This window comes from Oncorhynchus masou, unplaced genomic scaffold (genome assembly GCF_036934945.1).
Source record: "Oncorhynchus masou masou isolate Uvic2021 unplaced genomic scaffold, UVic_Omas_1.1 unplaced_scaffold_1508, whole genome shotgun sequence".
Classification (NCBI taxonomy): domain Eukaryota; kingdom Metazoa; phylum Chordata; class Actinopteri; order Salmoniformes; family Salmonidae; genus Oncorhynchus; species Oncorhynchus masou.
The window spans coordinates 28,353-100,441 of NW_027005097.1; the positions used below are offsets into that span (position 1 = coordinate 28,353).

Here is a 72,089-nt window from a genome sequence, read left to right on the forward strand (position 1 = left end):
AGGACCTGGGGTCAGACTGGAGCAGGTACAGGACCTGGGGGTCAGACTGGAGCAGGGACAGGACCTGGGGGTCAGACTGGAGCAGGGACAGGACCTGGAGGTCAGGCTGGAGCAGGGACAGGACCTGGAGGTCAGGCTGGAGCAGGGACAGGACCTGGGGGTCAGGCTGGAGCAGGGACAGGACCTGGGGGTCAGGCTGGAGCAGGGACAGGACCTGGGGGTCAGGCTGGAGCAGGGACAGGACCTGGGGGTCAGACTGGAGCAGGGACAGGACCTGGGGGTCGGGCTGGAGCAGGGACAGGACCTGGGGGTCAGGCTGGAGCAGGGACAGGTACAGGACCTGGGGGTCAGACTGAGCAGGGACAGGACCTGGGGGTCAGGCTGGAGCAGGGACAGGACCTGGAGGTCAGACTGGAGCAGGTACAGGACCTGGGGGTCAGACTGGAGCAGGGACAGGACCTGGGGGTCAGACTGGAGCAGGGACAGGACCTGGGGGTCAGACTGGAGCAGGGACAGGTACAGGACCTGGGGGTCAGACTGAGCAGGGACAGGACCTGGGGGTCAGACTGGAGCAGGGACAGGACCTGGGGTCAGACTGGAGCAGGGACAGGACCTGGGGTCAGAGTGGAGCAGGGACAGGACCTGGGGGTCAGACTGTTCCACCTCTAAACTGAACCCTGTTGTGTTTCCCAGACTGGCGTTGAGGCGGGATGCCAGCCATGCTGTTCCACCTCTAAACTGAACCCTGTTGTGTTTCCCAGACTGGCGTTGAGGCGGGATGCCAGCCATGCTGTTCCACCTCTAAACTGAACCCTGTTGTGTTTCCCAGACTGGCGTTGAGGCGGGATGCCAGCCATGCCAGGCAGGGGGTGTGCGGCCAGGGTGAGTGCCACCCAACCGGTCAGAGAGATTTCTCCTGTACCTGCCGCCCTGGGTGGACCGGAGACCATTGTCAGGACCAGGTCAACAACCCCTGTGATGGGAACAAGTCAGTGGACTGGGGAGGGGGTGAGGGGGAGGGGGTGAGGGGAGGGGTGAGGGGGGAGGGGTGAGGGGAGGGGTGAGGGGGGAGGGGGTGAGGGGAGGGGGTGAGAGGGAGGGGGTGAGGGGTGAGGGGAGGGGGTGAGGGGTGAGGGGAGGGGTGAGGGGGAGGGGGGGAGGGGTGAGGGGAGGGGGTGAGGTGAGGGGGTGAGGTGAGGGGATGGGGTGAGGGGATGGGGGGAGGGGTGAGGGGTGCTGTTTGGTTGTATTGATTGGGATTTCGATCCATTTAAATTGTATTTCCCTCTGCCTCCCCCTTCTCTCTCTCTCTGTCCTTCCTCTCCCTCCCCCTTCTCTCTCTCCCTCCCCATTCTCACTCTCCTCCCCACGCTCTCTCTCCCCTCCCCCCTCCTTCTCTCCCTCCCCCATCACTCTCTCTCTCCGTCCTCTCCCCTCCCCCATCTCTCTCTCCGTCCGTCCTCTCCCTCCCCCCATCTCTCTCTCTCTGTCCTCTCCCTCCCCCCATCTCTCTCCATCCTCTCACTCCCCCTTCTCTCTCCCTCCCTCCCCCTCTCTCTCTCCCTCCCCCATCTCTCTCTCCATCCTCTCCCTCCCCCTTCTCTCTCCCTCCCCATCTCTCTCTCTCCCTCCCCATCTCTCTCTCTCCCTCCCCCATCACTCTCTCCCTCCCCCATCTCTCTCCCCTCCCCCATCTCTCTCTCTCCCTCCCCCTCCCCCATCACTCTCTCCCTCCCCCCCCTTCTCTCCCTCCCCATCTTTCTCTATCTCTCTGCCCTCTCCCTCCCCCCTTCTCTCTCTCCCTCCTCTCCCTCCCCCTTCTCTCTCTCCCTCCCCATCTCTCTCTCCATCCTCTCCCCTCTCTTCCTGCAGGTGTATCCATGGTTCATGTCTTCCTATCAATTCCTACTCCTACTCCTGTCGCTGCCAGCTAGGATTCCTCGGGGTGCTGTGTGACGAGGCAGACCAGGAAGTGCTGGACCCTGTCAGCTGACCAGATGTAAACATGGGAAATGTAGGCTGTCTGGCCTGGGCAAGGCCTACTGTCAATGTAACCCAGGATACACGGGGGACGCCTGCGACAGAGGTGAGGGGGGGAGGGAGGGGGGGAGAGACATCGGTCTCATCTGGCCACTGTCTGTCTGTTTATCTGTCTGTCTGCTCTAACTCTCTGCTGTCTGTCTGCTCTAACTCTCTGCTGTCTGTCTGTTCATCTGTCTGTCTGCTCTAACTCTCTGCTGTCTGTCTGTTCATCTGTCTGTCTGCTCTAACTCTCTGCTGTCTGTCTGTGTGTCTGTCTGCTCTAACTCTCTGCTGTCTGTCTGTGTGTCTGTCTGTCTGCTCTAACTCTCTGCTGTCTGACTGTTAGTGTTTTAACTGTCTGTCTGCTCTAACTTTATGCTGTCTGTCTGTGTGTCTGTCTGCTCCAGCCTCCTCTGATCCACCGCCCCGGCAGAGGGGTCACCCAGGTGAGATTCTCAGGGTCAGAGGTCAGAGGTCAGCCCTCTCTGCCCCGCCACCCCTCTCCTTAACCCATCCTCCTCCACAGCCAATCACATTGGAGACCTTCCGTTCCACATGAGCTTGTTTCAACCTCAGCCACCCGAATCCTCTGCTCTCTCCTTTCACACTCTCCCTCCCTCCCTCCCTCCCTCCCTCCCTCCCTCCTTCCTTCATCAATCCACACCTCTCATCCCTCTCTCTCTCTCCCTCCCTCCATCCATCCGTCCACACCTCCTCTCATCCCTCTCTCTCTCTCCCTCCCTCCATCCATCCATCCGTCCACACCTCCTCTCATCTCTCTCCCTCTCTGTCATCTATTCCTCTAACTACCGCCCCTCTCTTTCTAAACCCTTCTCTCTCCTCTCTCTCCGTCTCTCTAAATCTCTCTCCTCTCTCTCTCTCTCTAAGCCCTTCTTCTCTCTCCCCTGTAGAGGTGGTCTGTCGAGGGGGAACGGCTCCGAGCTGTCTACCAGCTCCAGAGGGGCTATTCGGCGTGTGAAACCCAGGAGAAGGTCTCCGTCTAGAGTGCCGCGGCTCCTGTCCGGAGGGGGCTGAAGGGGGGCGGGAGCGGCTGCTGCTCCCCTTTACGTTCCAAACGCAGGAAATACACCTTCCACTGCACCGACGGCTCCTCCTTCGTACAGGAAGTGGAGAAGGTGGTGAAGTGCGGCTGTACAAAGTGTCCTCCCTCGTAAAAACGTCCCCCTTTACCCTGGGATGAAAGGTTCCGCCCTCCTGTCTCTCTCTGGAAGGAAACCTCATCCCTCTCTCCTCCTCAGACCTCATCCCTCTCTCCTCCTCAGACCTCATCCCTCTCTCCTCCTCAGACCTCATCCTCTCTCCTCATCCGACCTCATCCCTCTCTCCTCCTCAGACCTCATCCCTCTCTCCTCCTCAAACCTCATCCCTCTATCCTCCCCCTCCGACTTCATCCCCTTCCCCCTCTCCTCCTCCGACCTCATCCCCTCTCCTCTTCCTCTGACCTCATCCTCCTCTCCTCCTCCTCTGACCTCATCCTCCTCTCCTCCTCTGACCTTATCCCTCCCCCCTCTCCTCCTCCGACCTCATCCCCCTCTCCTCTTCCTCCGACCTCACCCCCTCCCCTTCTCCTTATCCAACCTTATCCCCGTCTCCCTCCTCCGACCTCATCCCCTCTCCTCCGACCTCATCCCCTTCTCCTCCTCCGAACTCATCCCCCTCTCCTCCTCCTCTGACCTTATCCCCCTCCCCTCTCCTCCGACCTCATCCAACTCCCCCTCTCGTCCTCCGACCTCATCCCCTCTCCTCCTCCTCCCCCTCTCCTCCTCCGACCTCATCCCCCTCTCCTCCTCCCACCTCATCCCCTTTTCAATCTCTGACCTCATCCCTCTCTCCTCCTCCTCCGAACACATCCCCCTCTCCTCCTCCTCTGACCTTATCCCCCTCCCCCCTCTCCTCCGACCTCATCCAACTCCCCCTCTCGTCCTCCGACCTCATCCCCCTCTCCTCCTCCTCCGATCTCATCCCTCTTCTTTTTGTAAACCCCCCCCAAAAGTCAAGACGAAACAAAGAAAAACTACAACAACAAAAATATAGCCAGCGCTGGACTGTTCACTGCCTCAGAGGAGATGTTGAATTATATTGTAAAATACAAAAAAAAAGACTTATTTTTATTATCAAGTGGAGAAAAAAGACTTAAAAACTCAAGACTCTGTTCCTTCTTTTTCGTTTTGGCACGGTGACTCATGATGACGAGCGGTGTTCCCACTGACGGACGACCACTTCCTGTTGCGTACTTCCTGTTTCCCGTGTTTCGTATGAGTCCCTCTATTAACCGTAGTACCACACACTCACCACCGGGTGGAGGTGTTCTGGTCTCAGGTCAGGGGGAGACGGAGGGAACCCTTTCACGTAGATGGTGTAGTTTTGTTAAGGTAGTAATTAGGTTAAACCCTTAGCCCCATGCCTCCTCTCCTCTCCTGTGACAACCTGTCTGACCCATGTACCTGCCTGACTCTTTTAATATATATTAATTTATATTTGTCTCTCTTATTTTTGTATTAAAGGCAGTGAAAGATTGACTAGATTGACTAACAACATATCGTGTCCTATGGGGGGGTTGGAGAGGAGTCTTTGATGTTGTTTTCACCACTGAGTAAAACTATCGTGTTTTAATTATTTTTTTGGCCAGAAGACTTAGTTACATTTTAATCTTTACAAGAATGTGACGTTGTGATTGAGGACATTGTTGTGTTTTTCTGTGACCATGTTCTCTCAGACTTTTTGTATTGTGCCATGATGAGGATGAGGATGAAGAGTAATAAGAAGTGTATAGTTCATTTATCTGACGTTCATTACACCACCTGATCCTAGACATGTTGATAGTGTAGATTACACCACCACCTGATCCTAGACATGTTGATAGTGTAGATTACACCACCTGATCCTAGACATGTTGATAGTGTAGATTACACCACCACCTGATCCTAGACATGTTGATGGTGTAGATTACACCACCTGATCCTAGACATGTTGATGGTGTAGATTACACCACCTGATCCTAGACATGTTGATGGTGTGGATTACACATGTTGATAGTGTAGATTACAACACCTGATCCTAGACATGTTGATAGTGTGGATTACACCACCTGATCCTAGACATGTTGATGGTGTAGATTACACCACCTGATCCTAGACATGTTGATAGTGTAGATTACAACACCACCTGATCCTAGACATGTTGATAGTGTGGATTACACCACCTGATCCTAGACATGTTGATGGTGTAGATTACACCACCACCTGATCCTAGACATGTTGATAGTGTAGATTACAACACCACCTGATCCTAGACATGTTGATGGTGTAGATTACACCACCTGATCCTAGACATGTTGATAGTGTAGATTACACCACCACCTGATCCTAGACATGTTGATAGTGTGGATTACACCACCTGATCCTAGACATGTTGATAGTGTGGATTACACCACCTGATCCTAGACATGTTGATGGTGTAGATTACACCACCACCTGATCCTAGACATGTTGATAGTGTAGATTACACCACCTAATCCTAGACATGTTGATAGTGTAGTTTACACCACCTGATCCTAGACGTGTAGATTACACCACCTGATCCTAGACATGTTGATAGTGTAGATTACACCACCTGATCCTAGACATGTTGATGGTGTAGATTACAACACCACCTGATCCTAGACATGTTGATAGTGTAGATTACAACACCACCTGATCCTAGACATGTTGATAGTGTAGATTACACCACCTGATCTTAGACATGTTGATAGTGTAGATTACACCACCACCTGATCCTAGACATGTTGATAGTGTAGATTACACCACCTGATCCTAGACATGTTGATAGTGTAGATTACACCACCTGATCCTAGACATGTTAATGGTGTAGATTACACCACCTGATCCTAGACATGTTGATAGTGTAGATTACACCACCACCTGATCCTAGACATGTTGATAGTGTAGATTACAACACCACCTGATCCTAGACATGTTGATAGTGTAGATTACAACACCTGATCCTAGACATGTTGATAGTGTAGATTACACCACCACCTGATCCTAGACATGTTGATAGTTGATAGTGAGATTACAACACCACCTGATCCTAGACATGTTGATGGTGTAGATTACACCACCACCTGATCCTAGACATGTTGATGGTGTAGATTACACCACCTGATCCTAGACATGTTGATGGTGTAGATTACAACACCTGATCCTAGACATGTTGGTGTGGATTACACCACCTGATCCTAGACATGTTGATAGTGTAGATTACACCACCACCTGATCCTAGACATGTTGATAGTGTAGATTACACCACCTGATCCTAGAACCATATTTCTGCTTATAAATAATACTGTGACCTTTTTTCTAAGTGAAACTACTTCCTGATGTTACTATGACGATGTTTAACGTGTTGCTGCTAAGGTTTTGTACCGTAGACTTGGATCCTGATGGATCGCAGTTCTTCCTGTCCCTCAGTAGGGACTTCCTCCTTGTGTAACAGATAAATATGTCCCGTCCCCCCCCCTCTTCCTCTGTGCGTTGTGCTTTATCCCCCCGAGACTAATGTCAGTTCCTGACTGGTGTTTGTTCATTAAACAACAATATTTACCTCCAGACTCAGCATGTTACTTTCTTTACAAAATGTTTACCCCTGGACTACACTAGACTATTGGGACGCAGCCCTCGACTACACTAGAGACTATTGGTACTCACCCTTAGACAACACTAAAGACTATTGGGACTCACCCTTAGACTACACTAGACTATTGGGACGCAGCCCTAGACTATACTAGAGACTATTGGGACGCAGCCCTAGACTACACTAGAGACTATTGGGACTCACCCTTAGACTACACTAGACTATAGAGACACACCCCTAGACTACACTGGACTATTGGGACTCAACCTTAGACTATTGGGACTGACCCCTAGACTTCACTAGACTATTGGGACTCGCCCCTAGACTACACTATGGAGACTACTGAGACTCACCCCTAGACTACACTATAGAGACTCACCCCTAGACTACACTAGAGACTAATGAGACTCACCCCTAGACTACACTATAGAGACTCACCCCTAGACTACACTATAGAGACTCACCCCTAGACTACACTATAGAGACTCACCCCTAGACTAAACCAGACTAATGAGACTCACCCTGAGACCACACTATTGAGACTCATCCCTAGACTAAACCAGACTAATGAGACTCACCCCGAGACTACACTAGACTATTGGGACTCACCCCTAGACTACACTAGAGACTAATGAGACTCACCCCTAGACTACACTAGGGACTATTGAGACTCACCCCTAGACTACACTAGGGACTAATGAGACTCACCCCTAGACTACACTAGAGACTAATGAGACTCACCCCTAGACTAAAATAGGGACTCGCCCCTTGACTACGCAGACAAAGAAAAACACGTTTTAAATCAACATGTAACCAGATCAATAAGTTAATGGATGGATGTTTGGTAAAAAAAATAGACCTATTTTTCCACAGGTAAAAGTCCGGTGCTCAGTCCCATCTCCTCCTTGATCCGGAAACCCATACATTGTTAGAGGATTGTGTCAATTCATTAGTAGGCAAGCATCCTCGATAGCCTCCTTTTGGCGAGGAATCACACATGTATCCTTCCACAGAAGACAGTCCTCCCCTCCTCGATAGCCTCCTTTTGGGTAGGAATCACACGTGTATCCTTCCACAGAAGACAGTCCTCCCCTCTTTAATAGCCTCCATTTGGCGAGGAATCACACATGTATCCTTCCACAGAAGACAGTCCTCCCTTCTTCGATAGCCCCCATTTGGCGAGGAATCACACGTGTATCCTTCCACAGAAGACTTTTGATATCTGTCACATCCCCTTTGAATCAGCTGTTGTATTGTGGGAGGGGAAAAAAAGCACAAGGACACATTTAAAAACAATATGCTACTTCTCCTTTATCTAGAAAAATGTCTTGTTCAACTAACTTCATTTGTTTTGACCACCCCCAAAAGAAAGAGCTTCTCATTTCATACAAGCACATTTTCGGCGGCCTCTCCTTGATTACCTTTCACCTTATTCCAAAAGGAGGTCAGAGAGGACGCAGGAGTCGAACACAAACCAATAGAGAAAAAAGCTTTGGTCAAATATCTCCGCCCAAAAACGGTTGTCATCCTCCATTTTAAGAAACACGCCGACTGTAGATAAAAGTCGAGGGGCCGTGTTGAGAGCGCAAGCCGACTGACTGTTCTACGAATCATCATAAATAACCACTCTTTATTATTTCTAGATCAGTAAGTCAGTGACAATTTACCCATGGTGCACTGCGGTTTCGATCCTCTCGGTGCATCTGCAACAGCCGAAAGTAGGACACTATAACGTGGTTTTCTAAGAGCAAGAATCAGATCAACATGGCAGTCGTCAATAAACATGTATCTAAACTCCCATATATAAAAATCAGGATGCTAATATAATATGAGTACACATTGTACAATCACTTAGCGAGAGAGAGCATCAAATATTACATTTGTTTGTATATATCAACTTTGTACACATAAATGCCGGCAAATTGGTTCCGTTTTAAGTCAAATCAAATGATGTGCCTTCTTCACCACGCCGTCTGTGTGGGTGGACCATTTCAGTTTGTCTATGATGTGTATGCCGAGGAACTGAAAACATTCCACCCTCTCTACTACTGTCCCGTCGATGTGGATGGGGGGCCCTGTCCACAACCACACTCCGAGGGCCCTCACCTCCTCCCTGTAGGCCGTCTCTGCCGTTGTTGGTAATCAAGCCTACCACTGTAATGTCGTCTGCAAACTTGATGATTGAGTCAGAGGCGTGCATTGGCCACGCAGTCATGGAACAGGGAGTACAGGAGAGGGCTGAGAACGCACCCTTGTGGGGCCCCAGTGTTGAGGATCAGCGGAGCGAGATGCCCCACCTGGGGGCGGCCCGTCAGATAGTCCAGAACCCAGTTGCACAGGGCGGGGTCGAGACCCATGGTCTCGAGATTAATGATGAGCTTGGAGGGTACTATGGTGTTGAATGCTGAGCTCTTACATAGGTATTCCTCTTGTCCAGATGGGATAGGGCAGTGTGACGGTGTTGCGTCATCAGTGGACCTATTGGGGCGGTAAGCAAATGGAAGTGGGTCAAGGGTGTCAGGTAAGGTGAAGGTTATATGATCCTTGACGAGTCTCGCAAAGCACTTCATGATGACAGAAGTGAGTGCTACGGGGCGGTAGTCATTTAGCTCAGTTACCTTTGCTTTCTTGGGTACAGGAACAATGGTGGACATCTTGAAGCATGTGGGGACTGCAGACTGGGATAGGGATTGATTGAATATGTCCGTAAACATACCAGCCAGCTGGTCTGAGGACGCGGCTGGGGATGCCGTCTGGACCGGCAGCCTTGCGAGGGTTAACACGTTTAAATGTTTTACTCACGTTGGCCACGGAGAAGGAGAGTCTGCAGGTTTTTGTAGCGGGCTGTGTCAGTGGCACTATTGTCCTCAAAGCGATCAAAGAAGTTGTTTAATTCGTCTGGGAGCAAGATGTCCGTGACGGGGCTGGTTTTCTTCTTGTAGTCCGTGATTGACTGTAGACCCTGCCACATACCTCGTGTCTGAGCCGTTGAATTGCGACTCTACTTTGTCTCTATACTGACGCTTAGCTTGTTTGATTGCCTTGCGGAAGGAATAGCTGCACTGCTTCTATTCGGCCATGTTTCCAGTCGCCTTGCCATGATAAAAAGCAATGGTTGGCGCTTTCAGTTTTGAGCAAATGATGCCATCAATCCGCGGTTTCTTGTTAGGAAAGGTTTTAATAGTCACAGTGGGTACGACATCTCCTATACACTTCCTTATGAACTCAGTCACCGAGTCAGTGTTATTGTCTGAGGCTATCCGGAACATATCCCAATCCACGTGATCAAAGCAATCTAGAAGCGTGGAATCCGATTGGTCGGACCAGCGTTGAACAGACCTGAGCACGAGCGTTTCCTGTTTAAGCTTCTGTCTATAGGCTGGGAGCAACAAAATGGGAGTCGTGGTCAGATTTGCTGAAGGCAGGGCGGGCTTTGTATTCGTCGCAGAAGTTAAGAGTAGCGATGATCCAGAATGTTACCAGCTTGTGTCGCGCATTCAATATGCTGATAGAATTTAGGGAGCCTTGTTATCAGATTAGCTTTGTTAAAATCCCCAGCTACAATAAATGTAACCTCCAGATGTGTGGTTTCCAGTTTACAGAGAGTCCAGGGAAGTTCTTTCAGGGCCGAGGAGGTATCTGCTTGGGGGGGAGGAAATACATGGCTGTGATCGAAGAGAATTCTCTTGGAAGATAATGAGGTCGGCATTTGATTGTAAGGAATTCTAGGTCAGGTGAACAAAAGGACTTGAGTTCCTGTATGTTGTTGTGATTACACCGTGAGTCATTAATCATAAGGCATACACCCCGCCCCTTCTTCTTACCAGAGAGATGTTTGTTTCTGTCGGCGCGATGCGTGACGAAACCGGGTGGCTGTACCGACTCTGACAAGTCAACTCGTGCCCTGATTCCTCCACCTTGTTGTCTTGGGACATAAACAAGGCTGCATGGGATCTCTCTTCATTCGACGCCGTGCAGCCAATGGCAATGTTGGACCAACAGGAGGGTCTCTCTCCAGGAACAGGGTTGGACCAATAGGAGGGTAGATCTCCAGGAACAGGGTTGGGCCAACCGGATGGTCTCTATCCAGGAACAAGGTTAGGCCAACAGGAAGGAAGCTCTCCAGAAAAGGGGATGAACTCTTCATCCAATGGGTTTTGAAGAAGCGAGGAGCCAAGGAAATGCAATTGAGATTCTTCCCATTTATGATATCGACAACCAAATCCTCAGATTCATGACAAGACAAAAGGACTAATGAGATGCACCCCTAGGAGACCAAGCTAGTCTTAGTCTATTGAGATGCACCCCTGGGAGACCAAGCTAGTCTATTGAGATGCACCCCTAGGAGACCAAGCTAGTCTATTGAGATGCACCCCTAGGAGACCAAGCTATTCTAATGAGATGCACCCCTAGGAGACCAAGCTAGTCTATTGAGATGCACCCCTAGGAGACCAAGCTATTCTAATGAGATGCACCCCTAGGAGACAGAACTAGGCTATTGAGATGCACCCCTAGGAGACCAAGCTAGTCTATTGAGATGCACCCCTAGGTGACCAAGCTAGTCTATTGAGATGCACCCCTAGGAGACCAAGCTAGTCTATTGAGATGCACCCCTAGGAGACCAAGCTAGTCTTTTGAGATGCACCCCTAGGAGACCAAGCTAGTCTAATGAGATGCACCCCTAGGAGACCAAGCTAGTCTATTGAGATGCACCCCTAGGAGACCAAGCTAGTCTTTTGAGATGCACCCCTAGGAGACCAAGCTAGTCTATTGAGATGCACCCCTAGGAGACCAAGCTATTCTAATGAGATGCACCCCTAGGAGACCAAGCTAGTCTATTGAGATGCACCCCTAGGAGACCAAGCTAGTCTATTGAGATGCACCCCTAGGAGACCAAGCTAGTCATTGAGATGCACCCCTAGGAGACCAAGCTAGTCTTTTGAGATGCACCCCTAGGAGACCAAGCTAGTCTAATGAGATGCACCCCTAGGAGACCAAGCTAGTCTATTGAGATGCACCCCTAGGAGACAGAACTAGACTATTGAGATGCACCCCTAGGAGACCAAGCTAGTCTATTGAGATGCACCCCTAGGAGACAGAACTAGGCTATTGAGACGCACCCCTAGGAGACAGAACTAGACTATTGAGACGCACCCCTAGACCACCAAGCTAGTCTATTGAGATGCACCCCTAGGAGACAGAACTAGGCTATTGAGCTGCACCCTAGGAGACAGAACTAGACTATTGAGATGCACCCCTAGGAGACCAAGCTAGCCTATTGAGATGCACACCTAGGAGACCAAGCTAGTCTATTGAGATGCACCCCTAGACCACCAAGCTAGTCTATTGAGATGCACCCCTAGGAGACAGAACTAGGCTATTGAGACGCACCCCTAGGAGACAGAACTAGACTATTGAGACGCACCCCTAGACCACCAAGCTAGTCTATTGAGATGCACCCCTAGGAGACAGAACTAGGCTATTGAGCTGCACCCTAGGAGACAGAACTAGACTATTGAGATGCACCCCTAGGAGACCAAGCTAGCCTATTGAGATGCACACCTAGGAGACCAAGCTAGTCTATTGAGATGCACCCCTAGACCACCAAGCTAGTCTATTGAGATGCACCCCTAGGAGACAGAACTAGGCTATTGAGCTGCACCCCTAGGAGACAGAACTAGACTATTGAGATGCACCCCTAGGAGACCAAGCTAGTCTATTGAGATGCACCTCTAGGAGACCAAGCTAGTCTTTTGAGATGCACCCCTAGGAGACCAAGCTAGTCTATTGAGATGCACCCCTAGGAGACCAAGCTAGTCTTTTGAGATGCACCCCTAGGAGACCAAGCTAGTCTATTGAGATGCACCCCTAGGAGACCAAGCTATTCTAATGAGATGCACCCCTAGGAGACCAAGCTAGTCTATTGAGATGCACCCCTAGGAGACCAAGCTAGTCTATTGAGATGCACCCCTAGGAGACCAAGCTAGTCCTTTTGAGATGCACCCCTAGGAGACCAAGCTAGTCTAATGAGATGCACCCTAGGAGACCAAGCTAGTCTATTGAGATGCACCCCTAGGAGACAGAACTAGACTATTGAGATGCACCCCTAGGAGACCAAGCTAGTCTATTGAGATGCACCCCTAGGAGGTCAAGCTAGTCTATTGAGATGCACCCCTAGGAGACAGAACTAGGCTATTGAGACGCACCCCTAGGGAGACAGAACTAGACTATTGAGACGCACCCCTAGACCACCAAGCTAGTCTATTGAGATGCACCCCTAGGAGACAGAACTAGGCTATTGAGCTGCACCCCTAGGAGACAGAACTAGACTATTGAGATGCACCCCTAGGAGACCAAGCTAGCCTATTGAGATGCACCCCTAGGAGACCAAGCTAGTCTATTGAGATGCACCCCTAGGAGACCAAGCTAGTCTATTGAGATGCACCCCTAGGAGACCAAGCTAGTCTATTGAGATGCACCCCTAGGAGACCAAGCTAGTCTATTGAGATGCACCCCTAGGAGACAGAACTAGACTATTGAGATGCACCCCTAGGAGACCAAGCTAGTCTATTGAGATGCACCCCTAGGAGACCAGGCTAGTCTATTGAGATGCACCCTAGTTGACAGAACTAGACTATTGAGATGCACCCCTAGGAGACCAAGCTAGTCATTGAGATGCACCCCTAGGAGACCAAGCTAGTCTATTGAGATGCACCCCTAGGAGACCAAGCTAGTCTATTGAGATGCACCCCTAGGAGACCAAGCTAGTCTATTGAGATGCACCCCTAGGAGACCAAGCTAGTCTATTGAGATGCACCCCTAGGAGACCAAGCTAGTCTATTGAGATGCACCCCTAGGAGACCAAACTAGTCTATTGAGATGCACCCTAGGAGACCAAGCTAGTCTATTGAGATGCACCCCTAGGAGACATAGCTAGTCTATTGAGATCCACCCCTAGGAGACCAAGCTAGTCTATTGAGATGCACCCCTAGGAGACCAAGCTATTCTAATGAGATGCACCCCTAGGAGACAGAACTAGGCTATTGAGATGCACCCCTAGGAGACCAAGCTAGTCTATTGAGATGCACCCCTAGGTGACCAAGCTAGTCTATTGAGATGCACCCCTAGGAGACCAAGCTAGTCTTTTGAGATGCACCCCTAGGAGACCAAGCTAGTCTAATGAGATGCACCCCTAGGAGACCAAGCTAGTCTATTGAGATGCACCCCTAGGAGACCAAGCTAGTCTTTTGAGATGCACCCTAGGAGACCAAGCTAGTCATTGAGATGCACCCCTAGGAGACCAAGCTATTCTAATGAGATGCACCCCTAGGAGACCAAGCTAGTCTATTGAGATGCACCCCTAGGAGACCAAGCTAGTCTATTGAGATGCACCCTAGGAGACCAAGCTAGTCTATTGAGATGCACCCCTAGGAGACCAAGCTAGTCTTTTGAGATGCACCCCTAGGAGACCAAGCTAGTCTAATGAGATGCACCCCTAGGAGACCAAGCTAGTCTATTGAGATGCACCCCTAGGAGACAGAACTAGACTATTGAGATGCACCCCTAGGAGACCAAGCTAGTCTATTGAGATGCACCCCTAGGAGACAGAACTAGGCTATTGAGACGCACCCCTAGGAGACAGAACTAGACTATTGAGACGCACCCCTAGACCACCAAGCTAGTCTATTGAGATGCACCCCTAGGAGACCAGACCTAGGCTATTGAGCTGCACCCCTAGGAGACAGAACTAGCCTATTGAGATGCACACCTAGGAGACCAAGCTAGTCTATTGAGATGCACCCCTAGGAGACCAGGCTAGTCTATTGAGATGCACCCCTAGGAGACAGAACTAGACTATTGAGATGCACCCCTAGGAGACCAAGCTAGTCTATTGAGATGCACCCCTAGGAGACCAAGCTAGTCTATTGAGATGCACCCCTAGGAGACCAAGCTAGTCTATTGAGATGCACCCCTAGGAGACCAAGCTAGTCTATTGAGATGCACCCCTAGGAGACCAAGCTAGTCTATTGAGATGCACCCCTAGGAGACCAAACTAGTCTATTGAGATGCACCCCTAGGAGACCAAGCTAGTCTATTGAGATGCACCCCTAGGAGACATAGCTAGTCTATTGAGATCCACCCCTAGGAGACCAAGCTAGTCTATTGAGATGCACCCCTAGGAGACCAAGCTATTCTAATGAGATGCACCCCTAGGAGACAGAACTAGGCTATTGAGATGCACCCCTAGGAGACCAAGCTAGTCTATTGAGATGCACCCCTAGGTGACCAAGCTAGTCTATTGAGATGCACCCCTAGGAGACCAAGCTAGTCTATTGAGATGCACCCCTAGGAGACCAAGCTAGTCTTTTGAGATGCACCCCTAGGAGACCAAGCTAGTCTATTGAGATGCACCCTAGGAGACCAAGCTAGTCTTTTGAGATGCACCCCTAGGAGACCAAGCTAGTCTATTGAGATGCACCCCTAGGAGACAGAACTAGACTATTGAGATGCACCCCTAGGAGACCAAGCTAGTCTATTGAGATGCACCCCTAGGAGACCAGGCTAGTCTATTGAGATGCACCCCTAGGAGACAGAACTAGACTATTGAGATGCACCCCTAGGAGACCAAGCTAGTCTATTGAGATGCACCCCTAGGAGACCAAGCTAGTCTATTGAGATGCACCCCTAGAGACCAAGCTAGTCTATTGAGATGCACCCCTAGGAGACCAAGCTAGTCTATTGAGATGCACCCCTAGGAGACCAAGCTAGTCTATTGAGATGCACCCCTAGAAGACCAAGCTAGTCTATTGAGATGCACCCCTAGGAGCCAGAACTAGACTATTGAGATGCACCCCTAGGAGACAGAACTAGACTATTGAGATGCACCCCAGGAGACAGAACTAGGCTATTGAGACGCACCCCTAGGAGACCAAGCTAGTCTATTGAGATGCACCCCTAGGAGACAGAACTAGACTATTGAGATGCACCCCTAGGAGACAGAACTAGGCTATTGAGATGCACCCTAGGAGACCAAGCTAGGCTATTGAGATGCACCCCTAGGAGACAGAACTAGACTGTTGAGATGGGCCCCTAGGAGACCAAGCTAGGCTATTGAGATGCACCCCTAGGAGACAGAACTAGACTATTGAGATGCACCCCTAGGAGACAGAACTAGGCTATTGAGATGCACCCCTAGGAGACCAAGCTAGGCTATTGAGATGCACCCTAGGAGACAGAACTAGACTGTTGAGATGGGCCCCTAGGAGACCAAGCTAGGCTATTGAGATGCACCCCTAGGAGACAGAACTAGACTATTGAGATGCACCCCTAGGAGACAGAACTAGGCTATTGAGACGCACCCCTAGGAGACCAAGCTAGTCTATTGAGATGCACCCCTAGGAGACAGAACTAGACTATTGAGATGCACCCCTAGGAGACAGAACTAGGCTATTGAGATGCACCCCTAGGAGACCAAGCTAGGCTATTGAGATGCACCCCTAGGAGACAGAACTAGACTGTTGAGATGGGCCCCTAGGAGACCAAGCTAGGCTATTGAGATGCACCCCTAGGAGACAGAACTAGACTATTGAGATGCACCCCTAGGAGACAGAACTAGGCTATTGAGATGCACCCCAGGAGACAGAACTAGACTATTGAGATGCACCCCTAGGAGACAGAACTAGACTGTTGAGATGCACCCCTAGGAGACAGAACTAGACTGTTGAGACGCACCCTTAATAACAGACAGCAGGACTCGGTAACAGACAGACAGACAGCAGGACGCGGTAACAGACAGACAGACAGCAGGACGCGGTAACAGACAGACAGACATCAGGACGCGGTAACAGACAGACAGACAGCAGGACGCGGTAACAGACAGACAGACAGCAGGACGCGGTAACAGACAGACAGACAGCAGGACGCGGTAACAGACAGACAGACAGCAGGACGCGGTAACAGACAGACAGACAGCAGGACGCGGTAACAGACAGACAGACAGCAGGACGCGGTAACAGACAGACAGACAGCAGGACGCGGTAACAGACAGACAGACAGCAGGACGCGGTAACAGACAGACAGCAGGACGCGGTAACAGACAGACAGACAGCAGGACGCGGTAACAGACAGACAGACAGCAGGACGCGGTAACAGACAGACAGCAGGACGCGGTAACAGACAGACAGACAGCAGGACGCGGTAACAGACAGACAGCAGGACGCGGTGACAGACAGACAGCAGGACGCGGTGACAGACAGACAGCAGGACGCGGTAACAGACAGACAGACAGCAGGACGCGGTAACAGACAGACAGCAGGACGCGGTAACAGACAGACAGCAGGACGCGGTGACAGACAGACAGCAGGACGCGGTAACAGACAGACAGACAGCAGGACGCGGTAACAGACAGACAGCAGGACGCGGTAACAGACAGACAGCAGGACGTGGTAAAAAGACAATCTCTTAGAAATATAATCCTTTATTCAACATATGCACACAGAGACGCCGCTGGTACTCAAACGACAGCAGCACAGTACTCATAAAAACACACAGTGGTCAGAGCTGACAACGATCCAGCCCTCTTCTTCTCTCTCTTCCGTGGTCTTCTTCAGGCTGAGGCGAGTTGGTCCAGGTTGTCGTGGGAACGGCTGGAGAGGTGAGCCTCCAGGATCTCTCCAAACAGGCCCCTCTTCAGCAGGCTGTAGGCCATGGGCAGCAGCTGTCTGATCACCTTATAGAAGTACTGGGGGACATAGTAAACTGAGTCAGACAGACACACAATGGAAGACAGGAAACTGAGGGTCAGACAGACACACAATGGAAGACAGGAAACTGAGTCAGACAGACACACAATGGAAGACAGGAAACTGAGTCAGACAGACACACAATGGAAGACAGGAAACTGAGTCAGACAGACACACAATGGAAGACAGGAAACTGAGGGTCAGACAGACACACAATGGAAGACAGGAAACTGAGTCAGACAGACACACAATGGAAGACAGGAAACTGGGTCAGACAGACACACAATGGAAGACAGGAAACTGAGGGTCAGACAGACACACAATGGAAGACAGGAAACTGGGTCAGACAGACACACAATGGAAGACAGGAAACTGAGTCAGAGAGACACACAATGGAAGACAGGAAACTGAGTCAGACAGACACACAATGGAAGACAGGAAACTGAGTCAGAGAGACACACAATGGAAGACAGGAAACTGAGTCAGAGACACACAATGGAAGACAGGAAACTGAGGGTCAGACAGACACACAATGGAAGACAGGAAACTGAGTCAGACAGACACACAATGGAAGACAGGAAACTGAGTCAGACAGACACACAATGGAAGACAGGAAACTGAGTCAGAGAGACACACAATGGAAGACAGGAAACTGAGTCAGAGAGACACACAATGGAAGACAGGAAACTGAGAGTCAGACAGACACACAATGGAAGACAGGAAACTGAGAGTCAGACAGACACACAATGGAAGACAGGAAACTGAGTCAGACAGACACACAATGGAAGACAGGAAACTGAGTCAGACAGACACACAATGGAAGACAGGAAACTGAGTCAGACAGACACACAATGGAAGACAGGAAACTGAGGGTCAGACAGACACACAATGGAAGACAGGAAACTGAGTCAGACAGACACACAATGGAAGACAGGAAACTGAGGGTCAGACAGACACACAATGGAGACTATTGGTACTCACCCTTAGACAACACTAAAGACTATTGGGACTCACCCTTAGACTACACTAGACTATTGGGACGCAGCCCTAGACTATACTAGAGACTATTGGGACGCAGCCCTAGACTACACTAGAGACTATTGGGACTCACCCTTAGACTACACTAGACTATAGAGACACACCCCTAGACTACACTGGACTATTGGGACTCAACCTTAGACTATTGGGACTGACCCCTAGACTTCACTAGACTATTGGGACTCGCCCCTAGACTACAATATGGAGACTACTGAGACTCACCCCTAGACTACACTATAGAGACTCACCCCTAGACTACACTAGAGACTAATGAGACTCACCCCTAGACTACACTATAGAGACTCACCCCTAGACTACACTATAGAGACTCACCCCTAGACTACACTATAGAGACTCACCCCTAGACTAAACCAGACTAATGAGACTCACCCTGAGACCACACTATTGAGACTCATCCCTAGACTAAACCAGACTAATGAGACTCACCCCGAGACTACACTAGACTATTGGGACTCACCCCTAGACTACACTAGAGACTAATGAGACTCACCCCTAGACTACACTAGGGACTATTGAGACTCACCCCTAGACTACACTAGGGACTAATGAGACTCACCCCTAGACTACACTAGAGACTAATGAGACTCACCCCTAGACTAAACTAGGGACTCGCCCCTTGACTACGCAGACAAAGAAAAACACGTTTTAAATCAACATGTAACCAGATCAATAAGTTAATGGATGGATGTTTGGTAAAAAAAAAAATAGACCTATTTTTCCACAGGTAAAAGTCCGGTGCTCAGTCCCATCTCCTCCTTGATCCGGAAACCCATACATTGTTAGAGGATTGTGTCAATTCATTAGTAGGCAAGCATCCTCGATAGCCTCCTTTTGGCGAGGAATCACACATGTATCCTTCCACAGAAGACAGTCCTCCCCTCCTCGATAGCCTCCTTTTGGGTAGGAATCACACATGTATCCTTCCACAGAAGACAGTCCTCCCCTCCTCAATAGCCTCCTTTTGGGTAGGAATCACACGTGTATCCTTCCACAGAAGACAGTCCTCCCCTCCTCAATAGCCTCCATTTGGCGAGGAATCACACATGTATCCTTCCACAGAAGACAGTCCTCCCTCTTTAATAGCCTCCATTTGGCAAGGAATCACACATGTATCCTTCCACAGAAGACAGTCCTCCCCTCTTCGATAGCCCCCATTTGGCGAGGAATCACACGTGTATCCTTCCACAGAAGACAGTCCTCCCCTCCTCGATAGCCTCCATTTGGCAAGGAATCACACATGTATCCTTCCACAGAAGACAGTCCTCCCCTCCTCGATAGCCTCCTTTTTGGCGAGGAATCACACATGTATCCTTCCACAGAAGACAGTCCTCCCCTCTTTAATAGCCTCCATTTGGCGAGGAATCACACATGTATCCTTCCACAGAAGACAGTCCTCCCCTCTTCGATAGCCCCCATTTGGCTAGGAATCACACGTGTATCCTTCCACAGAAGACTTTTGATATCTGTCACATCCCCTTTGAATCAGCTGTTGTATTGTGGGAGGGGAAAAAGCACAAGGACACATTTAAAAACAATATGCTACTTCTCCTTTATCTAGAAAAATGTCTTGTTCAACTAACTTCATTTGTTTTGACCACCCCCAAAAGAAAGAGCTTCTCATTTCATACAAGCACATTTTCGGCGGCCTCTCCTTGATTACCTTTGACCTTATTCCAAAAGGAGGTCAGAGAGGACGCAGGAGTCGAACACAAACCAATAGAGAAAAAAGCTTTGGTCAAATATCTCTGCCCAAAAAACGGTTGTCATCCTCCATTTTAAGAAACACACCGACTGTAGATAAAAGTCGAGGGGCCGTGTTGGAGAGCGTCAAGCCAACTGACTGTTCTACGAATCATCATAAACAACCACTCTTTATTATTTCTAGATCAGTAAGTCAGTGACAATTTACCCATGGTGCACTGCGGTTTCGATCCTCTCGGTGCATCTGCAACAGCCGAAAGTAGGACACTATAACGTGGTTTTCTAAGAGCAAGAATCAGATCAACATGGCAGTCGTCAATAAACATGTATCTAAACTCCCATATATCAAAATCAGGATGCTAATATAATGAGTACACATTGTACAATCACTTAGCGAGAGAGAGCCTCAAATATTACATTTGTTTGTATATATCAACTTTGTACACATAAATGCCGGCAAATTGGTTCCCGTTTTAAGTCAAATCAAATGATGTGCCTTCTTCACCACGCCGTCTGTGTGGGTGGACCATTTCAGTTTGTCCATGATGTGTATGCCGAGGAACTTAAAACATTCCACCCTCTCTACTACTGTCCCGTCGATGTGGATGGGGGCCCTGTCCACAACCACACTCCGAGGGCCCCTCACCTCCTCCCTGTAGGCCGTCTCTGCCGTTGTTGGTAATCAAGCCTACCACTGTAATGTCGTCTGCAAACTTGATGATTGAGTCAGAGGCGTGCATTGGCCACGCAGTCATGGAACAGGGAGTACAGGAGAGGGCTGAGAACGCACCCTTGTGGGGCCCCAGTGTTGAGGATCAGCGGAGTCAGAAAGTTCAGAACCCAGTTGCACAGGGCGGGGTCGAGACCCATGGTCTCGAGATTAATGATGAGCTTGGAGGGTACTATGGTGTTGAATGCTGAGCTCTTACATAGGTATTCCTCTTGTCCAGGTGGGATAGGGCAGTGTGACGGCATTGCGTCATCAGTGGACCTATTGAGGCGGTAAGCAAATTGGAGTGGGTCTAGGGTGTCAGGTAGGGTGAAGGTTATATGATCCTTGACGAGTCTCGCAAAGCACTTCATGATGACAGAAGTGAGTGCTACGGGCGATAGTCATTTAGCTCAGTTACCTTTGCTTTCTGGGAACAGGAACAATGGTGGACATCTTGAAGCAAGTGGGGACATCGGACTGGGATAAGGATTGGTTGAATATGTCCGTAAACACTCCAGCCAGCGGGTCTGCGCTCTGAGGACGGTTAGAGTTGCCTTCTGGGCCGGCAGCCTTGCGAGGGTTAACACGTTTAAATGTTTTACTCACGTTGGCCACGAGAAGGAGAGTCTGCAGGTTTTTGTAGCGGGCCGTGTCAGTGGCACTATTGTCCTCAAAGCGAGCAAAGAAGTTGTTTAATTCGTCTGGGAGCAAGATGTCCGCGACGGGGCTGGTTTTCTTCTTGTAGTCCGTGATTGACTGTAGACCCTGCCACATACCTCTTGTGTCTGAGCCGTTGAATTGCGACTCTACTTTGTCTCTATACTGACGCTTAGCTTGTTTGATTGCCTTGCGGAAGGAATAGCTGCACTGCTTCTATTCGGCCATGTTTCCAGTCGCCTTGCCATGATAAAAAGCAATGGTTGGCGCTTTCAGTTTTGCGCAAAAGATGCCATCAATCCGCGGTTTCTTGTTAGGAAAGGTTTTAATAGTCACAGTGGGTACGACATCTCCTATACACTTCCTTATGAACTCAGTCACCGAGTCAGTGTTATTGTCTGAGGCTATCCGGAACATATCCCAATCCACGTGATCGAAGCAATCTAGAAGCGTGGAATCCGATTGGTCGGACCAGCGTTGAACAGACCTGAGCACGAGCGTTTCCTGTTTAAGCTTCTGTCTATAGGCTGGGAGCAACAAAATGGGAGCCGTGGTCAGATTTGCTGAAGGCAGGGCGGGCTTTTGTATTCGTCGCAGAAGTTAAGAGTAGCAATGATCCAGAATGTTACCAGCTTGTGTCGCGCATTCGATATGTCGATAGAATTTAGGAAGTCTTGCTATCAGATTCGCCTTGTTAAAATCCCCAGCTACAATAAATGCAGCCTCGGGATGTGTGGTTTCCAGTTTACAGAGGGTCCAGGGAAGTTCTTTCAGGGCCGAGGAGGTATCTGCTTGGGGGGAGGAAATACACGGCTGTGATCGAAGAGAATTCTCTTGGAAGATAATGAGGTCGGCATTTGATTGTAAGGAATTCTAGGTCAGGTGAACAAAAGGACTTGAGTTCCTGTATGTTGTTGTGATTACACCGTGAGTCATTAATCATAAGGCATACACCCCGCCCTTCTTCTTACCAGAGAGATGTTTGTTTCTGTCGGCGCGATGCGTGACGAAACCGGGTGGCTGTACCGACTCTGACAAGTCAACTCGTGCCCTGATTCCTCCACCTTGTTGTCTTGGGACATAAACAAGGCTGCATGGGATCTCTTCATTCGACGCCGTGCAGCCAATGGCAATGTTGGACCAACAGGAGGGTCTCTCTCCAGGAACAGGGTTGGACCAATAGGAGGGTAGATCTCCAGGAACAGGGTTGGGCCAACCGGATGGTCTCTATCCAGGAACAAGGTTAGGCCAACAGGAAGGAAGCTCTCCAGAAAGGGGATGACCTCCTCATCCAATGGGTTTTGAAGAAGCGAGGAGCCAAGGAAATGCAATTGAGATTCTTCCCATTTATGATATCGACAACCAAATCCTCAGATTCATGACAAGACAAAAGGACTAATGAGATGCTAGTCTATTGAGATGCACCCCTAGGAGACCAAGCTAGTCTATTGAGATGCACCCCTAGGAGACATAGCTAGTCTATTGAGATGCACCCCTAGGAGACCAAGCTAGTCTATTGAGATGCACCCCTAGGAGACCAAGCTATTCTAATGAGATGCACCCCTAGGAGACCAAGCTAGTCTATTGAGATGCACCCCTAGGAGACCAAGCTAGTCTATTGAGATGCACCCCTAGGAGACCAAGCTAGTCTATTGAGATGCACCCCTAGGAGACCAAGCTAGTCTTTTGAGATGCACCCCTAGGAGACCAAGCTAGTCTAATGAGATGCACCCCTAGGAGACCAAGCTAGTCTATTGAGATGCACCCCTAGGAGACAGAACTAGACTATTGAGATGCACCCCTAGGAGACCAAGCTAGTCTATTGAGATGCACCCCTAGGAGGTCAAGCTAGTCTATTGAGATGCACCCCTAGGAGACCAAGCTAGGCTATTGAGACGCACCCCTAGGAGACAGAACTAGACTATTGAGACGCACCCCTAGACCACCAAGCTAGTCTATTGAGATGCACCCCTAGGAGACAGAACTAGGCTATTGAGCTGCACCCCTAGGAGACAGAACTAGACTATTGAGATGCACCCCTAGGAGACCAAGCTAGCCTATTGAGATGCACCCCTAGGAGACCAAGCTAGTCTATTGAGATGCACCCCTAGGAGACCAAGCTAGTCTATTGAGATGCACCCTAGGAGACCAAGCTAGTCTATTGAGATGCACCCCTAGGAGACCAAGCTAGTCTATTGAGATGCACCCCTAGGAGACAGAACTAGACTATTGAGATGCACCCCTAGGAGACCAAGCTAGTCTATTGAGATAAACCCCTAGGAGACCAGGCTAGTCTATTGAGATGCACCCCTAGGAGACAGAACTAGACTATTGAGATGCACCCCTAGGAGACCAAGCTAGTCTATTGAGATGCACCCCTAGGAGACCAAGCTAGTCTATTGAGATGCACCCCTAGGAGACCAAGCTAGTCTATTGAGATGCACCCCTAGGAGACCAAGCTAGTCTATTGAGATGCACCCCTAGGAGACCAAGCTAGTCTATTGAGATGCACCCCTAGGAGACCAAGCTAGTCTATTGAGATGCACCCCTAGGAGACCAAACTAGTCTATTGAGATGCACCCCTAGGAGACCAAGCTAGTCTATTGAGATGCACCCCTAGGAGACATAGCTAGTCTATTGAGATCCACCCCTAGGAGACCAAGCTAGTCTATTGAGATGCACCCCTAGGAGACCAAGCTATTCTAATGAGATGCACCCCTAGGAGACAGAACTAGGCTATTGAGATGCACCCTAGGATACCAAGCTAGTCTATTGAGATGCACCCCTAGGTGACCAAGCTAGTCTATTGAGATGCACCCCTAGGAGACCAAGCTAGTCTTTTGAGATGCACCCCTAGGAGACCAAGCTAGTCTAATGAGATGCACCCCTAGGAGACCAAGCTAGTCTATTGAGATGCACCCCTAGGAGACCAAGCTAGTCTTTTGAGATGCACCCCTAGGAGACCAAGCTAGTCTATTGAGATGCACCCCTAGGAGACCAAGCTATTCTAATGAGATGCACCCCTAGGAGACCAAGCTAGTCTATTGAGATGCACCCCTAGGAGACCAAGCTAGTCTATTGAGATGCACCCCTAGGAGACCAAGCTAGTCTATTGAGATGCACCCCTAGGAGACCAAGCTAGTCTTTTGAGATGCACCCCTAGGAGACCAAGCTAGTCTAATGAGATGCACCCCTAGGAGACCAAGCTAGTCTATTGAGATGCACCCTAGGAGACAGAACTAGACTATTGAGATGCACCCCTAGGAGACCAAGCTAGTCTATTGAGATGCACCCCTAGGAGACAGAACTAGGCTATTGAGACGCACCCCTAGGAGACAGAACTAGACTATTGAGACGCACCCCTAGACCACCAAGCTAGTCTATTGAGATGCACCCCTAGGAGACAGAACTAGGCTATTGAGCTGCACCCCTAGGAGACAGAACTAGCCTATTGAGATGCACACCTAGGAGACCAAGCTAGTCTATTGAGATGCACCCCTAGACCACCAAGCTAGTCTATTGAGATGCACCCCTAGGAGACAGAACTAGGCTATTGAGATGCACCCCTAGGAGACCAAGCTAGTCTTTTGAGATGCACCCCTAGGAGACCAAGCTAGTCTATTGAGATGCACCCCTAGGAGACCAAGCTAGTCTTTTGAGATGCACCCCTAGGAGACCAAGCTAGTCTATTGAGATGCACCCCTAGGAGACCAAGCTATTCTAATGAGATGCACCCCTAGGAGACCAAGCTAGTCTATTGAGATGCACCCCTAGGAGACCAAGCTAGTCTATTGAGATGCACCCCTAGGAGACCAAGCTAGTCTTTTGAGATGCACCCTAGGAGACCAAGCTAGTCTATTGAGATGCACCCCTAGGAGACAGAACTAGACTATTGAGATGCACCCCTAGGAGACCAAGCTAGTCTATTGAGATGCACCCCTAGGAGGTCAAGCTAGTCTATTGAGATGCACCCCTAGGAGACAGAACTAGGCTATTGAGACGCACCCCTAGGAGACAGAACTAGACTATTGAGACGCACCCCTAGACCACCAAGCTAGTCTATTGAGATGCACCCCTAGGAGACCAAGCTAGTCTATTGAGATGCACCCCTAGGAGACAGAACTAGGCTATTGAGCTGCACCCCTAGGAGACAGAACTAGACTATTGAGATGCACCCCTAGGAGACCAAGCTAGCCTATTGAGATGCACCCCTAGGAGACCAAGCTAGTCTATTGAGATGCACCCCTAGGAGACCAAGCTAGTCTATTGAGATGCACCCCTAGGAGACCAAGCTAGTCTATTGAGATGCACCCCTAGGAGACCAAGCTAGTCTATTGAGATGCACCCCTAGGAGACCAAGCTAGTCTTTTGAGATGCACCCCTAGGAGACCAAGCTAGTCTATTGAGATGCACCCCTAGGAGACCAAGCTATTCTAATGAGATGCACCCCTAGGAGACCAAGCTAGTCTTTTGAGATGCACCCCTAGGAGACCAAGCTAGTCTATTGAGATGCACCCCTAGGAGACCAAGCTAGTCTATTGAGATGCACCCCTAGGAGACCAAGCTAGTCTTTTGAGATGCACCCCTAGGAGACCAAGCTAGTCTAATGAGATGCACCCCTAGGAGACCAAGCTAGTCTATTGAGATGCACCCCTAGGAGACAGAACTAGACTATTGAGATGCACCCCTAGGAGACCAAGCTAGTCTATTGAGATGCACCCCTAGGAGACAGAACTAGGCTATTGAGACGCACCCCTAGGAGACAGAACTAGACTATTGAGACGCACCCCTAGACCACCAAGCTAGTCTATTGAGATGCACCCCTAGGAGACAGAACTAGGCTATTGAGCTGCACCCCTAGGAGACAGAACTAGCCTATTGAGATGCACACCTAGGAGACCAAGCTAGTCTATTGAGATGCACCCCTAGACCACCAAGCTAGTCTATTGAGATGCACCCCTAGGAGACAGAACTAGGCTATTGAGATGCACCCCTAGGAGACCAAGCTAGTCTTTTGAGATGCACCCCTAGGAGACCAAGCTAGTCTATTGAGATGCACCCCTAGGAGACCAAGCTAGTCTTTTGAGATGCACCCCTAGGAGACCAAGCTAGTCTATTGAGATGCACCCCTAGGAGACCAAGCTATTCTAATGAGATGCACCCCTAGGAGACCAAGCTAGTCTATTGAGATGCACCCCTAGGAGACCAAGCTAGTCTATTGAGATGCACCCCTAGGAGACCAAGCTAGTCTTTTGAGATGCACCCCTAGGAGACCAAGCTAGTCTATTGAGATGCACCCCTAGGAGACAGAACTAGACTATTGAGATGCACCCCTAGGAGACCAAGCTAGTCTATTGAGATGCACCCCTAGGAGGTCAAGCTAGTCTATTGAGATGCACCCCTAGGAGACAGAACTAGGCTATTGAGACGCACCCCTAGGAGACAGAACTAGACTATTGAGACGCACCCCTAGACCACCAAGCTAGTCTATTGAGATGCACCCCTAGGAGACCAAGCTAGTCTATTGAGATGCACCCCTAGGAGACAGAACTAGGCTATTGAGCTGCACCCCTAGGAGACAGAACTAGACTATTGAGATGCACCCTAGGAGACCAAGCTAGCCTATTGAGATGCACCCCTAGGAGACCAAGCTAGTCTATTGAGATGCACCCCTAGGAGACAGAACTAGGCTATTGAGCTGCACCCCTAGGAGACAGAACTAGACTATTGAGATGCACCCCTAGGAGACCAAGCTAGCCTATTGAGATGCACCCCTAGGAGACCAAGCTAGTCTATTGAGATGCACCCCTGGAGACCAAGCTAGTCTATTGAGATGCACCCCTAGGAGACCAAGCTAGTCTATTGAGATGCACCCCTAGGAGACCAAGCTAGTCTATTGAGATGCACCCCTAGGAGACCAAGCTAGTCTATTGAGATGCACCCCTAGGTGACCAAGCTAGTCTATTGAGATGCACCCCTAGGAGACCAGGCTAGTCTATTGAGATGCACCCCTAGGAGACAGAACTAGACTATTGAGATGCACCCCTAGGAGACCAAGCTAGTCTATTGAGATGCACCCCTAGGAGACCAAGCTAGTCTATTGAGATGCACCCCTAGGAGACCAAGCTAGTCTATTGAGATGCACCCCTAGGAGACCAAGCTAGTCTATTGAGATGCACCCCTAGGAGACCAAGCTAGTCTATTGAGATGCACCCCTAGGAGACCAAACTAGTCTATTGAGATGCACCCCTAGGAGACCAAGCTAGTCTATTGAGATGCACCCCTAGGAGACCAAGCTAGTCTATTGAGATCCACCCCTAGGAGACCAAGCTAGTTCATTGAGATGCACCCCTAGGAGACCAAGCTATTCTAATGAGATGCACCCCTAGGAGACAGAACTAGGCTATTGAGATGCACCCCTAGGAGACCAAGCTAGTCTATTGAGATGCACCCCTAGGAGACCAAGCTAGTCTATTGAGATGCACCCCTAGGAGACCAAGCTAGTCTATTGAGATGCACCCCTAGGAGACCAAGCTAGTCTATTGAGATGCACCCCTAGGAGACCAAGCTAGTCTAATGAGATGCACCCCTAGGAGACCAAGCTAGTCTATTGAGATGCACCCCTAGGAGACCAAGCTAGTCTTTTGAGATGCACCCCTAGGAGACCAAGCTAGTCTATTGAGATGCACCCTTAGGAGACCAAGCTATTCTAATGAGATGCACCCCTAGGAGACCAAGCTAGTCTATTGAGATGCACCCCTAGGAGACCAAGCTAGTCTATTGAGATGCACCCCTAGGAGACCAAGCTAGTCTTTTGAGATGCACCCCTAGGAGACCAAGCTAGTCTAATGAGATGCACCCCTAGGAGACCAAGCTAGTCTATTGAGATGCACCCCTAGGAGACAGAACTAGACTATTGAGATGCACCCCTAGGAGACCAAGCTAGTCTATTGAGATGCACCCCTAGGAGACAGAACTAGGCTATTGAGACGCACCCTAGGAGACAGAACTAGACTATTGAGACGCACCCCTAGACCACCAAGCTAGTCTATTGAGATGCACCCCTAGGAGACAGAACTAGGCTATTGAGCTGCACCCCTAGGAGACAGAACTAGCCTATTGAGATGTACACCTAGGAGACCAAGCTAGTCTATTGAGATGCACCCTAGACCACCAAGCTAGTCTATTGAGATGCACCCCTAGGAGACAGAACTAGGCTATTGAGCTGCACCCCTAGGAGACAGAACTAGACTATTGAGATGCACCCCTAGGAGACCAAGCTAGTCTATTGAGATGCACCTCTAGGAGACCAAGCTAGTCTTTTGAGATGCACCCCTAGGAGACCAAGCTAGTCTATTGAGATGCACCCTAGGAGACCAAGCTAGTCTTTTGAGATGCACCCCTAGGAGACCAAGCTAGTCTATTGAGATGCACCCCTAGGAGACCAAGCTATTCTAATGAGATGCACCCCTAGGAGACCAAGCTAGTCTATTGAGATGCACCCCTAGGAGACCAAGCTAGTCTATTGAGATGCACCCCTAGGAGACCAAGCTAGTCTTTTGAGATGCACCCCTAGGAGACCAAGCTAGTCTAATGAGATGCACCCCTAGGAGACCAAGCTAGTCTATTGAGATGCACCCCTAGGAGACAGAACTAGGCTATTGAGACGCACCCCTAGGAGACAGAACTAGACTATTGAGACGCACCCCTAGACCACCAAGCTAGTCTATTGAGATGCACCCCTAGGAGACCAAGCTAGTCTATTGAGATGCACCCCTAGGAGACAGAACTAGGCTATTGAGCTGCACCCCTAGGAGACAGAACTAGACTATTGAGATGCACCCCTAGGAGACCAAGCTAGCCTATTGAGATGCACCCCTAGGAGACCAAGCTAGTCTATTGAGATGCACCCCTAGGAGACCAAGCTAGTCTATTGAGATGCACCCCTAGGAGACCAAGCTAGTCTATTGAGATGCACCCCTAGGAGACCAAGCTAGTCTATTGAGATGCACCCCTAGGAGACAGAACTAGACTATTGAGATGCACCCCTAGGAGACCAAGCTAGTCTATTGAGATGCACCCCTAGGAGACCAGGCTAGTCTATTGAGATGCACCCCTAGGAGACAGAACTAGACTATTGAGATGCACCCCCTAGGAGACCAAGCTAGTCTATTGAGATGCACCCCTAGGAGACCAAGCTAGTCTATTGAGATGCACCCCTAGGAGACCAAGCTAGTCTATTGAGATGCACCCCTAGGAGACCAAGCTAGTCTATTGAGATGCACCCCTAGGAGACCAAGCTAGTCTATTGAGATGCACCCCTAGAAGACCAAGCTAGTCATTGAGATGCACCCCTAGGAGCCAGAACTAGACTATTGAGATGCACCCCTAGGAGACAGAACTAGACTATTGAGACGCACCCCTAGGAGACCAAGCTAGTCTATTGAGATGCACCCCTAGGAGACAGAACTAGACTATTGAGATGCACCCCTAGGAGACAGAACTAGGCTATTGAGATGCACCCCTAGGAGACCAAGCTAGTCTATTGAGATGCACCCCTAGGAGACCAGGCTAGTCTATTGAGATGCACCCCTAGGAGACAGACCTAGACTATTGAGATGCACCCCTAGGAGACCAAGCTAGTCTATTGAGATGCACCCCTAGGAGACCAAGCTAGTCTATTGAGATGCACCCCTAGGAGACAGAACTAGACTATTGAGATGCACCCCTAGGAGACCAAGCTAGTCTATTGAGATGCACCCCTAGGAGACCAGGCTAGTCTATTGAGATGCACCCCTAGGAGACAGAACTAGACTATTGAGATGCACCCCTAGAGACCAAGCTAGTCTATTGAGATGCACCCCTAGGAGACCAAGCTAGTCTATTGAGATGCACCCCTAGGAGACCAAGCTAGTCTATTGAGATGCACCCCTAGGAGACCAAGCTAGTCTATTGAGATGCACCCCTAGGAGACCAAGCTAGTCTATTGAGATGCACCCCTAGAAGACCAAGCTAGTCTATTGAGATGCACCCCTAGGAGCCAGAACTAGACTATTGAGATGCACCCCTAGGAGACAGAACTAGACTATTGAGATGCACCCCTAGGAGACAGAACTAGACTATTGAGACGCACCCCTAGGAGACCAAGCTAGTCTATTGAGATGCACCCCTAGGAGACAGAACTAGACTATTGAGATGCACCCCTAGGAGACAGAACTAGGCTATTGAGATGCACCCTAGGAGACCAAGCTAGTCTATTGAGATGCACCCCTAGGAGACAGAACTAGACTATTGAGATGCACCCCTAGGAGACCAAGCTAGTCTATTGAGATGCACCCCTAGGAGACCAGGCTAGTCTATTGAGATGCACCCCTAGGAGACAGAACTAGACTATTGAGATGCACCCCTAGGAGACCAAGCTAGTCTATTGAGATGCACCCCTAGGAGACCAAGCTAGTCTATTGAGATGCACCCCTAGGAGACAGAACTAGACTATTGAGATGCACCCCTAGGAGACCAAGCTAGTCTATTGAGATGCACCCTAGGAGACCAGGCTAGTCTATTGAGATGCACCCCTAGGAGACAGAACTAGACTATTGAGATGCACCCCTAGGAGACCAAGCTAGTCTATTGAGATGCACCCCTAGGAGACCAAGCTAGTCTATTGAGATGCACCCCTAGGAGACCAAGCTAGTCTATTGAGATGCACCCCTAGGAGACCAAGCTAGTCTATTGAGATGCACCCCTAGGAGACCAAGCTAGTCTATTGAGATGCACCCCTAGGAGACCAAACTAGTCTATTGAGATGCACCCTAGGAGACCAAGCTAGTCTATTGAGATGCACCCCTAGGAGACATAGCTAGTCTATTGAGATCCACCCCTAGGAGACCAAGCTAGTCTATTGAGATGCACCCCTAGGAGACCAAGCTATTCTAATGAGATGCACCCCTAGGAGACAGAACTAGGCTATTGAGATGCACCCCTAGGAGACCAAGCTAGTCTATTGAGATGCACCCCTAGGTGACCAAGCTAGTCTATTGAGATGCACCCCTAGGAGACCAAGCTAGTCTATTGAGATGCACCCCTAGGAGACCAAGCTAGTCTTTGAGATGCACCCCTAGGAGACCAAGCTAGTCTAATGAGATGCACCCCTAGGAGACCAAGCTAGTCTATTGAGATGCACCCCTAGGAGACCAAGCTAGTCTTTGAGATGCACCCTAGGAGACCAAGCTAGTCTATTGAGATGCACCCCTAGGAGACCAAGCTAGTCTATTGAGATGCACCCCTAGGAGACCAAGCTAGTCTATTGAGATGCACCCCTAGGAGACCAAGCTAGTCTATTGAGATGCACCCCTAGGAGACCAAGCTAGTCTTTGAGATGCACCCCTAGGAGACCAAGCTAGTCTAATGAGATGCACCCCTAGGAGACCAAGCTAGTCTATTGAGATGCACCCCTAGGAGACAGAACTAGACTATTGAGATGCACCCCCTAGGAGACCAAGCTAGTCTATTGAGATGCACCCCTAGGAGACAGAACTAGGCTATTGAGACGCACCCCTAGGAGACAGAACTAGACTATTGAGACGCACCCCTAGACCACCAAGCTAGTCTATTGAGATGCACCCCTAGGAGACAGAACTAGGCTATTGAGCTGCACCCCTAGGAGACAGAACTAGCCTATTGAGATGTACACCTAGGAGACCAAGCTAGTCTATTGAGATGCACCCCTAGACCACCAAGCTAGTCTATTGAGATGCACCCCTAGGAGACAGAACTAGGCTATTGAGCTGCACCCCTAGGAGACAGAACTAGACTATTGAGATGCACCCCTAGGAGACCAAGCTAGTCTATTGAGATGCACCTCTAGGAGACCAAGCTAGTCTTTTGAGATGCACCCCTAGGAGACCAAGCTAGTCTATTGAGATGCACCCCTAGGAGACCAAGCTAGTCTTTTGAGATGCACCCCTAGGAGACCAAGCTAGTCTATTGAGATGCACCCCTAGGAGACCAAGCTATTCTAATGAGATGCACCCCTAGGAGACCAAGCTAGTCTATTGAGATGCACCCCTAGGAGACCAAGCTAGTCTATTGAGATGCACCCCTTTATGCACCCCTAGGAGACCAAGCTAGTCTAATGAGATGCACCCCTAGGAGACCAAGCTAGTCTATTGAGATGCACCCCTAGGAGACAGAACTAGACTATTGAGATGCACCCTAGGAGACCAAGCTAGTCTATTGAGATGCACCCCTAGGAGACCAAGCTAGTCTATTGAGATGCACCCCTAGGAGACAGAACTAGACTATTGAGACGCACCCCTAGACCACCAAGCTAGTCTATTGAGATGCACCCCTAGGAGACCAAGCTAGTCTATTGAGATGCACCCCTAGGAGACAGAACTAGGCTATTGAGCTGCACCCCTAGGAGACAGAACTAGACTATTGAGATGCACCCCTAGGAGACCAAGCTAGCCTATTGAGATGCACCCTAGGAGACCAAGCTAGTCTATTGAGATGCACCCCTAGGAGACCAAGCTAGTCTATTGAGATGCACCCCTAGGAGACCAAGCTAGTCTATTGAGATGCACCCCTAGGAGACCAAGCTAGTCTATTGAGATGCACCCCTAGGAGACAGAACTAGACTATTGAGATGCACCCTAGGAGACAGAACTAGACTATTGAGACGCACCCCTAGACCACCAAGCTAGTCTCATTGAGATGCACCCCTAGGAGACCAAGCTAGTCTATTGAGATGCACCCCTAGGAGACAGAACTAGGCTATTGAGCTGCACCCCTAGGAGACAGAACTAGACTATTGAGATGCACCCCTAGGAGACCAAGCTAGCCTATTGAGATGCACCCCTAGGAGACCAAGCTAGTCTATTGAGATGCACCCCTAGGAGACCAAGCTAGTCTATTGAGATGCACCCCTAGGAGACCAAGCTAGTCTATTGAGATGCACCCTAGGAGACAGAACTAGACTATTGAGATGCACCCCTAGGAGACCAAGCTAGTCTATTGAGATGCACCCCTAGGAGACCAGGCTAGTCATTGAGATGCACCCCTAGGAGACAGAACTAGACTATTGAGATGCACCCCTAGGAGACCAAGCTAGTCTATTGAGATGCACCCCTAGGAGACCAAGCTAGTCTATTGAGATGCACCCCTAGGAGACCAAGCTAGTCTATTGAGATGCACCCCTAGGAGACCAAGCTAGTCTATTGAGATGCACCCCTAGAAGACCAAGTTAGTCTATTGAGATGCACCCCTAGGAGCCAGAACTAGACTATTGAGATGCACCCTAGGAGACCAAGCTAGGCTATTGAGATGCACCCCTGGGAGACAGAACTAGACTATTGAGACGCACCCCTAGGAGACAGAACTAGACTATTGAGATGCACCCCTAGGAGACAGAACTAGACTATTGAGATGCACCCCTAGGAGACAGAACTAGGCTATTGAGATGCACCCCTAGGAGACCAAGCTAGTCTATTGAGATGCACCCCTAGGAGACAGAACTAGACTATTGAGATGCACCCCTAGGAGACCAAGCTAGTCTATTGAGATGCACCCCTAGGAGACCAGGCTAGTCTATTGAGATGCACCCTAGGAGACAGAACTAGACTATTGAGATGCACCCCTAGGAGACCAAGCTAGTCTATTGAGATGCACCCCTAGGAGACCAAGCTAGTCTATTGAGATGCACCCCTAGGAGACAGAACTAGACTATTGAGATGCACCCCTAGGAGACCAAGCTAGTCTATTGAGATGCACCCCTAGGAGACCAGGCTAGTCTATTGAGATGCACCCCTAGGAGACAGAACTAGACTATTGAGATGCACCCCTAGGAGACCAAGCTAGTCTATTGAGATGCACCCCTAGGAGACCAAGCTAGTCTATTGAGATGCACCCCTAGGAGACCAAGCTAGTCTATTGAGATGCACCCCTAGGAGACCAAGCTAGTCTATTGAGATGCACCCCTAGGAGACCAAGCTAGTCTATTGAGATGCACCCCTAGGAGACCAAACTAGTCTATTGAGATGCACCCCTAGGAGACCAAGCTAGTCTATTGAGATGCACCCCTAGGAGACATAGCTAGTCTATTGAGATCCACCCCTAGGAGACCAAGCTAGTCTATTGAGATGCACCCCTAGGAGACCAAGCTATTCTAATGAGATGCACCCCTAGGAGACAGAACTAGGCTATTGAGATGCACCCTAGGAGACCAAGCTAGTCTATTGAGATGCACCCCTAGGTGACCAAGCTAGTCTATTGAGATGCACCCCTAGGAGACCAAGCTAGTCTATTGAGATGCACCCCTAGGAGACCAAGCTAGTCTTTTGAGATGCACCCCTAGGAGACCAAGCTAGTCTAATGAGATGCACCCCTAGGAGACCAAGCTAGTCTATTGAGATGCACCCCTAGGAGACCAAGCTAGTCTTTTGAGATGCACCCCTAGGAGACCAAGCTAGTCTATTGAGATGCACCCCTAGGAGACCAAGCTAGTCTATTGAGATGCACCCTAGGAGACCAAGCTAGTCTATTGAGATGCACCCCTAGGAGACCAAGCTAGTCTATTGAGATGCACCCCTAGGAGACCAAGCTAGTCTTTTGAGATGCACCCCTAGGAGACCAAGCTAGTCTAATGAGATGCACCCCTAGGAGACCAAGCTAGTCTATTGAGATGCACCCCTAGGAGACAGAACTAGACTATTGAGATGCACCCCAGGAGACCAAGCTAGTCTATTGAGATGCACCCCTAGGAGACAGAACTAGGCTATTGAGACGCACCCCTAGGAGACAGAACTAGACTATTGAGACGCACCCCTAGACCACCAAGCTAGTCTATTGAGATGCACCCTAGGAGACAGAACTAGGCTATTGAGCTGCACCCCTAGGAGACAGAACTAGCCTATTGAGATGTACACCTAGGAGACCAAGCTAGTCTATTGAGATGCACCCCTAGACCACCAAGCTAGTCTATTGAGATGCACCCTAGGAGACAGAACTAGGCTATTGAGCTGCACCCTAGGAGACAGAACTAGACTATTGAGATGCACCCCTAGGAGACCAAGCTAGTCTATTGAGATGCACCTCTAGGAGACCAAGCTAGTCTTTTGAGATGCACCCCTAGGAGACCAAGCTAGTCTATTGAGATGCACCCCTAGGAGACCAAGCTAGTCTTTTGAGATGCACCCCTAGGAGACCAAGCTAGTCTATTGAGATGCACCCCTAGGAGACCAAGCTATTCTAATGAGATGCACCCTAGGAGACCAAGCTAGTCTATTGAGATGCACCCCTAGGAGACCAAGCTAGTCTATTGAGATGCACCCCTAGGAGACCAAGCTAGTCTTTTGAGATGCACCCCTAGGAGACCAAGCTAGTCTATTGAGATGCACCCCTAGGAGACAGAACTAGACTATTGAGATGCACCCCTAGGAGACCAAGCTAGTCTATTGAGATGCACCCCTAGGAGACCAAGCTAGTCTATTGAGATGCACCCTAGGAGACAGAACTAGACTATTGAGACGCACCCCTAGACCACCAAGCTAGTCTATTGAGATGCACCCCTAGGAGACCAAGCTAGTCTATTGAGATGCACCCCTAGGAGACAGAACTAGGCTATTGAGCTGCACCCCTAGGAGACAGAACTAGACTATTGAGATGCACCCCTAGGAGACCAAGCTAGCCTATTGAGATGCACCCCTAGGAGACCAAGCTAGTTCATTGAGATGCACCCTAGGAGACCAAGCTAGTCTATTGAGATGCACCCCTAGGAGACCAAGCTAGTCTATTGAGATGCACCCCTAGGAGACCAAGCTAGTCTATTGAGATGCACCCCTAGGAGACAGAACTAGACTATTGAGATGCACCCCTAGGAGACCAAGCTAGTCTATTGAGATGCACCCCTAGGAGACCAGGCTAGTCTATTGAGATGCACCCCTAGGAGACAGAACTAGACTATTGAGATGCACCCCTAGGAGACCAAGCTAGTCTATTGAGATGCACCCCTAGGAGACCAAGCTAGTCTATTGAGATGCACCCCTAGGAGACCAAGCTAGTCTATTGAGATGCACCCCTAGAAGACCAAGTTAGTCTATTGAGATGCACCCCTAGGAGCCAGAACTAGACTATTGAGATGCACCCCTAGGAGACAGAACTAGGCTATTGAGATGCACCCCTAGGAGACCAAGCTAGGCTATTGAGATGCACCCCTGGGAGACAGAACTAGACTATTGAGACGCACCCCTAGGAGACAGAACTAGACTATTGAGATGCACCCCTAGGAGACCAAGCTAGGCTATTGAGATGCACCCCTAGGAGACAGAACTAGACTGTTGAGATGGGCCCCTAGGAGACAGAACTAGACTATTGAGATGCACCCCTAGGAGACAGAACTAGACTGTTGAGATGCACCCCTAGGAGACAGAACTAGACTGTTGAGACGCACCCTTAATAACAGACAGCAGGACGCGGTAACAGACAGACAGACAGCAGGACGCGGTAACAGACAGACAGACAGCAGGACGCGGTAACAGACAGACAGACAGCAGGACGCGGTAACAGACAGACAGACAGCAGGACGCGGTAACAGACAGACAGACAGCAGGACGCGGTAACAGACAGACAGCAGGACGCGGTGACAGACAGACAGCAGGACGTGGTAACAGACAGACAGACAGCAGGACGCGGTAACAGACAGACAGCAGGACCTGGTAACAGACAAACAGCAGGACGCGGTAACAGACAGACAGCAGGACGCGGTAACAGACAGACAGACAGCAGGACGTGGTAAAAAGACAATCTCTTAGAAATATAATCCTTTATTCAACATATGCACACAGAGACGCCGCTGGTACTCAAACGACAGCAGCACAGTACTCATAAAAACACACAGTGGTCAGAGCTGACAACGATCCAGCCCTCTTCTTCTCTCTCTTCCGTGGTCTTCTTCAGGCTGAGGCGAGTTGGTCCAGGTTGTCGTGGGAACGGCTGGAGAGGTGAGCCTCCAGGATCTCCAAACAGGCCCCTCTTCAGCAGGCTGTAGGCCATGGGCAGCAGCTGTCTGATCACCTTATAGAAGTACTGGGGGACGCATAGGAAACTGAGTCAGACAGACACACAATGGAAGACAGGAAACTGAGTCAGAGAGACACACAATGGAAGACAGGAAACTGAGTCAGAGAGACACACAATGGAAGACAGGAAACTGAGTCAGACAGACACACAATGGAAGACAGGAAACTGGGTCAGACAGACACACAATGGAAGACAGGAAACTGAGGGTCAGACAGACACACAATGGAAGACAGGAAACTGAGTCAGACAGACACACAATGGAAGACAGGAAACAGTCAGAGAGACACACAATGGAAGACAGGAAACTGAGGGTCAGACAGACACACAATGGAAGACAGGAAACTGGGTCAGACAGACACAATGGAAGACAGGAAACTGAGTCAGAGAGACACACAATGGAAGACAGGAAACTGAGTCAGACAGACACACAATGGAAGACAGGAAACTGAGTCAGACAGACACACAATGGAAGACAGGAAACTGAGGGTCAGACAGACACACAATGGAAGACAGGAAACTGAGGGTCAGACAGACACACAATGGAAGACAGGAAACTGAGTCAGACAGACACACAATGGAAGACAGGAAACTGAGTCAGACAGACACACAATGGAAGACAGGAAACTGAGGGTCAGACAGACACACAATGGAAGACAGGAAACTGAGTCAGACAGACACACAATGGAAGACAGGAAACTGAGGGTCAGACAGACACACAATGGAAGACAGGAAACTGAGTCAGACAGACACACAATGGAAGACAGGAAACTGAGTCAGACAGACACACAATGGAAGACAGGAAACTGAGTCAGACAGACACACAATGGAAGACAGGAAACTGAGGGTCAGACAGACACAATGGAAGACAGGAAACTGAGTCAGACAGACACACAATGGAAGACAGGAAACTGAGTCAGACAGACACACAATGGAAGACAGGAAACTGAGTCAGACAGACACACAATGGAAGACAGGAAACTGAGGGTCAGACAGACACACAATGGAAGACAGGAAACTGAGGGTCAGACAGACACACAATGGAAGACAGGAAACTGAGGGTCAGACAGACACACAATGGAAGACAGGAAACTGAGTCAGACAGACACACAATGGAAGACAGGAAACTGAGAGTCAGACAGACACACAATGGAAGACAGGAAACTGAGGGTCAGACAGACACACAATGGAAGACAGGAAACTGAGAGTCAGACACAATGGAAGACAGGAAACTGAGGGTCAGACAGACACACAATGGAAGACAGGAAACTGAGGATCAGACAGACACACAATGGAAGACAGGAAACAGAGAGTCAGACAGACACACAATGGAAGACAGGAAACAGAGAGTCAGACAGACACACAATGGAAGACAGGAAACAGAGAGTCAGACAGACACACAATGGAAGATGTCTGTTAATGTCTGTTGGTAGTTCTACACTGAGATCTACACCATAGTGTTAATGTCTGTTGGTGTGAGAGCGTACCAGCTCCGTGTGTTGAGGTGTGTGTGTGTGTGTGTGTGTGTGTGTGAGGTGTGTGTGTGTGTGTGTTGAGGGGTGTGTGTGTGTGTGTGTGTGTGTTGAGGTGTGTGTGTGTGTGTGTGTGTGTGTGTGTGTGTGTGTGTGTGTGTGTGTGTGTGTGTACCTGTGATCCGTAACAGAAGAGGTCTATGCCCAGCTCCAGCCCCATGTGTTGAGGTGTGTGTGTGTGTGTACCTGTGATCCGTAACAGAAGAGGTCTATGCCCAGCTCCAGCCCCATGCCGTAGTCACACTCGTCGTTAGCGAACTGGACGAAGGTGATCATCTCCTGCAGCGGGCCAAAAGCCTTCATCCTGTCTTCGTCACCCCTGGCCTCCGCTATAGCCTTACACAGCCTCTTCATACTCGCACACACACACACACACACACACACACACACACACACACACACACACACACAACACACACCCCAGATGTTGTAAATCGGGGGGAGAGGAGAGGTTGGGGGGACATTACATATTGTGAATAACATCTATTTGGAAAGTGTTTCTGAAACCTGTTCTGGAGTATTATAGTGGTTCTAGTGTATTCTAAAGTGTTCTGGAGTATTCTAGTGGTTCTAGAGTATTCTAGTGGTTCTAGAGTATTCTACAGTGTTCTGGAGTATTCTAGTGGTTCTAGAGTATTCTAAAGTGTTCTGGAGTATTCTAGTGGCTATCGAGTATTCTACAGTGTTCTGGAGTATTCTAGTGGTTCTAGAGTATTCTACAGTGTTCTGGAGTATTCTAGTGGTTCTAGAGTATTCTACAGTGTTCTGGAGTATTCTAGTGGTTCTAGAGTGTTCTACAGTGTTCTGGAGTATTCTAGTGGTTCTAGAGTATTCTACAGTGGTATGGATCATTCTAGTGGTTCTAGAGTAATCTACAGTGGTCTGGAGTATTCTAGTGGTTCTAGAGTATGCTACAGTGTTCTGCAGTATTCTAGTGGTTCTAGAGTATTCTACAGTGTTCTGGAGTATTCTAGTGGTTCTAGAGAATTCTACAGTGGTCTGGAGTATTCTAGTGGATCTAAAGTATTCTAGTGGTATGGAGTATTTTAGTGGTTCTAGAGTATTCTACAGTGGTATGGAGTGGTCTGGAGTATTCTAGTGGTTCTAGAGTATTCTACAGTGGTATGGAGTATCTGAGTGGTTCTAGAGTGTTCTACAGTGGTATGGAGTGTTCTGGAGTATCTGAGTGGTTCTACAGTGGTATGGAGTGTTCTGGAGTATCTGAGTGGTTCTACAGTGTTCTACAGTGGTATGGAGTGTTCTGGAGTATCTGAGTGGTTCTAGAGTGTTCAACAGTGGTATGGAGTGTTCTGGAGTATCTGAGTGGTTCTACAGTGGTATGGAGTGTTCTGGAGTATCTGAGTGGTTCTACAGTGTTCTACAGTGGTATGGAGTGTTCTGGAGTATCTGAGTGGTTCTACAGTGTTCTACAGTGGTATGGAGTGTTCTGGAGTATCTGAGTGGTTCTACAGTGTTCTACAGTGGTATGGAGTGTTCTGGAGTATCTGAGTGGTTCTAGAGTGTTCAACAGTGGTATGGAGTGTTCTGGAGTATCTGAGTGGTTCTACAGTGGTATGGAGTGTTCTGGAGTATCTGAGTGGTTCGACAGTGTTCTACAGTGGTATGGAGTGTTCTGGAGTATTCGAGTGGTTCTACAGTGGTATGGAGTGTTCTGGAGTATCTGAGTGGTTCTACAGTGGTATGGAGTGTTCTGGAGTATCTAAGTGGTTCTACAGTGGTATGGAGTGTTCTGGAATATCTGAGGGGTTCTAGTGTTCTACAGTGGTATGGAGTGTTCTGGAGTATTCGAGTGGTTCTACAGTGGTATGGAGTGTTCTGGAGTATCTGAGTGGTTCTAGAGTGTTCTACAGTGGTATGGAGTGTTCTGGAGTATCTGAGTGGTTCTAGAGTGTTCAACAGTGGTATGGAGTGTTCTGGAGTAACTGAGTGGTTCTACAGTGGTATGGAGTGTTCTAGAGTATTCGAGTGGTTCTCCAGTGGTATGGACTGTTCTGGAGTATTCGAGTGGTTCTACAGTGGTATGGAGTGTTCTGGAGTATTCGAGTGGTTCGACAGTGTTCTGGAGTATTCGAGTGGTTCGACAGTGGTATGGAGTGTTCTGGAGTATTCGAGTGGTTCTACAGTGGTATGGAGTGTTCTGGAGTATCTGAGTGGTTCTACAGTGTTCTACAGTGGTATGGAGTGTTCTGGAGTATCTGAGTGGTTCTACAGTGTTCTACTTGTAGTGTAGGCCCTTTGCATTGGGTTTATATTATAAACCAATTATCTTCTGGCCCACTGAGATACCAAAGGCATTGGCCCGAGACCAAACCTCGTTGCCAATGTTCTAGAGTGTTCTGGAGTCTTACCGTCTGTCTCCGGCAGCTCCCGGTAACCAACATCATTCTGATCAACAGGAACCACCAGGCCGGCTCCATGGAACGTCTTGGTGACAACCTGGACATGGACAGAGGGTGGTTAAACTGTCACCTTCTAGTACCGTCTCAGTACGGGGTGTTACCTTCTGGTACCGTCTCAGTACGGGGCGTTACCTTCTAGTACCGTCTCAGTACGGGGCGTCACCTTCTAGTACCGTCTCAGTACGGGCGTTACCTTCTAGTACCGTCTCAGTACGGGGTGTTACCTTCTAGTACCGTCTCAGTACGGGGTGTTACCTTCTAGTACCGTCTCATACGGGGTGTCACCTTCTAGTACCGTCTCAGTACGGGGTGTTACCTTCTAGTACCGTCTCATACGGGGTGTCACCTTCTGGTACCGTCTCAGTACGGGGTGTTACCTTCTAGTACCGTCTCAGTACGGGGTGTTACCTTCTAGTACCGTCTCAATACGGGGTGTTACCTTCTAGTACCGTCTCAGTACGGGGTGTCACCTTCTAGTACCGTCTCAGTACGGGCGTTACCTTCTAGTACCGTCTCAGTACGGGGTGTTACCTTTCTAGTACCGTCTCAGTACGGGGTGTTACCTTCTAGTACCGTCTCATACGGGGTGTTACCTTCTAGTACCGTCTCAGTACGGGGTGTTACCTTCTAGTACCGTCTCAGTACGGGGTGTTACCTTCTAGTACGTCTCAATACGGGGCGTTACCTTCTAGTACCGTCTCAGTACGGGGTGTTACCTTCTGGTACCGTCTCAGTACGGGCGTTACCTTCTAGTACCGTCTCAGTACGGGTGTCACCTTCTAGTACCGTCTCAGTACGGGGTGTTACCTTCTGGTACCGTCTCAGTACGGGGTGTTACCTTCTAGTACCGTCTCAGTACGGGGTGTTACCTTCTAGTATCATCTCAGTACGGGCGTTGCCTTCTAGTACCGTCTCCAGTACGGGGCGTTACCTTCTAGTACCGTCTCAGTACGGGCGTTACCTTCTAGTATCGTCTCAGTACGGGCGTTACCTTCTAGTACCGTCTCAGTACGGGGTGTTACCTTCTAGTACCGTCTCAGTACGGGCGTTACCTTCTAGTACCGTCTCAGTACGGGCGTTACCTTCTAGTACCGTCTCAGTACGGGTGTTACCTTCTAGTACCGTCTCAGTACGGGGTGTTACCTTCTGGTACCGTCTCAGTACGGGGTGTTACCTTCTAGTACCGTCTCAGTACGGGGTGTTACCTTCTGGTACCGTCTCAGTACGGGGTGTTACCTTCTAGTACCGTCTCAGTACGGGCGTTACCTTCTGGTACCGTCTCAGTACGGGCGTTACCTTCTAGTACCGTCTCAGTACGGGCGTTACCTTCTAGTACCGTCTCAGTACGGGGCGTTACCTTCTAGTACCGTCTCAGTACGGGCGTTACCTTCTAGTACCGTCTCAGTACGGGGTGTTACCTTCTAGTACAGTCCCAGTACGGGGTGTTACCTTCTAGTACCGTCTCAGTACGGGTGTTACCTTCTAGTACCGTCTCAGTACGGGCGTTACCTTCTAGTACCGTCTCAGTACGGGCGTTACCTTCTAGTACCGTCTCAGTACGGGCGTTACCTTCTAGTACCGTCTCAGTACGGGCGTTACCTTCTAGTACCGTCTCAGTACGGGCGTTACCTTCCAGTACCGTCTCATACGGGGCGTTCCCTTCCAGTACCGTCTCAGTACGGGGTGTTACCTTCGGGTACCGTCTCAGTACGGGGTGTTACCTTCTAGTACCGTCTCAGTACGGGTGTTACCTTCTGGTACCGTCTCAGTACGGGCGTTACCTTCTAGTACCGTCTCAGTACGGGGTGTTACCTTCTAGTACCGTCTCAGTACGGGGGTGTTACCTTCTAGTACCGTCTCAGTACGGGGTGTTACCTTCTAGTACCGTCTCAGTACGGGCGTTACCTTCTAGTACCGTCTCAGTACGGGGCGTTACCTTCTAGTACCGTCTCAGTACGGGGCGTTACCTTCTGGTACCGTCTCAGTACGGGGCGTTACCTTCTGGTACCGTCTCAGTACGGGGCGTTACCTTCTAGTACCGTCTCAGTACGGGGCGTTACCTTCTAGTACCGTCTCAGTACGGGGTGTTAGCGTCTCCCAGTACGGGGCGTTACCTTCTGGTACCGTCTCCAGTACGGGGTGTTACCTTCTAGTACCGTCTCAGTACGGGGTGTTACCTTCTAGTACCGTCTCAGTACGGGGTGTTACCTTCTAGTACCGTCTCAGTACGGGGTGTTACCTTCTAGTACCGTCTCAGTACGGGGCGTTACCTTCTAGTACCGTCTCAGTACGGGGCGTTACCTTCTAGTACCGTCTCAGTACGGGGTGTTACCGTCTGGTACCGTCTCAGTACGGGGTGTTACCTTCTAGTACCGTCTCAGTACGGGGTGTCACCTTCTAGTACCGTCTCAGTACGGGCGTTACCTTCTAGTACCGTCTCAATACGGGGTGTTACCTTCTAGTACCGTCTCAGTACGGGGTGTTACCTTCTAGTACCGTCTCAGTACGGGGTGTTACCTTCTTGTCTCTCTGCTTCATGCCTTTTGTCTTCTGCTCCAGGGAAAAGCCCAGAGACTCCGCCCTCTCTCTTAACTCCTCCTCCAGGTTATCCAGAGCCTTGCCCCCTTCCTTACGCCATCCCCTCTCCTTCCTCTTCCTCACCAGAAACAGACTGAAGGAGAGAGAAGAGGAGGAGAGATAGAGAAGGAGGGAGAGTTTGGGCAGAGATTGGAGAGAGACGGGACAGTGAGGGAGGAGAGAGAGGGGGTCAGAGAGACGGGGCGGTGAGGGAGGAGAGAGACGGGGCGGTGAGGGAGGAGAGCGAGGGGGACGGTGAGAGAGGAGAGCGAGGGGGACGGTGAGGGAGGAGAGAGCGATGGGGTGGATGAGGGAGGAGAGAGCGAGGGGGACAGTGAGGGAGGAGAGAGCGAGGGGGTGGGTGAGGGAGGAGAGAGTGAGGGGGTGGGTGAGGGAGGAGAGAGCGAGGGGTGGGTGAGGGAGGAGAGAGCGAGGGGGTGGGTGAGGGAGGAGAGAGCGAGGGGGTGGGGTGAGGGAGGAGAGAGCGAGGGGGTGGGTGAGGGAGGAGAGAGCGAGGGGGTGGGTGAGGGAGGGGAGATGGAGGGGGACAGTGAGGGAGGAGCGCGAGGGAGGTGACAGGAGGGAGGAGAGAGCGGGGGACGGTGAGGGAGGAGAGAGGTGACGTGAGGAGGAGAGAGGTGACGTGGAGGGAGGAGAGAGGTGACGTGAGGGAGGAGAGAGGTGACGTGAGGGAGGAGAGAGCGGGATGGCGAGAAAAAGAGAATACGTTTTGATAATGAGTCATCTCTGTCACATCCCATGACAACACCATCTCTGTCACATCCCATGACCACACCATCTCTGTCACATCCCATGACCACACCAACCAGTGGATTCTCTTGTTGTTGTGTTACTTAAAATGGTCCGTGTGTTCCTCGTGTGTTAGTTAGTGGAGGACACTCACTGGACAGCAGCAAACATGTTGTCCCCCATCTGCGTGATGGTACAGCCCTTCTTGGCTTCATTCTCCCCTAGGAACACAGGCAGGGAGTCCGGACTATCTCTGAAAAACAGAGGTGGAGATTAATATGATGTTGTGAAGGGATGCTGTTCCTCTCTCTCTAAAGGGATGCTGTTCCTCTCTCTAAAGGGATGCTGTTCCTCTCTCTAAAGGGATGCTGTTCCTCTCTCTAAAGGGATGCTGTTCCTCTCTCTAAAGGGATGCTGTTCCTCCCTCTAAAGGGATGCTGTTCCTCTCTCTCTAAAGGGATGCTGGTCCTCTCTCTCTAAAGGGATGCTGGTCCTCTCTCTCTAAAGGGATGCTGTTCCTCTCTCTAAAGGGATGCTGTTCCTCTCTCTAAAGGGATGCTGTTCCTCTCTCTAAAGGGATGCTGTTCCTCTCTCTAAAGGGATGCTGTTCCTCTCTCTAAAGGGATGCTGTTCTCTCTCTAAAGGGATGCTGTTCCTCTCTCTCTAAAGGGATGCTGTTCCTCTCTAAAGGGATGCTGTTCCTCTCTCTAAAGGGATGCTGTTCCTCTCTCTAAAGGGATGCTGTTCCTCTGTAACATGATGCTGTTCCTCTCTCTCTAAAGGGGTGGTGTTCCTCTCTCTAAAGGGATGCTGTTCCTCTCTCTCTAAAGGGATGCTGTTCCTCTCTCTAAAGGGATGCTGTTCCTCTCTATAAGGTGATGCTGTTCCTCTCTCTCTAAAGGGATGCTGTTCCTCCCTCTAAAGGGATGCTGTTCCTCTCTCTAAAGGGATGCTGCTCCTCTCTCTAAAGGGATGCTGTTCCTCTATCTAAAGGGATGCTGTTCCTCTCTCTAAAGGAATGCTGTTCCTCTCTCTAAAGGGATGCTGTTCCTCTCTCTAAAGGGATGCTGTTCCTCTCTCTAAAGGATGCTGTTCTCTCTCTAAAGGGATGCTGTTCCTCTCTGTAAGGTGATGCTGTTCCTCTCTCTCTAAAGGGATGCTGTTCCTCCCTCTAAAGGGATGCTGTTCCTCTCCCTCTAAAGGGATGCTGTTCCTCTCTCTCTAAAGGGATGCTGTTCCTCTCTCTAAAGGGATGCTGTTCCTCTCTCTAAAGGGATGCTGTTCCTCTCTGTAAGGTGATGCTGTTCCTCCCTCTCTCTAAAGGGATGCTGCTCCTCTCTCTAAAGGGATGCTGTTCCTCTCTCTAAAGGGATGCTGTTCCTCTATCTAAAGGGATGCTGTTCCTCTCTGTAAGGTGATGCTGTTCCTCTCTCTCTAAAGGGATGCTGTTCCTCCCTCTAAAGGGATGCTGTTCCTCTCTCTAAAGGATGCTGTTCCTCTCTGTAAGGTGATGCTGTTCCTCTCTCTAAAGGGATGCTGTTCTCTCTCTAAAGGGATGCTGCTCCTCTCTCTAAAGGGATGCTGCTCCCTCTCTAAAGGGATGCTGTTCCTCTCTCTCTAAAGGGATGCTGTTCCTCTATCTAAAGGGATGCTGTTCCTCTCTCTAAAGGAATGCTGTTCCTCTCTCTCTAAAGGGATGCTGTTCCTCTCTCTAAAGGGATGCTGTTCTCTCTCTAAAGGGATGCTGTTCCCTCTCTCTAAAGGGATGCTGTTCCTCTCTGTAAGGTGATGCTGTTCCTCTCTCTAAAGGGATGCTGTTCCTCTCTCTAAAGGGATGCTGTTCCCCCTCTCTAAAGGGATGCTGTTCCTCTCTCTAAAGGGATGCTGTTCCTCTCTCTAAAGGGATGCTGTTCTCTCTCTAAAGGGATGCTGTTCCTCTCTGTAAAGGTGATGCTGTTCCTCTCTCTCTAAAGGGATGCTGTTCCTCTCTCTAAAGGGATGCTGCTCCTCTCTCTAAAGGGATGCTGCTCCTCTCTCTAAAGGGATGCTGTTCCTCTATCTAAAGGGATGCTGTTCCTCTATCTAAAGGGATGCTGCTCCTCTCTCTAAAGGGATGCTGTTCCTCTATCTAAAGGGATGCTGTTCCTCTCTCTAAAGGGATGCTGTTCCTCTCTCTAAAGGGATGCTGTTCTCTCTCTAAAGGGATGCTGTTCCTCTCTGTAAGGTGATGCTGTTCCTCTCTCTCTAAAGGGATGCTGTTCCTCTCTCTAAAGGGATGCTGTTCCTCTCTCTCTAAAGGGATGCTGTTCCTCTCTCTAAAGGGATGCTGTTCCTCTCTCTAAAGGGATGATGTTCCTCTCTAAAGGGATGCTGTTCCTCTCTCTAAAGGGATGCTGTTCCTCCCTCTAAAGGGATGCTGTTCCTCTCTCTCTAAGGGGATGCTGTTCTCTCTCTCTAAAGGGATGCTGTTCCTCTCTCTAAAGGGATGCTGTTCCTCTCTCTAAAGGGATGCTGTTCCTCTCTCTCTAAAGGGATGCTGTTCCTCTCTCTAAAGGGATGCTGTTCCTCTCTAAAGGGATGCTGTTCCTCTGTAAGGTGATGCTGTTCCCTCTCTAAAGGGATGCTGTTCCTCTCTGTAAGGTGATGCTGTTCTCTCTCTCTAAAGGGATGCTGTTCCTCTCTCTCTAAAGGGATGCTGTTCCTCCTCTAAAGGAATGCTGTTCCTCTCTCTAAAGGGATGCTGTTCCTCTCTCTAAAGGGATGCTGTTCCCTCTCTAAAGGGATGCTGTTCCTCTCTCTAAAGGGATGCTGTTCCTCTGTAAGGTGATGCTGTTCCTCTCTCTAAAGGGATGCTGTTCCTCTCTGTAAGGTGATGCTGTTCCTCTCTGTAAGGTGATGCTGTTCCTCTCTCTCTAAAGGGATGCTGTTCCTCCCTCTAAAGGGATGCTGTTCTCTCTCTAAAGGGATGCTGTTCCTCTCTCTAAAGGGATGCTGTTCCTCTCTCTAAAGGGATGCTGTTCCTCTATAAGGTGATGCTGTTCCTCTCTCTAAAGGGATGCTGTTCCTCTCTCTAAAGGGATGCTGTTCCTCTCTGTAAGGTGATGCTGTTCCTCTCTCTAAAGGGATGCTGTTCCTCTCTCTAAGGTGATGCTGTTCTCTCTCTAAAGGGATGCTGTTCCTCTCTCTAAAGGGATGCTGTTCCTCCCTCTAAAGGGATGATGTTCCTCCCTCTAAAGGGATGCTGTTCCTCCCTCTAAAGGGATGCTGTTCCCTCTCTCTCTAAAGGGATGCTGTTCTTCCCTCTAAAGGGATGCTGTTCCTCTCTCTAAAGGGATGCTGTTCCTCTCTCTAAAAGGATGCTGTTCCTCTCTCTAAAGGGATGCTGTTCTCTCTCTAAAGGGATGCTGTTCCTCTCTCTAAAAGGATGCTGTTCCTCTCTCTCTAAAGGGATGCTGTTCCTCTCTCTAAAGGGATGCTGTTCCTCTCTAAAGAGATGCTGCTCCTCTCTCTCTAAAGGGATGCTGTTCTCTCTCTCTCTAAAGGGATGCTGTTCCTCTCTCTAAAGGGATGCTGTTCCTCTCTCTAAAGGGATGCTGTTCTCTCTCTAAAGGGATGCTGTTCTCTCTCTAAAGGGATGCTGTTCCTCTATAAGGTGATGCTGTTCCTCTCTCTAAAGGGATGCTGTTCCTCTCTAAAGGGATGCTGTTCCTCTCTGTAAGGTGATGCTGTTCCTCTCTCTAAAGGGATGCTGTTCCTCTCTCTAAGGTGATGCTGTTCCTCTCTCTAAAGGGATGCTGTTCCTCTCTCTAAAGGGATGCTGTTCCTCTCTCTAAAGGGATGCTGTTCCTCCCTCTAAAGGGATGCTGTTCCTCCCTCTAAAGGGATGCTGTTCCTCTCTCTCTAAAGGGATGCTGTTCTTCCCTCTAAAGGGATGCTGTTCCTCTCTCTAAAGGGATGCTGTTCCTCTCTCTAAAAGGATGCTGTTCCTCTCTCTAAAGGGATGCTGTTCCTCTCTCTAAAGGGATGCTGTTCCTCTCTCTAAAAGGATGCTGTTCCTCTCTCTCTAAAGGGATGCTGTTCCTCTCTAAAGGGATGCTGTTCCTCTCTCTAAAGAGATGCTGCTCCTCTCTCTCTAAAGGGATGCTGTTCCTCTCTCTCTAAAGGGATGCTGTTCCTCTCTCTCTAAAGGGATGCTGTTCCTCTCTCTAAAGGGATGCTGTTCCTCTCTCTAAAGGGATGCTGTTCCTCTATAAGGTGATGCTGTTCCTCTCTCTAAAGGGATGCTGTTCCTCTCTCTAAAGGGATGCTGTTCCTCTCTCTAAAGGGATGCTGGTTCCTCTATCTCTAAAGGGATGCTGTTCTCTCTCTCTAAAGGGATGCTGTTCCTCTCTCTCTAAAGGGATGCTGTTCCTCTCTCTAAAGGGATGCTGTTCCTCTCTCTAAAGGGATGCTGTTCCTCTATAAGGTGATGCTGTTCTCTCTCTAAAGGGATGCTGTTCCTCTCTCTAAAGGGATGATGTTCCTCTCTCTAAAGGGATGCTGTTCCTCTCTCTAAAGGGATGCTGTACCTCTCTCTAAAGGGATGCTGTTCCTCTCTCTAAAGGGATGCTGTTCCTCTCTAAAGGGATGCTGTTCCTCTCTCTAAAGGGATGCTGTTCCTCTATAAGGTGATGCTGTTCCTCTCTCTAAAGGGATGCTGTTCCTCTCTCTAAAGGGATGCTGTTCCTTCCTCTAAAGGGATGCTGTTCCTCTCTGTAAGGTGATGCTGTTCCTCTCTATAAGGTGATGCTGTTCCTCTCTCTAACGGGATGCTGTTCCTCTCTCTAACGGGATGCTGTTCCTCTCTCTAAAGGGATGCTGTTCCTCCCTCTAAAGGGATGCTGTTCCTCCTCTAAAGGGATGCTGTTCCTCTCTCTAAAGGGATGCCGTTCCTCTCTCTCTCTAAAGGGATGCCGTTCTCTCTCTCTCTAAAGGGATGCCGTTCTCTCTCTCTCTAAAGGGATGCTGTTCCTCTCTCTCTAAAGGGATGCCGTTCCTCTCTCTCTCTAAAGGGATGCTGTTCCTCTCTCTAAAGGGATGCTGTTCCTCTCTCTAAAGGGATGCTGTTCCTCTCTCTAAAGGGATGCTGTTCTCTCTCTAAAGGGATGCCGTTCCTCTCTCTCTAAAGGATGCTGTTCCTCTCTAAAGGGATGCTGTTCCTCTCTCTAAAGGGATGCTGTTCCTCTCTCTAAAGGGATGCTGTTCCTCCCTCTCTCTAAAGGGATGCTGCTCCTCTCTCTCTAAAGGGATGCTGTTCCTCTCTCTCTAAAGGGATGCTGTTCCTCTCTCTAAAGGGATGCTGTTCCTCTCTCTAAAGGGATGCTGTTCCTCTGTAACAGGATGCTGTTCCTCTCTCTCTAAAGGGATGCTGTTCCTCTCTCTAAAGGGATGCTGTTCCTCTAAAGGGATGCTGTTCCTCTCTCTCTAAAGGGATGCTGTTCCTCTCTCTAAAGGGATGCTGTTCCTCTCTCTCTAAAGGGATGCTGTTCCTCTCTCTCTAAAGGGATGCTGTTCCTCCCTCTCTCTAAAGGGATGCTGTTCCTCTCTCTAAAGGGATGCTGTTCCTCTGTAACAGGATGCTGTTCCTCTCTCTAAAGGGATGCTGTTCCTCTCTCTAAAGGGATGCTGTTCCTCTAAAGGGATGCTGTTCCTCTCTCTAAAGGGATGCTGTTCCTCTCTCTAAAGGGATGCTGTTCCTCTCTCTAAAGGGATGCTGTTCCTCTGTAACAGGATGCTGTTCCTCTCTCTAAAGGGATGCTGTTCCTCTCTCTCTAAAGGGATGCTGTTCCTCTCTCTAAAGGGATGCTGTTCCTCTAAGGGATGCTGTTCCTCTCTCTAAAGGGATGCTGTTCCTCTCTCTAAAGGGATGCTGTTCCTCTCTAAAGGGATGCTGTTCCTCTCTCTAAAGGGATGCTGTTCCTCTCTCTAAAGGGATGCTGTTCCTCTAAAGGGATGCTGTTCCTCTCTCTAAAGGGATGCTGTTCCTCTCTCTCTAAAGGGATGCTGTTCCTCTCTCTAAAGGGATGCTGTTCCTCTCTCTAAAGGGATGCTGTTCCTCTCTCTCTAAAGGGATGCTGTTCCTCTCTCTAAAGGGATGCTGTTCCTCTCTCTCTAAAGGGATGCTGTTCCTCTCTCTCTAAAGGGATGCTGTTCCTCTCTCTAAAGGGATGCTGTTCCTCTCTCTAAAGGGATGCTGTTCCTCTATAAGGGGATGCTGTTCCTCTCTCTAAAGGGATGCTGTTCCTCTCTAAAGGGATGCTGTTTCCTCTAAAGGGATGCTGTTCCTCTCTCTAAAGGGATGCTGTTCTCTCTCTCTAAAGGGATGCTGCTCCTCTCTCTAAAGGGATGCTGTTCCTCTCTCTAAAGGGATGCTGTTCCTCTCTCTTTAAAGGGATGCCGTTCCTCTCTCTCTAAAGGGATGCTGTTCCTCTCTCTAAAGGGATGCTGTTCCTCTCTCTAAAGGGATGCTGTTCCTCCCTCTAAAGGGATGCTGTTCCTCTCTCTAAAGGGATGCTGTTCCTCTCTCTCTAAAGGGATGCTGTTCCTCTCTCTCTAAAGGGATGCTGTTCCTCTCTCTAAAGGGATGCTGTTCCTCCCTCTAAAGGGATGCTGTTCCTCCCTCTAAAGGGATGCTGTTCCTCTCTCTAAAGGGATGCTGTTCCTCTAAAGGGATGCTGTTCCTCCTCCCTCTAAAGGGATGCTGTTCCTCTCTCTCTAAATGGATGCTGTTCCTCTCTCTAAAGGGATGCTGTTCCTCTCTCTAAAGGGATGCTGTTCCTCTCTCTCTAAAGGGATGCTGTTCTCTCTCTCTAAAGGGATGCTGTTCCTCTCTCTCTAAAGGGATGCTGTTCTCTCTCTCTAAAGGGATGCTGTTCCTCTCTCTCTAAAGGGATGCTGTTCCTCTCTCTCTAAAGGGATGCCGTTCCTCTCTAAAGGGATGCTGTTCCTCTCTCTAAAGGGATGCTGTTCCTCTCTCTAAAGGGATGCTGTTCCTCTCTCTCTAAAGGGATGCTGTTCCTCTCTCTAAAGGGATGCTGTTCCTCTCTCTAAAGGGATGCTGTTCCTCTCTCTAAAGGGATGCTGTTCCTCTCTAAAGGGATGCTGTTCCTCTAAGGTGATGCTGTTCCTCTCTCTAAAGGGATGCTGTTCCTCTCTCTAAAGGGATGCTGTTCCTTCCTCTAAAGGGATGCTGTTCCTCTCTGTAAGGTGATGCTGTTCCTCTCTATAAGGTGATGCTGTTCTCTCTCTCTAAAGGGATGCTGTTCCTCTCTCTAACGGGATGCTGTTCCTCTCTCTATAGGGATGCTGTTCCTCTCTCTAAAGGGATGCTGTTCCTCTCTCTAAAGGGATGCCGTTCTCTCTCTCTCTAAAGGGATGCTGTTCTCTCTCTCTAAAGGGATGCCGTTCCTCTCTCTCTAAAGGGATGCCGTTCCTCTCTCTCTCTAAAGGGATGCTGTTCCTCTCTCTCTAAAGGGATGCTGTTCCTCTCTCTCTAAAGGGATGCTGTTCCTCTCTCTAAAGGGATGCTGTTCCTCTCTCCAAAGGGATGCTGTTCCTCTCTCTCTAAAGGGATGCCGTTCCTCTCTAAAGGGATGCTGTTCCTCTCTCTAAAGGGATGCTGTTCCTCTCTCTAAAGGGATGCTGTTCCTCTGTAACAGGATGCTGTTCCTCTCTCTAAAGGGATGCTGTTCCTCTCTCTCTAAAGGGATGCTGTTCCTCTCTCTCTAAAGGGATGCTGTTCCTCTCTCTCTAAAGGGATGCTGTTCCTCTCTCTAAAGGGATGCTGTTCCTCTAAAGGGATGCTGTTCCTCTCTCTCTAAAGGGATGCTGTTCCTCTCTCTCTAAAGGGATGCTGTTCCTCTCTCTAAAGGGATGCTGTTCCTCTAAAGGGATGCTGTTCCTCTCTCTAAAGGGATGCTGTTCCTCTCTCTCTAAAGGGATGCTGTTCCTCTCTCTCTAAAGGGATGCTGTTCCTCTCTAAAGGGATGCTGTTCCTCTCTCTAAAGGGATGCCGTTCCTCTCTCTCTAAAGGGATGCCGTTCTCTCTCTCTAAAGGGATGCCGTTCCTCTCTCTCTAAAGGGATGCTGTTCCTCTCTCTAAAGGGATGCTGTTCCTCTCTCTAAAGGGATGCTGTTCCTCCCTCTAAAGGGATGCTGTCCCCTCTCTCTAAAGGGATGCTGTTCCTCTCTCTCTAAAGGGATGCTGTTCCTCCCTCTAAAGGGATGCTGTTCCTCTCTCTCTAAAGGGATGCTGTTCCTCTCTCTCTAAAGGGATGCTGTTCCTCTCTCTCTAAAGGGATGCTGTTCCTCTCTCTCTAAAGGGATGCTGTTCCTCTCTCTCTAAAGGGATGCTGTTCCTCTCTCTAAAGGGATGCTGTTCCTCTCTCTAAAGGGATGCTGCTCCTCTCTCTAAAGGGATGCTGTTCCTCTCTCTAAAGGGATGCTGTTCCTCTCTCTAAAGGGATGCTGTTCCTCTCTCTAAAGGATGCCGTTCCTCTCTCTCTAAAGGGATGCCGTTCCTCTCTCTAAAGGGATGCGTTCCTCTCTCTCTAAAGGGATGCTGTTCCTCTCTCTAAAGGGATGCCGTTCCTCTCTCTAAAGGGATGCTGTTCCTCTCTCTAAAGGGATGCTGTTCCTCTCTCTAAAGGGATGCTGTTCCTCTCTCTAAAGGGATGCTGTTCCTCCCTCTAAAGGGATGCCGTTCCTCTCTCTAAAGGGATGCCGTTCCTCTCTCTCTAAAGGGATGCCGTTCCTCTCTAAAGGGATGCTGTTCCTCTCTCTCTAAAGGGATGCTGTTCCTCTCTCTCTAAAGGGATGCTGTTCCTCTCTCTAAAGGGATGCTGTTCCTCTCTGTAAGGTGATGCTGTTCCTCCCTCTCTCTAAAGGGATGCTGCTCCTCTCTCTAAAGGGATGCTGTTCCTCTCTCTAAAGGGATGCTGTTCCTCTCTCTTTAAAGGGATGCCGTTCCTCTCTCTCTAAAGGGATGCTGTTCCTCTCTCTCTAAAGGGATGCTGTTCCTCTCTCTCTCTAAAGGGATGCTGTTCCTCTCTCTAAAGGGATGCTGTTCCTCTCTCTAAAGGGATGCTGTTCCTCTAAAGGGATGCTGTTCCTCTCTCTAAAGGGATGCTGTTCCTCTCTCTAAAGGGATGCTGTTCCTCCCTCTAAAGGGATGCTGTTCCTCTCTCTCTAAAGGGATGCTGTTCCTCTCTCTCTAAAGGGATGCTGTTCCTCTCTGTAAAGGTGATGCTGTTCCTCTCTCTAAAGGGATGCTGTTCTCTCTCTCTAAAGGGATGCTGTTCCTCTCTGTAAGGTGATGCTGTTCCTCTCTCTAAAGGGATGCTGTTCCTCTCTCTCTAAAGGGATGCTGTTCCTCTCTATAAGGTGATGATGTTCCTCTATAAGGTGATGCTGTTCCTCTCTCTAAAGGGATGCTGTTCCTCTCTCTAAAGGGATGCTGTTCCTCTCTCTCTAAAGGGATGCTGTTCCTCTCTCTCTAAAGGGATGCTGTACCTCTCTCTAAAGGGATGCTGTTCCCCTCTCTAAAGGGATGCTGTTCCTCTCTCTAAAGGGATGCTGTTCCTCTCTCTAAAGGGATGCTGTTCCTCCCTCTAAAGGGATGCTGTTCCTCTCTCTCTAAAGGGATGCTGTTCCTCTCTCTCTAAAGGGATGCTGTTCCTCTCTCTAAAAGGATGCCGTTCCACTCTCTAAAGGGATGCTGTTCCTCTCTCTCTAAAGGGATGCTGTTCCTCTCTCTAAAAAGGATGCCGTTCCTCTCTCTAAAGGGATGCTGTTCCTCTCTCTAAAGGGATGCTGTTCCTCTAAAGGGATGCTGTTCCTCTCTCCCTCTAAAGGGATGCTGTTCCTCTCTCTCTAAAGGGATGCTGTTCCTCTCTCTAAAGGGATGCTGTTCCTCTCTCTCTAAAGGGATGCTGTTCCTCTCTCTAAAGGGATGCTGTTCCTCCCTCTAAAGGGATGCTGTTCCTCTCTCTAAAGGGATGCTGTTCCTCTCTCTAAAGGGATGCTGTTCCTCCCTCTAAAGGGATGCTGTTCCTCCCTCTAAAGGGATGCTGTTCCTCTCTCTAAAGGGATGCCGTTCCTCTAACTCTCTAAAGGGATGCCGTTCCTCTCTCTCTAAAGGGATGCCGTTCCTCTCTCTAAAGGGATGCTGTTCCTCCCTCTAAAGGGATGCTGTTCCTCTCTCTAAGGGATGCTGTTCCTCTGTAACAGGATGCTGTTCCTCTCTCTCTAAAGGGATGCTGTTCCTCTCTCTCTAAAGGGATGCTGTTCCTCTCTCTCTTTAAAAGGATGCTGTTCCTCCCTCCCTCTAACGGGATGCTGTTCCTCCCTCCCTCTAAAGGGATGCTGTTCCTCCCTCCCTCTAAAGGGATGCTGTTCCTCCCTCCCTCTAAAGGATGCTGTTCCTCCCTCCCTCTAAAGGGATGCTGTTCCTCCTCTCTCTAAAGGGATGCTGTTCCTCCCTCTCTCTAAAGGGATGCTGTTCCTCCCTCTCTCTAAAGGGATGCTGTTCCTCCCTCTCTCTAAAGGGATGCTGTTCCTCCCTCCCTCTAAAGGGATGCTGTTCCTCCCTCCCTCTAAAGGGATGCTGTTCCTCCCTCCCTCTAAAGGGATGCTGTTCCTCCCTCCCTCTAAAGGGATGCTGTTCCTCTCTCCCTCTAAAGGGATGCTGTTCCTCCCTCCCTCTAAAGGGATGCTGTTCCCCTCTCTAAAGGGATGCTGTTCCTCTCTCTAAAGGGATGCTGTCCCTCCCTCTAAAGGGATGCTGTTCCTCTCTCTCTAAAGGGATGCTGTTCCTCTCTCTAAAGGGATGCTGTTCCTCCCTCTAAAGGGATGCTGTTCCTCCCTCTAAAGGGATGCTGTTCCACCCTCTAAAGGGATGCTGCTCCTCCCTCTAAAGGGATGCTGTTCCTCTATCTAAAGGGATGCTGTTCCTCCCTCTAAAGGGATGCTGTTCCACCCTCTAAAGGGATGCTGCTCCTCTCTCTCTCTGGTCTCCTACCTGTAGTAACCTGAAGTAACCCCTACCTGTAGTAACCTGTAGTAACCTGTAGTAACCCCTACCTGTAGTAACCTGTAGAAACCTGTAGTAACCTGTAGTAACCCCTACCTGTAGTAACCTGTAGTAACCTGTAGTAACCCCTACCTGTAGTAACCTGTAGTAACCCCTACCTGTAGTAACCTGTAGTAACCCCTACCTGTAGTAACCTGTAGTAACCCCTACCTGTAGTAACCCCTACCTGTAGTAACCTGTAGTAAACCCTACCTGTAGTAAACTGTAGTAACCCCTACCTGTAGTAACCTGTAGTAAACCCTACCTGTAGAAACATGTAGTAACCCCTACCTGTAGTAACCTGTAGTAAACCCTACCTGTAGTAACCTGTAGTAACCCCTACCTGTAGAAACATGTAGTAACCCCTACCTGTAGTAACCTGCAGTAACCCCTACCTGTAGTAACCTGTAGTAACCCCTACCTGTAGTAACCCCTACCTGTAGTAACCTGTAGTAACCACTACCTGTAGTACCCTGTAGTAACCACTACCAGTAGTAACCTGTAGTAACCTGTAGTAACCACTACCAGTAGTAACCCCTACCTGTAGTAACCCCTACCTGTAGTAACCTGTAGTACCCCTACCTGTAGTAACCACTACCTGTAGTAACCCCTACCTGTAGTAACCTGTAGTACCCCTACCTGTAGTAACCCCTACCTGTAGTAACCTCTACCTGTAGTAACCTCTACCTGTAGTAACCTGTAGTACCCCTACCTGTAGTAACCCCTACCTGTAGTAACCTGTAGTAACCTGTACTAAACCATGTGTAGGACAGTCATTACCTGTAGTAACCCCTACCTGTAGTAACGCCTACATGTAGTAACCTGTAGTAACCCATGTGTAGGACGGTCATCACCTGTAGTAACCCCTACCTGTAGTAACCCCTACCTGTAGTAACCCCTACCTGTAGTAACCCCTACCTGTAGTAACCCATGTGTAGGACGGTCATCACCTGTAGTAACCCCTACCTGTAGTAACCTCTACCTGTAGTAACCCCTACCTGTAGTAACCCCTACCTGTAGTAACCCATGTGTAGGACGGTCATCACCTGTAGTAACCCCTACCTGTAGTAACCCATGTGTAGCAGGTGGTCTCCATTCCCTTGCAGTACGGTCTGGTACTCCGGAGGGTCGTAGAAGTGCCTCCAGTGTAGGTGGTAGTTGGGCTGGGGTTGGCTGAGCTACGGTGGGCCTCCGCCAGAATGTCAAACGGGCCAACCAACCTCAAACCTAGGATGTCCTTCAGCGCGTCTAGAGAGGGGAATTATATGTGGTCAATATGATCCGAAAATAGCGTGTTTCGGGCTGTTGAATGCTAATAGGATAGTGTTTCAGGCTGTTGAATGCTAATAGGATAGTGTTTCAGGCTGTTGAATGCTAATAGGATAGTGTTTCAGGCTGCTGAATGCTAATAGGATAGTGTTTCAGGCTGCTGAATGCTAATAGGATAGTGTTTCAGGCTGTTGAATGCTAATAGGATAGTGTTTCAGGCTGCTGAATGCTAATAGGATAGTGTTTCGGGCTGTTGAATGCTAATAGGATAGTGTTTCAGGCTGCTGAATGCTAATAGGATAGTGTTTCAGGCTGCTGAATGCTAATAGGATAGTGTTTCAGGCTGTTGAATGCTAATAGGATAGTGTTTCAGGCTGTTGAATGCTAATAGGATAGTGTTTCAGGCTGTTGAATGCTAATAGGATAGTGTTTCAGGCTGTTGAATGCTAATAGGATAGTGTTTCAGGATGTTGAATGCTAATAGGATAGTGTTTCAGGATGTTGAATGCTAATAGGATAGTGTTTCAGGCTGCTGAATGCTAATAGGATAGTGTTTCAGGCTGTTGAATGCTAATAGGATAGTGTTTCATGTTGAATGCTGTTGAATGATAATAGGATAGTGTTGCTAATAGGATAGACTGTTGAATGCTAATAGGATAGTGTTTCAGGCTGTTGAATGCTAATAGGATAGTGTTTCAGGATGTTGAATGCTAATAGGATAGTGTTTCAGGCTGTTGAATGCTAATAGGATAGTGTTTCAGGCTGTTGAATGCTAATAGGATAGTGTTTCAGGCTGTTGAATGCTAATAGGATAGTGTTTCAGGATGTTGAATGCTAATAGGATAGTGTTTCAGGCTGTTGAATGCTAATAGGATAGTGTTTCAGGCTGTTGAATGCTAATAGGATAGTGTTTCAGGCTGTTGAATGCTAATAGGATAGTGTTTCAGGCTGTTGAATGCTAATAGGATAGTGTTTCAGGCTGTTGAATGCTAATAGGATAGTGTTTCAGGATGTTGGCTGTTGAATGCTAATAGGATAGTGTTTCAGGCTGTTGAATGCTAATAGGATAGTGTTTCAGGCTGTTGAATGCTAATAGGATAGTGTTTCAGGCTGTTGAATGCTAATAGGATAGTGTTTCAGGCTGTTGAATGCTAATAGGATAGTGTTTCAGGATGTTGAATGCTAATAGGATAGTGTTTCAGGCTGTTGAATGCTAATAGGATAGTGTTTCAGGCTGTTGAATGCTAATAGGATAGTGTTTCAGGCTGTTGAATGCTAATAGGATAGTGTTTCGGGCTGTTGAATGCTAATAGGATAGTGTTTCAGGCTGTTGAATGCTAATAGGATAGTGTTTCAGGCTGTTGAATGCTAATAGGATAGTGTTTCAGGCTGTTGAATGCTAATAGGATAGTGTTTCAGGCTGTTGAATGCTAATAGGATAGTGTTTCAGGATGTTGAATGCTAATAGGATAGTGTTTCAGGCTGTTGAATGCTAATAGGATAGTGTTTCAGGCTGCTGAATGCTAATAGGATAGTGTTTCAGGCTGTTGAATGCTAATAGGATAGTGTTTCAGGCTGTTGAATGCTAATAGGATAGTGTTTCAGGATGTTGAATGCTAATAGGATAGCGTGTTTCAGAATGCTGCTGAATGCTAATAGGATAGTGTTTCAGGCTGTTGAATGCTAATAGGATAGTGTTTCAGGCTGTTGAATGCTAATAGTTAGGACTGGGTGAGTGGGTAACCTACCCGGGGTTATCGGGGCTGGTTGTGGGTGAGTGGGTAACCTACCCCGGGGGTTATCGGGGCTGGTTGTGGGTGAGTGGGTAACCTACCCCGTGGGTTGTCAGGACTGGGTGAATGGGTGAGTGGGTAACCTACCCCGAGGGTTGTCAGGGCTGAGTGAGTGGGTAACCTACCCGAGGTTGTCAGGGCTGGTGAGTGGGTAACCTACCCCGGGGGTTGTTGGACTGGGTGAGTGGGTAACCTACCCCAGGGGTTGTTGGACTGGGTGAGTGGGTAACCTACCCCAGGGGTTGTTGGACTGGGTGAGTGGGTAACCTACCCCGCGGGTTATCGGGGCTGAGCAGGGAGCAGAAGTCCCAGAAGAGGTAGAAGTCTTCAGGCATCCTCAGTTTATAGAGTCTCTCCACCTCCTCCCTCAGTCTGGCCGGTACCTCAGCTGTCGGCTCCTCCGGCCGGGATTTCTTCTTCAACTCCCCGTCGGTAGAATCGGACTCCTAAAGAAGGTGAACAGTTGGTGGAATTCTATTCACTAGCTCGTGTAAACAGCTGACGACATTACAGCTGATTGAGTCAAGTTTGAAGATGTGGTTTGATAACTGGGTGTATTCATTAGAAACCAAACCTGAATAAACAGACTGAGAAAGGGGGAGGGACTCCCGGGACCACGTTTAGTAGCAGATATAAAATGCCTTGAAGAAAGAAGATGTGATTACTTATTCTAACATGTCAGAGGCATGTTTGTTCTACATTGCCTATTTCTATCTGAATGTTCCAAAACGTTGAGTCCTGCTGAACGCGCCACTGGATTACAAAAAGAAACGCTAGTTTTCCCGTTGCAAATCGTTTTGCTTACGGTGTGTGCTAATGAACGTTACCCGGAGCAGCTCGCTCTGCAAAAAGCTCATGGTATACTGTCAATGGACGGTAACTTGGTTATCAGTTTGTTAGCTAGTTTATACTAATATAATGATCTGGCTACACTATCTTGAGAAAACAGTAATATAACCGAAGCTCACTGCAAAAAAAAAAAATTAAACTATTTAGAGACACGTTTAGTTTGTTAGCAGGTTTAGACAGTCATGTAAGATGCCATAGTGGCCCATCCGTGTTTTGTAACGCAAGACAAAAATCCCCCCTTGCTACATAACTCGCTGGCTAAAACCATCCTATCATTGCTCCAATAAAAAAAAATGTATGGGTCTGACGATACCTGAGGAGTAGATTTAGTTTTTCGTTTCCCTGTCATATTTTTCCTCCTCTCCGTTCGACAGCAAACAAGCACACAGCGGTGTAAGCTAACGACAACACATTAGGACTTCTGCCAATGATAAGTAATGTACAGCGCCATCTAGGGGAGCGGAGAGCGCATTGCGTCCCAGAGATACATAACAGAGACAAGAGTGGTGAGAAAAACATCCAATTGTCATACTTGAGTAAAAGTAAAGATACCTTAATAGGAAATGACTCAAGTCTACTAATTGAGTAAGTCTAAAAGTATTTGGTTTTAAATATACTTAAGTATCAAAAGTAAAAAATATGAATAATGTCAAATGTCTTATATTAAGCAAACCAGATTGCACAATTTTCTTGTTTTTTTTAATGCACGGACAGCCAGGGTTTCAGTCTGCTTCAGTTGATCCTAGCTACCATTCCTAATGTCGTCCTGTTTCAGTTAATCCTAGCTACCATTCCTAATGTCGTCCTGTTTCAGTTGATCCTAGCTACCATTCCTAATGTCGTCCTGTTTCAGTGGATCCTAGCTACCATTCCTAATGTCGTCCTGTTTCAGTTGATCCTAGCTACCATTCCTAATGTCGTCCTGTTTCAGTTGATCCTAGCTACCATTCCTAATGTCGTCCTGTTTCAGTTAATCCTAGCTACCATTCCTAATGTTGTCCTGTTTCAGTTGATCTAGCTACCGTTCCTAATGTCGTCCTGTTTCAGTTGATCCTAGCTACCATTCCTAATGTCGTCCTGTTTCAGTTAATACTAGCTACCATTCCTAATGTCGTCCTGTTTCAGTTAATCCGAGCTACCATTCCTAATGTCGTCCCTGTTTCAGTTGATCCTAGCTACCATTCCTAATGTCGTCCTGTTTCAGTTGATCCTAGCTACCATTCCTAATGTTGTCCTGTTTCAGTTGATCCTAGCTACCGTTCCTAATGTCGTCCTGTTTCAGTTGATCCTAGCTACCATTCCTAATGTCGTCCTGTTTCAGTTGATCCTAGCTACCATTCCTAATGCCGTCCTGTTTCAGTTGATCCTAGCTACCATTCCTAATGTCGTCCTGCTTCAGTTGATCCTAGCTACCATTCCTAATGTAGTCCTGCTTCAGTCGATCCTGGCTACTAGCTTCCCATCACCAAGGAGTCCCGTATTGCCGATCCGGGCTTCCCATCACCAAGGAGGCCCTTATTGCCGATCGATATTGTTCAGTTAAGTTATCGTTTATTATAGTAATATAAAGAAACATTTATTACAGTAATATAAAGAGACGTTTATTACAGTAATATAAAGAAATGTTTATTACAGTAATATAAAGAAACGTTTATTACAGTAATATAAAGAGACGTTTATTACAGTAATTGTAACGGCGTTCTTTTGTTGTTGAAGGAGAGTCGGACCGAAATGCAGCGTGTAAGTTACTCATGTTTATTAAAGAAGACAAACGAACGAACTAAACACGAAATAACTACATAAATACAAAACAACAAACAGAACGAAACCTAATACAGCCTGACTGGTGCAAACTACACAGAGACAGGAACAATCACCCACGAAATGCAAAGCGAAATCAGGCTACCTAAATACGGTTCCCAATCAGCGACAACGAGAAGCACCTGACTCTGATTGAGAACCGCCTCAGGCAGCCAACCTAATTAACACACACACACACCCCTAATCAACTACAATCCCAAACACTACAAACCCCAATACGGAAATACAATACATAATAACCCCATGTCACACCCTGGTCTGACTAACTAATAAACTAAAACACAAAATACTAAGACCAAGGCGTGACAGTAATATAAAGAGATGTTTATTACAGTAATATAAAGAGACGTTTATTACAGTAATATAAAGAAACATTTATTACAGTAATATAAAGAGATGTTTATTACAGTAATATAAAGAGATGTTTATTACAGTAATATAAAGAAACATTTATTACAGTAATATAAAGAGACGTTTATTACAGTAATATAAAGAAACGTTTATTACAGTAATATAAAGAGATGTTTATTACAGTAATATAAAGAGACGTTTATTACAGTAATATAAAGAAACATTTATTACAGTAATATAAAGAGACGTTTATTACAGTAATATAAAGAGATGTTTATTACAGTAATATAAAGAGACGTTTATTACAGTAATATAAAGAGACGTTTATTACAGTAATATAAAGAAACGTTTATTACAGTAATATAAAGAGACGTTTATTACAGTAATATAAAGAAATGTTTATTACAGTAATATAAAGAAACATTTATTACAGTAATATAAACATTTATTACAGTAATATAAAGAGACGTTTATTACAGTAATATAAACATTTATTACAGTAATATAAAGAGGCGTTTATTACAGTAATATAAAAAGCGTTTATTACAGTAATATAAGGAAACGTTTATTACAGTAATATAAAGAAACATTTATTACAGTAATATAAAGAGATGTTTATTACAGTAATATAAATGTTTATTACAGTCATATAAACATTTACATTACATTTAAGTCATTTAGCAGACGCTCTTATCCAGAGCGACTTACAAATTGGTGAATTCGCCTTCTGACATCAGTGGAACAGCCACTTTACAATAGTGCCTCTAAATCATTTAAGGGGGGGGTGAGAAGGATTACTTTATCCTATCCTAGGTATTCCTTGAAGAGGTGGGGTTTCAGGTGTCTCCGGAAGGTGGTGATTGACTCCGCTGTCCTGGCGTCGTGAGGAGTTTGTTCCACCATTGGGGGGCCAGAGCAGCGAACAGTTTTGACTGGGCTGAGCGGGAACTGTACTTCCTCAGTGGTAGGGAGGCGAGCAGGCCAGAGGTGGATGAACGCAGTGCCCTTGTTTGGGTGTAGGGCCTGATCAGAGCCTGGAGGTACTGCGGTGCCGTTCCCCTCACAGCTCTGTAGGCAAGCACCATGGTCTTGTAGCGGATGCGAGCTTCAACTGGAAGCCAGTGGAGAGAGCGGAGGAGCGGGGTGACATGAGAGAACTTGGGAAGGTTGAACACCAGACGGGCTGCGGCGTTCTGGATGAGTTGTAGGGGTTTAATGGCACAGGCAGGGAGCCCAGCCAACAGCGAGTTGCAGTAATCCAGACGGGAGATGACAAGTGCCTGGATTAGGACCTGCGCCGCTTCCTGTGTGAGGCAGGGTCGTACTCTGCGGATGTTGTAGAGCATGAACCTACAGGAACGGGCCACCGCCTTGATGTTAGTTGAGAACGACAGGGTGTTGTCCAGGATCACGCCAAGGTTCTTAGCGCTCTGGGAGGAGGACACAATGGAGTTGTCAACCGTGATGGCGAGATCATGGAGCGGGCAGTCCTTCCCCGGGAGGAAGAGCAGCTCCGTCTTGCCGAGGTTCAGCTTGAGGTGGTGATCCGTCATCCACACTGATATGTCTGCCAGACATGCAGAGATGCGATTCGCCAACTGGTCATCAGAAGGGGGAAAGGAGAAGATTAATTACCTTTATTACAGTAATATAAAGAAACGTTTATTATAGTAATATAAACATTTATTACAGTAATATAAACATTTATTATAGTAATATAAACATTTATTACAGTAATATAAAGATTTTTTTTTACAGTAATATAAAGAAACTTTTATTATATTAATATAAAGAAACGTTTATTACAGTAATATAAAGAAACGTTTATTACAGTAATATAAACATTTATTACAGTAATATAAACATTTATTACAGTAATATAAAGAAACATTTATTACAGTAATATAAACATTTATTACAGTAATATATAGAGACGTTTATTACAGTAATATATAGAAACACTTATTAGAGTCATATACCACACACACAATGTTGATTCAAGCAGTATAGAGTCTTATTATGTTAATACAAGCAGCATATAGTCTAACTATATTGATTCAAGCAGTATAGTGTCTTATTCTATTGATTCAAGCAGTATACAGTCTTATTCTATTGATTCAAGCAGTATAGAGTCTTATCCTATTGATTCAAGCAGTGTAGAGTCTTATTCTATTGATTCAAGCAGTATAGAGTCTTATTCTGTTCATTCAAGCAGTGTATTCTATTGATTCAAGCAGTATATAGTCTTATTCTATTCATTCAAGCAGTATATAGTCTTATTCTGTTCATTCAGCAGTATATAGTCTTATTCTGTTGATTCAAGCAGTATATAGTCTAATTATGTTGATTCAAGCAGTATATAGTCTAATTATGTTGATTCAAGCAGTATAGAGTCTTATTCTATTGATTCAAGCAGTATAGAGTCTTATTCTGTTGATTCAAGCAGTATATCGTCTAATTATATTGATTCAAGCAGTATAGAGTCTTATTCTATTGATTCAAGCAGTATATAGTCTAATTATGTTGATTCAAGCAGTATAGAGTCTTATTCTGTTCATTCAAGCAGTATATAGTCTAATTATGTTGATTCAAGCAGTATAGAGTCTTATTCTGTTCATTCAAGCAGTATATAGTCTAATTATATTGATTCAAGCAGTATATAGTCTTATTCTATTCATTCAGCAGCATAGAGTCTTATTCTGTTCATTCAGCAGTATAGAGTCTTATTCTGTTCATTCAGCAGTGTATTCTATTGATTCAGCAGCATAGAGTCTTATTCTATTGATTCAAGCAGCGTATTCTATTGATTCAGCAGCATAGAGTCTTATTCTGTTCATTCAGCAGTGTATTCTATTGATTCAAGCAGTATAGAGTCTTATTCTGTTCATTCAGCAGCATAGAGTCTTATTCTGTTCATTCAGCAGCATAGAGTCTTATTCTGTTCATTCAGCAGCATAGAGTCTTATTCTATTGATTCAAGCAGTATAGAGTCTTATTCTGTTCATTCAGCAGTATATAGTCTTATTCTGTTCATTCAGCAGCATAGAGTCTTATTCTGTTCATTCAAGCAGCGTATTCTATTGATTCAGCAGCATAGAGTCTTATTCTGTTCATTCAAGCAGTATATAGTCTTATTCTGTTCATTCAGCAGCGTGTTCTATCTCAGAACGAGGGGCACTTATTTGTTTTAACAGTCCTGGTCCTGTGGTTTCCGTGAGAGGTCCCAGACAGGTATCAGAGCAGGTAGAAATACAACACACAGAGCAGCACTCTACATCTCTCTAGGAGCAGGTCGAAATACAACACACAGAGCAGCACTCTACATCTCTGTAGGAGCAGGTAGAAATACAACACACAGAGCAGTACTCTACATCGCTGTAGGAGCAGGTAGAAATACAACACACAGAGCAGCACTCTACATCTCTCTAGGAGCAGGTAGAAATACAACACACAGAGCAGTACTCTACATCTCTCTAGGAGCAGGTAGAAATACAACACACAGAGCAGCACTCTACATCTCTCTAGGAGCAGGTCGAAATACAACACACAGAGCAGCACTCTACATCTCTCTAGGAACAGGTAGAAATACAACACACAGAGCAGTATTTTACATCTCTCTATGAACAGGTAGAAATACAACACACAGAGCAGTACTCTACATCTCTCTATGAACAGGTAGAAATACAACACACAGAGCAGTACTCTACATCGCTGTAGGAGCAGGTAGAAATACAACACACAGAGCAGCACTCTACATCTCTCTAGGAGCAGGTAGAAATACAACACACAGAGCAGTACTCTACATTTCTCTAGGAGCAGGTAGAAATACAACACACAGAGCAGCACTCTACATCTCTCTAGGAACAGGTAGAAATACAACACACAGAGCTCTACATATCTACATATCTCTAGGAACAGGTAGAAATACAACACACAGAGCAGTACTCTACATCTCTCTAGGAGCAGGTAGAAATACAACACACAGAGCAGCACTCTACATCTCTCTAGGAGCAGGTAGAAATACAACACACAGAGCAGCACTCTACATCTCTCTAGGAGCAGGTAGAAATACAACACACAGAGCAGCACTCTACATCTCTCTATGAACAGGTAGAAATACAACACACAGAGCAGTACTCTACATCGCTGTAGGAGCAGGTAGAAATACAACACACAGAGCAGCACTCTACATCTCTAGGAGCAGGTAGAAATACAACACACAGAGCAGTACTCTACATCTCTCTAGGAGCAGGTAGAAATACAACACACAGAGCAGCACTCTACATCTCTCTAGGAACAGGTAGAAATACAACACACAGAGCTCTACATATCTACATATCTCTAGGAACAGGTAGAAATACAACACACAGAGCAGTACTCTACATCTCTCTAGGAGCAGGTAGAAATACAACACACAGAGCAGCACTCTACATCTCTCTAGGAGCAGGTAGAAATACAACACACAGAGCAGCACTCTACATCTCTCTAGGAGCAGGTAGAAATACAACACACAGAGCAGCACTCTACATCTCTGTAGGAGCAGGTAGAAATACAACACACAGAGCAGTACTCTACATCTCTCTAGAACAGGTAGAAATACAACACACAGAGCTCTACATATCTACATATCTCTAGGAACAGGTAGAAAAACAACACACAGAGCTCTACATATCTACATATCTCTAGGAACAGGTAGACATACAACACACAGAGCAGCACTCTACATCTCTCTAGGAGCAGGTAGAAATACAACACACAGAGCAGCACTCTACATCTCTCTATGAACATGTAGAAATACAACACACAGAGCAGTACTCTACATCGCTGTAGGAGCAGGTAGAAATACAACACACAGAGCAGCACTCTACATCTCTCTAGGAGCAGGTAGAAATACAACACACAGAGCAGTACTCTACATCTCTCTAGGAGCAGGTAGAAATACAACACACAGAGCAGTACTCTACATATCTCTAGGAACAGGTAGAAATACAACACACAGAGCAGTACTCTACATCTCTCTAGGAGCAGGTAGAAATACAACACACAGAGCAGTACATATCTACATCTCTCTAGGAACAGGTAGAAATACAACACACAGAGCAGCACTCTACATCTCTAGAACAGGTAGAAATACAACACACAGAGCTCTACATATCTACATATCTCTAGGAGCAGGTAGAAATACAACACCAGAGCAGTACTCTACATATCTCTAGGAACATGTAGAAATACAACACACAGAGCAGCACTCTACATCTCTCTAGGAGCAGGTAGAAATACAACACACAGAGCAGCACTCTACATCTCTCTAGGAGCAGGTCGAAATACAACACACAGAGCAGCACTCTACATCTCTGTAGGAGCAGGTAGAAATACAACACACAGAGCAGTACTCTACATCTCTCTAGGAACAGGTAGAAATACAACACACAGAGCTCTACATATCTACATATCTCTAGGAACAGGTAGAAAAACAACACACAGAGCTCTACATATCTACATATCTCTAGGAACAGGTAGACATACAACACACAGAGCAGCACTCTACATCTCTCTAGGAGCAGGTAGAAATACAACACACAGAGCAGCACTCTACATCTCTCTATGAACATGTAGAAATACAACACACAGAGCAGTACTCTACATCTCTCTAGGAGCAGGTAGAAATACAACACACAGAGCAGCACTCTACATCTCTCTAGGAGCAGGTAGAAATACAACACACAGAGCAGTACTCTACATATCTCTAGGAGCAGGTAGAAATACAACACACAGAGCAGTATTCTACATATCTCTAGGAACAGGTAGAAATACAACACACAGAGCAGTACTCTACATCTCTCTGGGAGCAGGTAGAAATACTACACACAGAGCAGTATTCTACATATCTCTAGGAACAGGTAGAAATACAACACACAGAGCAGTACTCTACATCTCTCTAGGAGCAGGTAGAAATACAACACACAGAGCAGTACATATCTACATATCTCTAGGAGCAGGTAGAAATACAACACCCAGAGCAGTACTCTACATATCTCTAGGAGCAGGTAGAAATACAACACACAGAGCAGTACTCTACATCTCTCTAGGAACAGGTAGAAATACAACACACAGAGCAGTACTCTACATCTCTCTAGGAACAGGTAGAAATACAACACACAGAGCAGTACATATCTACATCTCTGGGAGCAGGTAGAAATACAACACACAGAGCAGCACTCTACATCTCTCTAGAAGCAGGTAGAAATACAACACACAGAGCTCTACATATCTACATATCTCTAGGAACAGGTAGAAATACAACACAGAGCAGTACTCTACATATCTCTAGGAGCAGGTAGAAATACAACACACAGAGCAGTACTCTACATCTCTCTAGGAACAGGTAGAAATACAACACACAGAGCAGTACATATCTACATCTCTCTAGGAGCAGGTAGAAATACAACACACAGAGCAGTATTTTACATCTCTCTAGAACATGTAGAAATACAACACACAGAGCAGCACTCTACATCTCTCTAGGAGCAGGTAGAAATACAACACACAGAGCAGTACTCTACATCTCTCTAGGAGCAGGTAGAAATACAACACACAGAGCAGTACTCTACATTTCTCTTGGAGCATGTAGAAATACAACACACAGAGCAGTACTCTACATTTCTCTAGGAGCATGTAGAAATACAACACACAGAGCAGTAATCTATTCCACCTGCTAGCAACACCAGAGCAGTATTCTACATCTCGCGAGCAGGTAGAAATTTTGCAACAACAGATGCTTTCCTGCATTTCTAGGAACATTTTGCTGTTTTAGAAATGCTTTCCTACAATTCTACACATTTTGCTGTTTTAAAATCTATTCCACCTGCTAGCAGAATTTTGCGATTCACATCTGAGGCCCCAATGCTTTCCTGCAATTCTACCATTTTGCTGTTTTAAAAGATGCTTTCCTGCAATTCTACACATTTGCTGTTTTAAAAAGATGCTTTCCTGCAATTCTACACATTTTGCTGTTTTAAAAGATGCTTTCCTGCAATTCTACACATTTTGCTTATGCCATATCTGCTGTACTTCCAAATACTTACTTTCCACCATAATTTGCAAATAAGTTCATTAAAAATCCTACAATGTGGTTTTCTGGATTTTTTATTTATTTTGTCTGTCATAGTTGAATTGTACCTATGATGAAAATTACAGGCCTCTCTCATCTTTTTAAGTGGGAGAACTTGCACAATTGGTGGCTGACTTTTTTTGCCCCACTGTATGCTGTAATCAGCGCTTGGCTTGGACTGAAAGAGGTGCCGGTACTCATTATGGGTGCAGCTATTGTTCATTTTTAGGAGTAGGAACTCCTCAATACTTTTGAGCCCTCCTGTAGGTTTTAACTCCAACCCTGTTCCTGGAGAGATACCCTCCTGTAGGTTTTAACTCCAACCCTGTTCCTGGAGAGAAACCCTCCTGTAGGTTTTAACTCCAACCCTGTTCCTGGAGAGATACCCTCCTGTAGTTTTTAACGCCAACCCTGTTCCTGGAGAGATACCCTCCTGTAGGTTTTAAATCCAACCCTGTTCCTGGGAGAGATCCTCCTGTAGGAGTTTTAAAAAATGACAGAAGGGAATCTCTCCAGGAATAGGGTCCAACCCTGTTCTCTGGAGAAGAGTACCCTCTCTGGTTTAGAGTATCTCTGTTCTGGAGAGTACCCTCCTGTAGGTTTTAATCCCTGTTCCTAGAGTACCCTCTCTGGTTTTAAGTACCCTGGTGTAGAGATATCTCTGGTGTAGTTTAATCTCTGGTGTGGAGTATCTCTGGTTTAGAGTATCTCTGGTGTAGAGTATCTCTGGTGTAGTGTATCTCTGGTGTAGAGTATCTCTGGTGTAGAGTATCTCTGGTGTAGAGTATCTCTGGTGTAAGTATCTCTGGTGTAAAGTATCTCTGGTTTAAGTATCTCTGTTGTAGAGTATCTCTGGTGTAGAGTATCTCTGGTGTAGAGTATCTCTCCTGTAGGAGTATTCTGGTGTAGAGTATCTCTGGTGTATTGTATCTCTGGTGGAGTATCTCTGGTGTAGAGTATCTCTGGTGTAGAGTATCTCTGGTGTATTGTATCTCTGGTGTAGAGTATCTCTGGTGTAGAGTATCTCTGGTGTAGAGTATCTCTGGTGTAGAGTATCTCTAGTGTAGAGTATCTCTGGTGTAGAGTATCTCTAGTGTAGAGTATCTCTGATGTAGAGTATCTCTAGTGTAGAGTATCTCTGGTGTATTGTATATCTGGTGTGGAGTATCTCTGGTGTAGAGTATCTCTAGTGTAGAGTATCTCTGGTGTAGAGTATCTCTGGTGTATTGTATATCTCACACATACAGTACAATACAATCCACCAATCTGTATTATAATACATTACAATGTATTGTCCAATTTTTATTATATTACATTATACTGTATTGTCCAATCTGTAATATATTACATTACAATATATTGTCCAATCTGTAATATATTACATTATACAGTATTGTCCAATCTGTAATATATTACATTACAATGTATTGTCCAATCTGTAATATATTACATTACAATGTATTGTCCAATCTGTAATATATTACATTATACTGTATTGTCCAATCTGTAATATATTACATTACAATGTATTGTCCAATCTGTAATATATTACATTATACTGTATTGTCCAATCTGTAATATATTACATTATACTGTATTGTCCAATCTGTAATATATTACATTATACAGTATTGTCCAATCTGTAATATATTACATTACATTGTATTGTCCAATCTGTAATATATTACATTATACTGTATTGTCCAATCTGTAATATATTACATTATACTGTATTGTCCAATCTGTAATATATTACATTATACTGTATTGTCCAATCTGTAATATATTACATTACATTGTATTGTCCAATCTGTAATATATTACATTACATTGTATTGTCCAATCGGTATTATATTACATTATACTGTATTGTCCAATCGGTAATATATTACATTACAATGTATTGTCCAATCTGTAATATATTACATTATACTGTATTGTCCAATCTGTAATATATTACATTACATACTATATTGTCCAATCTGTAATATATTACATTATACTGTATTGTCCAATCTGTAATATATTACATTACAATGTATTGTCCAATCTGTAATATATTACATTATACTGTATTGTCCAATCTGTAATATATTACATTATACTGTATTGTCCAATCTGTAATATATTACATTACATTGTATTGTCCAATCTGTAATATATTACATTATACTGTATTGTCCAATCTGTAATATATTACATTACATTACATTGTATTGTCCAATCTGTAATATATTACATTATACTGTATTGTCCAATCTGTAATATATTACATTATACTGTATTGTCCAATCTGTAATATATTACATTATACTATATTGTCCAATCTGTAATATATTACATTATACTGTATTGTCCAATCTGTAATATATTACATTACATTGTATTGTGAATATAGATAATATATTACATTATACTGTATTGTCCAATCTGTAATATATTACATTATACTGTATTGTCCAATCTGTAATATATTACATTATACTGTATTGTCCAATCTGTAATATATTACATTACATTGTATTGTCCAATCTGTAATATATTACATTATACTATATTGTCCAATCTTTATTATATTACATTATACTGTATTGTCCAATCTTTATTACATTACATTGTATTGTCCAATCTGTAATATATTACATTATACTGTATTGTCCAATCGGTATTATATTACATTATACATTGTATATAGTCAATCTGTAATATATTACATTACAATGTATTGTCCAATCTGTAATATATTACATTATACTGTATTGTCCAATCTGTAATATATTACATTATACTGTATTGTCCAATCTGTAATATAAAGCCATTATACTGTATTGTCCAATCTGTCCTATATTACATTACATATGTATTGTCCAATCTGTATTATATTACATT

At 47.2% G+C, this 72,089-nt stretch overlaps 1 pseudogene; it reads right to left on the reverse strand.

The window, feature by feature from the left end:
- Positions 1–17,134: 17,134 nt before the first annotated feature.
- LOC135531082 (histone PARylation factor 1-like) lies at positions 17,135–60,314 on the reverse strand (annotated as a pseudogene).
- Positions 60,315–72,089: the final 11,775 nt, after the last annotated feature.